The following is a 71,505-nucleotide window of genomic DNA, read 5'->3' on the forward strand; positions in this document are numbered from 1 at the left end:
TATCAACAGACTCAACAGTTGTAGCCTCCGGAAGGTAAGGGATATGAACAGGAGGAGACTGTCCATACACTACCTCATAGGGAGTGGTTTTAGCAGAAGAATGATAGTTAGTATTATACCAAAATTCTGCTAAGGGTAGCCACAAACTCCAGTCTTTGGGATGGTCACTAGTCATGCACCTGAGGTAGTTTTCCAAGCACCTATTAACCACTTCTGTTTGACCATCACTCTGAGGATGGTAAGCAGTCGACATGTTCAGCTGGACATGTTGTAGTTTAAAAAGCTCCTGCCAAAACGAACTCAAGAATGTAGGATCTCTATCACTCACAATGGTCTGGGGTAAGCCGTGCAACCTATAAATATGATCCATGAACAGTTGAGCTATAGAGATAGCTGTGTAGGGGTGAGATACAGCGATGAAGTGAGCATACTTGCTGAGCCTATCTACCACAACTAAAATCACCTTCTTGCCATGTGATACAGGCAATCCTTCGATAAAATCCATGGAGATGTCAGTCCAAATTTTGTAAGGTACAGGTAACGGTTGTAGCAGCCCCGGATAAGCTGCATTATCTGCTTTATGCCTCTGGCAAACGTCACAGGCTGCTATGAAGTGAGCTACATCTTTGAACATAGACTTCCAGTACAAAACCTGTTTAAGCTTCCTGTAGGTTACCTCTACTCCAGAGTGTCCCCCTTGAGAACCAGAATGCCATAAAGCAATCAATTTATCCTTCAAGGCTGCATCATCAGCAACCACTAACTTGCCCTTCCTTCTTAGCATTCCCTGCTGCCATGAGTAGTTTGTGTACTGCTGATCATTAGTGTTAATCTTCTGAATCAGTTCCTGGACATGTGCATCTTGCTGCCAGCCTTGTTGTATGTCCCGAATTAATGAGGTAGTTATGGTAACCATAGTAGCTACCACACTGCCCTCCTGAGGCCTCCTGGACAGAGCATCCGCAACCACATTGTCCCTTCCCTTCTTATACTGAATTTCATAATCAAAGCCCATTAGTTTTGCTATCCACTTCTGCTGCAAAGGAGTGTGTACCCGCTGCTCTATCAAGTATTTCAGACTTTGGTGATCTGTTTTAATAGTGAAGTGCCTCCCTACTAAGTAGGCTCTCCATTTCAGTACTGCCGTTACTATAGCCAACATTTCTCTTTCATACACAGACAAAGCTAAGTGCCTGGAACCCAATGACTTGCTGAAAAAAGCAAAGGGTCTCCTTCCTTGCATCAGTACCGCTCCAATCCCACTCCCAGATGCATCAGTTTCCACAATAAATCCCTGAGTAAAATCTGGTAAGGCCAAAATAGGAGGATTACTCATAGCCCCCTGTAACTCCTTGAAAGCTCTAGTAGCACCATCATGCCACTGGAACTGATTCTTTTTGAGCAAGTCTGTTAATGGCCTCGCAATTTTTCCATAATCTTGTATAAATCTCCTGTAGTACCCTGTGATCCCCAAAAATCCCCGGAGCTCCTTAACAGTTTGAGGCATGGGCCAAGTCATGATGGCTGAGATTTTTTTCGGGTCTGCCTGAACTCCTTCCGCATTAATAACATGCCCCAAGTAATCGACTTGTTGTTGAGCAAATGTGCATTTACTCCTTTTAACCTTCAGAGAGTTACTTCTCAGCAACTTAAACACAGTTCCAAGATGCTGCAGATGCTCCTTCCACTTACAACTGTATATCAGGATGTCATCAAAAAAAACCAAAATGAACTTCCTCAAAAATGGTCGAAAGATGTCATTCATGAGGTTTTGAAAGGTAGATGGAGCATTTGTCAGCCCAAAGGGCATAACCAAGAACTCATAATGTCCATCATGAGTTCTGAAAGCTGTTTTTTCAACATCCTCAGCCTTCATCCTGATCTGGTGATAACCGGATCGCAAATCCAATTTAGTAAAGAACTTAGCTCCAAATAACTCATCCAGGAGTTCTTCTATTAAGGGAATAGGAAACTTGTTCTTTACGGTGGCACTGTTTAATTGTCTGTAGTCAACGCACATCCTCCACGATCCATCCTTTTTTTTACTAACACCACAGGAGAGGAAAAAGGACTTGAACTAGGTCTAATAATACCACAAGCTAACATTTCAGCTACTAGTTTTTCAATTTCTCCTTTCTGAAACGTAGGATACCTGTAAGGTCTCACATTGACAGGTTCCGTCCCATTTTTAAGAAGAATCTTGTGATCATGCAATCTTTCTGGAGGTAGTCCACTAGGTTCTTGAAATACGTCATCATAGTCATTCAATAGTTGTTCAAGTTCTACTGAACTACTAACCTGATCTCCACCGGGTTCAGCAGCTATAGCATACAGAGATGGAGGTTCTGAAGTGTTTGGCACCGCCTTAATTAGACAAAGTTGTGCTGTCACAATTTGTTCAGGTTTCTGAAGGATCTTTTGCATCTTCTTCCTTTTCACTAATTGCAGCCCTTGTTGTTTCATCCCTCTCAGAACCACCTTGTGCTCATGCCGTATAAACTCCATTCTGAGCTCCTGAAAATTCCACTTTACATCTCCAAGAGTCGTCAACCATTGCATACCGAGAACCAGCTCACATCCTCCCACAGGCAACACCAATAGATCTGCCTTGAATTCCTGCCCTTGCATCTTCCACGTGAATCCAGGACAGAGATCTTGGGTGGTTAATTTGTTCCCATCGGCTACTTCTACCACCAATGGTTCAACCTTCACGGTTTTGACCCCTAATTTCTGCACCACCCTAGGATGAATGAAATTGTGTGAACTGCCACAGTCTATAAAAATGTTCACATTTTGCTTTCCAACGTGTCCCGTGACCCTCATGGTTCTGAAGTTTGGTACCGACATGCTGGTCATAGCATTGAGAGATATGTGGGCTAGCTGACCTTCATCTAGTGTATCGTCCTCCTCAACTGACTCATGCCCTTCATCCTCCTCCAATTCATCCCATACTTCCAACCTGTGGAACTGCTTATTACCACACCTATGTCCCGCCACAGACCTGTCATCGCACCAGAAACAAAGTCCCCTTGCCCTTTTTTCGTCCATTTCTGCTCTACTGAGCCTCCTGAAGGGCCTTTTATGAACCACATCCTTCTGTCTTTCATTGCTGGGTAATGCAGGAAAAGTAGGTACCTGAGGCGATGGCAGCAAAGGCCTGGGATCTGCCTTCCATTTATTTCCAGGAATACTAGCATGACCTTGGGAAGTGCTAGCATGGTCTTGGTAACTCATTGAAAATCGGGGAGGCATCTTCCCCTTCTGCTGCGTCACCCCCTTAGCCTCTTCCATCCTGGCCAAAATCCTAGCATGGCATATATTTTTGGGCATAAACATTCTGACAGATAGCTGAATATCTGGCTTCAGTCCACTTATGAAACAGCTCGTAGCATAATCCTCAGGAAGGTCCACCCTGTTGAGAAGTTCCTCAAACAGGTCATGGTACTCTTGTACAGAACCTGTTTGTTTGAGGCTCTTGAGTTCTCCCATAGGATCGTCATACAACGAGTCCCCAAACCTTGAAGACAACTCCTTCACATACTCCTCCCATGACGGTGCTTCACGTGTCAACCTGGATTTCATGAAGATTTGATGCCATTGGAGAGCCTTGCCCTCTAGATTCATGGCAGCGATCTTGACCTTCACATAACTAGGAGTTTCATCTACCTCAAAAAATTGTTCACTCTTGTACAGCCAGCCTCTAAAATCTACTCCATTGAATCTAGGAAAATCTACCCGTGATAACCGCGATGGGATCTGGTAACCTCCTCCATTATTGAGGTGAGTGTCTGAAGTGTGAGTTGAATTATTTACTTCAGCCTGAGTCTTTTGTGTGTGTAGTTCTATCACCAAATTCCGTAGCGCAGCCATTTCCTTCTCAAATTGATCCTGCTGCTCCCGCAACATTGCTCGAACATGCTCTTCCATTTTCCTAACATCCTGAGACCTAGTGCCCTCCGCCATTGATGATATGAGCTAGCAAACCTTGCTCTGATACCACTGATGCGGAGGCCAGTGGAGATCCAGGTTCCTTGATCAAGGAATTACAAAGGTGGTGGAGAAATAATTCGTAGACCAAGGAATGTAAATCTGGTTTATTGAATTTAGGGACGAAGTAGACAAAATGATGAATAGCAGGTTTTACAGAATGAATGATCAGAGATAGCCTGCGTGAGTAGCTTCCTATTTATAGATTCACTGGGTCGGCTACCTCTAACTAACTGACTAGCCGATGACCCCAGCTGATATGAGCAAGAATCATGCCATCCAGCTGTCCCACTAATTTTATAGCTACGTACTAACTGCATGCTTACAACTGTTCACGTGAAAATAACAACCAAAACAAAATAACAACCAAAACAAATAAAGTCAGTGCAGAGATGAGAATAGATGAGAATTCTGGTGCATCATGATTCTAGTTCAATTCATTGACCAAACGAAGTAATATATACATATATGTGTGTGTAGATATAGATATATGTATTATATGTATACGTGTGTGTGTGTGTTGTGAATCTATTTTGCAATTTGGGAATTCATTTTTGTTAACTGTTTTTTTTTTATGGTAACATTTTTCTTCTTCGTAAATAGTTTTTGGTGATAGTAGATAGATTACGACAAAATAGAAATGCAATGGTTCACTACATCCTCAAAGGCAAGCCATTGGGATTCTAATGGGCTCATCTCTTTGTAAAATGTTCAGTTGGGCCATTCAGAAAAAGTAATCCAGCACATGGGCTGAGCAAACAGTTTTAAAATTAGCGCTTAGCCAAAATTCTCAGCCATTGTGTAGCTTTTCTTCATAAGCCAATTGCAAATTTCTCTCCTTTTTTTTTCCCCTTTTTGAGCAGCCAACTGTTAATTTCTTTCACGTCTAATTTCAGAATTTGAAGCTTGAGTCCAGACCTTGTAATTTATTCCTTTGAGGCTCCAGCACAATCTATCAGTTCCGAACTAGAACCCAACTGAGTCCCCTTTTTTTTCCCTTCAAGTTCAAAGGGATGCTCAAACCTTACACAAGAGAAGAGGAGAGTGGAAAAAAAAAAAGAATGTTTGAAAGTCGAACCAAGAACCTCACAATTATCAAAATAATATTCCTACCAGTTAAATTTGGTCACAAGGACAACTTTGCTGAGGCCCTTCTTGTTATTCCACTTTCATGACAAAGTTGAGGAAGTCCAATAGTCACAACCAATGGAGCGGTATGGTGCTATAGAAGTGGCTCTAACTCTGTTCGACGTAATATTTGTTTGCCCACGCAAATTTGGATTGTTATTTTTTTCAAAAAAAAAAATTATATTTTTCAGTTATTTTTTCACCTCACATGCATTAAATCGTTACGGTATATTTTTTTTTAATAAAAACTTTAGAAAATAGCTATGCAAAGGGGCCATAGTTTCTACGCCTTCAGCTGATAATCACTCAGATAGGGATGGTCCATGCCAGATGTAAGGAAAAAAAATTGGTACATGCACTAGCCTAACCACTCCTGAACTAAAATGCATGCTTAGATGTAAAGTGTAGTCGAAGTGGAATTACATTCCGTATTTATCACTGTTATTAACAATATATTACTATCAGTATTCAGTCAAAAAACTTTCTCAGCAAGCGAAGAACCTCCAATGTAATTGGAGATCCAGGACCATTCAATCATCTAGTAGGGAATTAGCTCCAAGAAGTAGTTGGGGTAATTGAAATATATATATATATATAGCCTAAGTATATGCTTAACAGGATAGATTCAACATAATTGTACTGATTTTCATGCTTGTGAATCCAATAGCTTTGCTGACTTATCAACATATTCTTTCTAGTCAAAGATCCTTGTCTCCAACTTCAAAAAGCAGCCTTGCCATTTGCACGAGAGATACAAAGGGCACCAGCTAAAAGCTTCTAGCGATGCATGAAAAATGGGGGTGGACACTTTTCAAAGCGTGATCAAACTTGGTAATTTTTACTAATGGATGATGGAACCATAAGACCCATATACCCAATCGACTCTTCTTGGTTTTAATGTTAGTAAAATAAATGTTGGGCCTGTACTCGGTTGCTCCCTTGTTTGGAAAGCCGTTTTTCACCAAAAAAACAAGTTTTATGTTTTTCGTAAACACGTTATTCAATCACCTTCTTACCTTACATATATCAAAAATCACATTTTCTATAAAAACTCTAGAAAATTGCAACCGAAATAGGTTTTTTCGGTTATGTCAAATTGACCATCAAGAAATCTGATGAAAAACAAGATCCGGAGAATACATCAGATTAATTTTTTGAAGAGCAAGGGGTTGCTGACCTTGTAATCATTTATTTCTTCCTCTGTTGTTCTTTTAGTACGGTTCTGTTTGGATTAACTGTTTTTGGAGTGTTTTGAAATATTTTATTGTAGTAATGTAGATTGAAAACTTTTACTGTAGATGAGATTGTTTTTGATATTTTTGAGGTTGTTTTTTCTATTTTGAGGTGTTTTTGACGTTGTTTTTGGTGTTTCTTAAATTGTTTTTATTTGTGTATTATTGTAGCATTATATATAAAAATTTTGTTCTTAAAAAAATGACTAATCCAAACGGAGCCGTAGATGAAACAAGCTTAAATTGAAGCACAAGTCGCAAGCAAACAAGAATATTTCAAAATAGTGTTTCACTTTAAAAAAAAGCTATAATTATATTAGGATGATAAATAATTGGGAAAGAAAAAAGGTCGTCCAACGTCTATAAAAGTAAAGTATCAATTACCTTTCTCTAGAAATTTACTCCAATAGTTTTTGGACAAATATTTAATTTCATGATCTTTGGAGAGTTAAACATCTGAATATTGTGAGGTGGGTGCTCAAGAGTGAGAAAGGATTTGTCTATTCAATAGGTGCTTTTCTCAGGTGGCTCACTGGACTCAAAAAAAGAACCAGACAATCAATTTATACACTATTGTAAAGAATATTTAACTTTCCTCCAAAAAGCAAATAGAGACAAGTATTTCAAAAGGGTGGATTACAAATAAAGTAAAGTATCCGAGTGAAAATGTGGCAAATACATTGTTTGGTTCGGAAAAGGATGTTTTCTGTCTTTAGCAAGTCAAGGCTATCTTAAGCCATCACAGAAAGTGATTACTATGTCCTCCTCACGTGGATAAATATACGACGTACGGAGTTGGGATTACGACACCGTTGTTTGGTTCAAAATGTATTTCGATTGGTCAGAATTTATTCTTCAGTCTTTAAGCATTACACGACCCGGAACAAAAGATCAAGAAAAAGACAACAACAGCAACAATTTTGCATAAACTAAAATATCAGAGCGACCCTCTTTTGTGGACTTTCTAAAAGTTCCAAGAAGAAAGCAACTGATAAATTGGATCTTGACTATTCGTTCAAATGAACAACAGTTTTGTTTTATTCCTTATATCTCTTGGTGCTATAACTTTTCTTTTTTTTCCCTTCACAAAAACAAAAAAAAAAACTTTTTATAAGTTGATGATTAATATACAATTATCTAGAAAAATGATGGATTGAATGATATGGAAGGAGAAAGTGTAACCGAGAAATCTTAAATTTAAAATCTCCTATATATATATATATATATATATATACATGTGTGTGCGCGCGTATATGTGTACTTAGTAGTTATCTGGCTCGATTGTTACTCTCAAGATGCCTCACAATTTGCCTTCAAATATATACAAAACTTATGTCATATAAATTGATTAATATACAGCTACCGAGAAAAAGATGAGTTGGACAGTACAGGAAAAAGGAGTGTAAATGAAAAGTTTTGGAGGTATTGGATTTAAGACCTCTTCCTTATCAAATATATATATATGTATATCATATGAGAAATTATGGTTATTAATAACAAGAGTACGGAAGCCGACAAGTGATTCAAACTCTTAACCTTTCCAAGTGTATTTCTTTGATTTTATTCTTTTTGAAGAAAAGAAAATTTGATCGCCATTGACTGTCTGTGAGAATACCATTGATTAAACAAGTGAAGAGAAGTGGTGCCCTTTCTTTGCCATATTTTATGCAGCTGTTACTTATCTTAGGTCTTTCTTTACCACAATAAACGTATTGAATACTTTCGATCGATTGGGGAACTTTCGTACACGAATCAAATTTTGCAATTGAATGGCCAGCATCGCATAAAATCGAACCTTTTTGTTGCATGGATTCTCACCCTCTAGATGGGCTGTTGATTGGTTTCCACTGAAAGTGGAATGATTTCCAACTTTATTGACTAGAAAATATTAACACCAGGAATCGAAGAACATTAAGGTTAGAATGTGGAAACCGAAAAGAAATCTGGTGGGAGGAACAGAAAAAAAAAAAAATCTAAACCAAAGAGAGCTAAACTTTGGGTGGAACCGTGCAAGCTCTTACGTTAATTTCATGGCTTAACATGCATGGTTAGGGCTGGACAAGATCAAGCAACAAAATCTAACCAACATTCAATGGATATATACCATATTGCCTTACCCTGGGGATTCCTCCCTAGTCCCTAGTCCCTACCACCAAAGAAGTTGCTAAAAAGTCATAACGTACGTATCTTATTAGAGAGGTCCGACTACTGGGATAATAGAGATTGAATGGTTTGAAAACCAAAACATCGTTTTCATTCTTTGGTATATATTTAACCTCCTTTTTTTTTTTTTTTTTGCCCTTTATGGGTGTTTTCAAAAGCTTACTGAATTTTCTGTGTGTCTTGCATCACAGTATTGAGGAGGTCTGGTCTGATAGTCGAAGTTACAATAGCATGCACATTAATATCTTGTAGCAACTTTATTTATCTCTCTTAACACACAAAGTCAAAACTAATACTACACCAGCTAATTAAAGCATCATTTAACATGTTTTTTAAACTCAATCATCAAATCCAAATTACAATTATTGAACTTAATAACTACTGAATCTAAATTAGAGAGCAATCCACAATTCACAATCGATAACCACTCTATTGGCATGTGGTTGGGCGGCGGCCTAATTTGCTGTAAACACATGGCTTAGCTATCATGCAGCCTTGTCAACCTTGTCTGGACGTACGCATCAAACATCTGGCGCATTATAATCCATTCACACAATTGGGAATTTTGGATATTAATAATCTTACCCTTCTCCATCCATGAAAATAGAAACTAATAATAATTAATAATTCCCTTTTGTCTCCTAATACGTTCAGTCCTCTATCCGATGCGCTCTTCCTCAGATATTTCTCATGGGCATGTGTCAATCTTTTTCAAAGACATTATTGACTCCTGCTTGGCATTGATTACCATCTTAGCTAGGCAGGAATCTAGCATAGTACGTGCTAGTAGATATCTCCCTTGGATCTTTTTCCTGCTCTACTTAAATTGGTGTCTCGTACCATTCAATTTTAAAATTAGTTTAGATTCAGGTTGTGTTTGAATTGCATTTTTACAAATTTTTTTGTACAAAAATTATTGTAATTATCTGATATATGTGAGATAAAAAGGTAATTAGGAAATGTGTTCACGAAAAACGTAGAAAAATTGCTGTCCAAACAAGGCCTGAGTCTTTACCTTGCCTCGCCAAACTAAAATACTTCTTGTTCTTTGAGCAATATATATGTTTTCCGTTTGGTTCTACTAGCTAAAGATTATAGTTAAAAAACAGAAGGGAGAATTAGACAAATCATGCAATGCATTAATTCCTGGCTTACACATTAAAGGGGTTGAATGTTAAAAATTGGTCGGTAATAGGTCAATTTCTGAATAATTGATCTACTGCTACTTAATTGTCATGAACTCAATAAAGGAAATGTGAAAACAGAGAGAATCGTGAAATGACAATGTCGTGGCTAATCACCAATGAGGCAGTTTGGGCCAAGCAATAATGAAATTAAGACCGTGTGCATGGGAAATGACAAACAGAAAGCTTACATAGGAGTCAATTACTATCAACCCAATCTATTGGCCGGCAATTTGAGGTAAAATCTCATGTCACTTCTGTTTATGGAGGTTTTCCATCCCCAATAATTTATGGAGGTTCGGACCTTCACTTTCTTTACTTTTACTTGGCTCCCTTTTTCTTTCTTTTTTTTTTTAAATGGTTATATTATTCTTGACTAGAAAACGATTTAACGTGTGTAGCTCCCTTCGAAAGTGTTTTGTTTGGTTCAAAGAAGGCTCCCAAGCTTATAGGAATAAGCAGAAAGAGGAAGATTTGAGAATTGAACTAGATCTTTCGGATCACTTATTAGATAATGCACTGTGACTAAGTTAGGTGAGTTGGGTCTTGGGGACGAAAGCTCTCACGAGTAACCATTAGAAGAGAAAAAACCTTCGTTACAAATCTTTAGGAGAGACTTAAATAAAAAATAGAGGTTTGAATTCAAGACTTATAATTATAGATGCCGTGTTTTTTTGACTCAGATAATATAATACATTGTATGGTTTGACGTAAATCACCTGAAGGTGAAAATAAGTATAAACTTTGGGAATATCAAATTGAGTGTGATTTACATTTGTCAAACTCGAACTTGAGTGAGAAGTTAATTAAACTTTTAATGTAAAACTCAACCTCAACTCCAACTGAAGTTGAGCCAAACTAAGTTGAAATTACAACAAAGTAATAATTATGATATTTTTAAATGGGATAGGAGAGTCATTTTATTCTAATAAATAATCAAACTATGACGATATACATGTAATTTCACTGCTAATAGAATAGCCATTCAAAATATATAGCATCGAGCCAGCTCCACGTGTCAACAAGCCTAGTATCGTGATGCATAGGTTCAACTCAACATTCTCGGCAATTTAATTTTAACTTTGATGGAGTCGGCTTGATTCGTTTGCAGTACTAAAATAACCTAGATTTATATGAACAAATGAGAAATAATTGTGAAGTTTAATTAGATCAATCCACATTAAACACAACTCAATAATTTAAGCAGCAAATCATTGAGCATACAGTTGGGAGATGTAATTGCACACAATCTCATCCCAGTCATGTTCCACGGTCAATGACTCAATATATTGTTCATGCAACCGACCCTACTAAAACTCCACTTAGCGGGTGATACAAACAAAAGAACTGAGAAAAAGCGGATTTCTTTCACGTTCAGCCTCATAAAAAAAAAAAAACAAAAAAAGAAAGAAAGAAAGACAGGTCTTTATTTATTTTAGAAGTAGCTGTCAAGTACGTCGGCGATTATACACCGGACTCAAATCGGAAAATGACAATCGGCCTTTCCAACTCGTAACAAAGTCCCAAGAAATAAAAGAAGGCGTCAATTTTTGTCATCATAATAAGAAGACTTTTCAAGCCGCTTTTGTTTGTAAATCTTTCTTTTACCCAACAAGAAATCTTCGGATTTGCTTGTTTGTTCCTACTTTTTTCGTTCATATTGTAGCGTAATTATTATGACCCCTCTAATTCTATCCATTCAAACAGTTGTCTGTTTTTCTACTTATGTATCCTTGCTTTGCTTTTTCAAAAAATGCTGGCCAGACAAAATTAAAAGCCTTCGGTTTTTCTGTGGTTGGTTCCCTTTTGGCTTGCATTCAAATTGTGGTGGTAGTACATTTTCCTTTGCATCTATATTGGCTCCCTTTTTGGAATTTTTGGCTGTACAACGTCTTTTTTTTTTTTTTTTTTTTTTTTTTTCCCATTTGCCACATATTTAATCACGAATTGATGCAATTGATAAAATCCTTAAATGGGAGGGGAGGGGTGGATACAAATTAGTCAGAGATGAGATCAAATTAAGTTTTTTTTTTTTTTAAAAAAAAAAAAAAAAACAGGCAGTCGGTGCTTGGTGTTTTAAAAGTAAAATTAGCTACAGGAGTTGAGTTCAAAATTTGTGTGTTAAAAACAAGATTAGGGCATGCCAACTTAGAAAAAGTCTAGTTGAAAAGGCAACAAGTCGTTAATTAGGTTCTCAAGAAATACGACCAATGAAACATTCATTGCGTAAAAATATATTATTATTATTATACTATTCCTAATGCTAATCTACTTTGTACTGCATTTTCAAGATATGCATCCAACTATCCTGAAAACGAAATGAAATGAAGTGGGCAAGTAGTTAAAGTAGCTACATCATCAATCTCCCCCAAAGCCCCACAACCCACAAGCCACCACCCAAGGGGTATTCACCGGATATTAGGGTTCATGATTGATTGTCCAAAGAAGTTTTGATCCTAGTTGATTTTGAACAGGAAACACGAAAAAAAAATAATAATAATAAACACAGGATAGCAATTGGAATGGATTGTTGGCTTCATTTATTTACCGACCTATTATAAATGCCATGCCATCCAACCCACAGCAGTGAGCAGACCAGTAGTGTCATTTACTGATGATCAGGCTTGAAAACATACCGCACGTTTGGAATAGAAAGAATAAAGCCGAAAGAATGAATGTCCAAATAAATATTAATGGCTCTTCTCTTCTCTTCTTTGGATACATCAAAAAACCCCCATGTGCCGGCAGGTGTACTCTGCATCACATCCAGCTAACATTGGTGCAAGTACACAAAAAGTAAACACAGGAGGATCTCTGATTTAGTGGGTATCTTGTACTCCTCCTCCTGTGAACCCCGCACACACACACACACACACACACAAGGGTGTGTGTATACATTGCTAGTTAATAGTAGTATTACATTGTAACATACATACATTGGTCATTGGCCGGCCAGCTGCTCTATTATGTATGGCGCATGATATGATGATCGTTCGGTTGGATGCTATCAATGGTGGTGGGAACCAGAATGGGATGACAGAAACCAAGCCAATATAGCCAAACACTGCACATGCACATTTGTGCACGCATGAAACATACAGTATTCAGAGGTTCTTCATTATTTGCGCTAAGCAACAAAGATGGACAAAAAAAATAAATACTAGTATGAGCTTTCTTTGCCGCATTACCAATTTTCCCAAGTCCCCCCCCCCCCCCCCCCGAATTTTTGACTCATTCATATGCAATTTCAAGATAATCTTTGTCCATTTCCTAAAATAATCCCTCGTGAGTCAAGAGAATGTCCCCCCAAAAAACATAAACAAAAGAAAAAAAAATGCATCAATTGTGTGATACTACTACTTTAATTGTTCTTCTGATCATCATTATTCTGATCACATTTGTTACAACTTTCTTGCAATTCACCATCATCATCTTCTTCTTCTTCCTCTTGTTCTTTTGGACTATCCAAAGCCCTTTTCTCCTGCTCCTCATCTTCCACCACTGTACCATTCAACCCCCTTGATTTCTTCTCTGCCCTCAGCTTCAAAGCCTCCAAAAGCTCCCAAACAGCTCTTTCCTTGTCACGCCTGTTCTTAATCAACACCTCACTTATATCTGCCGGTGTCATTTCAGCCTTATCCATCACTTGTTTGAACTCTTCCTCCAAATCCCTCTCCAAATCGCCATCATTGTACCCCAAATAATTCTTCAAGAGAATCTTCAATGCCGGAAAAGAACAGTAACTCATGAAGACATGCATGTCCATCCTCCCACTCCTCAGCAAGGCAGGATCAAGCTTCTCGATATGATTGGTAGTGAAAACAAATATCCTCTCGCTCCCACAACAAGACCACAATCCATCTGTAAAATTCAACAACCCTGAAAGAGTAATCGAATTCCCACCCTCCTCCCCACCATTACTAGTCCCCGGGGGCGAAACGTCAAAATTGTTACTCCTAGCACCACCAGAATTAGCAGCGCCTCCGCTCTTCTTCCTGTTAGTCAAATTAATTGAACAATCAATATCTTCAATCACAATAATGGATTTTGAACTGGTTTTCATCAACAATTTCCTCAGCTCCGAATTGGTATGCACCTCAGTCAACTCCAGATCGTAAATGTCATACCCCAAGAAATTTGCCATTGCAGCAATCATGCTAGACTTCCCCGTCCCAGGTGGTCCGTACAACAAATATCCCCTCTTCCAAGCCCGGCCAGTCCTCTGATAAAATGCTTCCCCATTAGCAAAATCTTTAAGATCAGCCATGATTTCGGCCTTTTTGATCGGATCCATAGCTAGCGTGTCAAAAGTGCTAGGATGCTTAAAGGGTACGGACTCCCAAGGATGGCCTCGGGAGTCAAGTGACCCTCCACGTGAATTGGTGTAAAGCAACCGATCTTGATTATTCCTACGTATTTCGCTAGCTTTTTCCATGACAAAATCTAGGTAAGATCCCAGAATAACCGACTTATCCTTCTTCTTCACGCGCAAAGTGAAGCCCCGCTTTTCTTCGGGCAACGGCCGCCAAGAAAATGTCTGGGCTTGTCTCTGCGTGACTATGTGTTCCCACAGAACCGTCACGCCCTCGTAGTTGTCCATGAGGCGGTCGTTGTTGGACAGCCCGAAGGTGATGGCGCTGGAGTTGAGCCCGCGAGTGAGGCTCAGGCGGTTGCCGGTGATGGAAGCGGAGCTGCTGAGGTACAGCTGGACGGCGTTGTAGAGTTCGTTGGTGTTGACGCCGTCGATTTCTGTGATGTCATAGTAGCAGTAGGCTGAGAACCAATTGGAGAAGCGGTGGAAGAGTTTGAGGGATGCAAAACGAAGCTCCGGTGGGAAAACTGTGTGGAGAATGCTTTGGAAAAATGCCCATACCCCCATTACTGATGCTAGAGTTGTCCAAAATTCCTTCATTTTTCTTTCCTTTTTGGGCTCTCTTTTTATCAATGCGAACGAGGAAGATGGAGAGTGGGTTTGTATGGATTTTGATAGAAGGGTTTTGCAAGATTTATAGGGAGGAGAAATGGGATGGGGTATTTTTTATTTTATTTTTTACTTTTTTTTTTTTTGGGTTTTGGGTGGGGGAATTGGTTGGTTGGGGGATTCTCGAAGCTGTGGCTGAGACTTGAGAGGGGTCGACGGGAGGGGATGCGGGTGCGGGGGAATAAAGTAGAAAAGGGTGTAAAACGGTGAAGAGAGCTTTTAAGAAATTAATGAGTGAGATGAAGGAAATTAATGGAAATGAAGGGGTTTGAGCTCGAGGAGTTTAGAGTTGGAGGAGTTTTTAAAGAGTATTGAGTGAGTGGGCTGGCGATTGAGTGAAAATTTTAAGTAGTACAAGAAAGACAGCAGTGAGAGAGAGAGAGAGAGAGAGGACTAAAAAACAAAAATGATTTTTGATGGTTGATTTGGAGAAGATATCGGAGAAGCACAGAGATGGGGTCTAGGTTAGGGTCGTAGCCCTCTAGGGTTGGAATTTAGCGATGTACAAATTCCAATGGGATTTTTTTTTTTTGGGAAATAATTGTTTGGGTTGAATGAATCCTTTGCTATTAAGTTTTCTTGCACCCTATAATGGAAAACTTGAACCGGCTTCTGCCAGATTGTGAAAGGAGAGGGATGTTATATCAAGGTCTTTTGGAAAGGGACAATGGAGAGGGGAAGAGGCCATCAGACCACACGTATTTCACTCTGAATTGCCGACTTGTGAATAGTTTCCCTCCCGGACAGTAGTACGTTGCAGTAGTAACTCAAATTTGATTACTAGTTTTTTCCAACCAAACGGGCTTTGGTCCAATGGATCCGGAATTCAAATCCCAACTTAGTAGTAGCATATTACAAGTGCATATTTGCCTGTCTGATTTAGAGATTCACCTCCGGTTGAATCAGCTCGAGTTGGACGCCCTCTCCCTTATATTTATAAGTGAAGTGTAGTTTTTGTCGCTGGCCATTTGGCCCAGTGATCATCACCTTAATGGTGATGTTGGAGGTTTTGCCACAATATGCGGCTGATTTTAGTTGCCCATTTCCCTTATCCCTTCCCTTAGATTAGGTTATAATAGGTTATAGGACATCTATTGTTGCGAAAAAAAGAGAAGAAGTGTAGTTTGTTGTCGACTTTTCCTTTGGTGTTTTTAAATTTTACTAATAAATTTTTCTACTCATTGAAAAGAAAAATTGAACAAGTTTGCATCATTTACTACGTCATAGTGAGAAAAAGATAATCAGACTTACGGACGGGCAATGAAAAAATTTACAGGGAAAAAAAGGGACAAGAAAGTCAGCATGATCGTACACAATTGGAACAACACGCACGCATGAAAATGAAGTAGGTTCATTGGATTTTAAATTAATTGCTTGAGTTTTTAGGATTTACCACATTCGCCCTCGGGGTATGTAATGTGATTCAATCCCTATCACAAATTGTATTCTGTTGAGATGCATTATGAACATTGAAGAGGAATGTTACTTGGGGAAAACATATGACAATCATTAATTACATTTTCTCATCACCATTTTATTTTTTTCAATTTTCTTATTATTTCATATATATATATATCATATTATAATTACAAATACTGTGTTTGATTTATACATTATTTACACAGATTAACTTGCTTGTATCATTAACACATTTTTCAATTACTTTTTTATTTCACGTATATTACAATAAAAAAAAAACGCTACAATATTTTTTTAAAAAATTATACTACCCATTAATCTCCTGTCCAAACACAATTGTTACTGACTCATCGAGTCTTTGAAATCACTTACTTCCTCTTTGGTCTTCCCTCCACTCCAGCCGCCCAAAAAGAGAAAAGACAATCAATCATGTAACACATTTATTAAATGCAGAAGAGAACTGAAAGTGGGCATTGGAAGCAGATTTCTAGTCCATCTTGCCATTAGTCAGATTGCATGAATGAATGAATCAACAAAAACATTATATATATATAAAGTGTGTTTGGATTGTAAGTTATTTGAAATATTTTTTCTGTAGCACTTTTTGTGATGTGATGTATGTGAGATAAAAAAGTAATTGGGAAGATAAAAAGGTGTATTAAAAATTGTAATGGTGATGTCAGCAAATATATTTGGCCAAATAATTGGCTATCCAAACACAATTAATAATGCTACATTCATCAAAAGTGCCAACTTTGATAATTTCTCGCCTACCAAAGTTGGTTGCTAACTCGATAACCCCTCCTACTGTTGCTTGGCGCAGTAAGTATAAAATCCTAAAGCAGATTGAACTGAAAATGGGCGGGGTTCAAGAAAGAAAGAAATACCCTTGTATCATACTCATATCATCCATCCCCAAGAAGAAGATTTGGTGATGATTCTATTTTGGTCTTTTCTTGATATTTGCCGCTGCCTCTGGCTTGTGGGGTTCTTTTCTATTTTGGATCTATGTTTAACCAGGTGTATTATGTGGGTATATACTCTAAATCCTGAAAATAGGCATTAGATAGACCCCATCTGCAGCACAGTTTTGCCTTACTATGATGATGGTTGATGAGCTCCGTGCAGATGCATCTGAATTCTGACCTGTCTGAAACGTCTCAGACAAACGCCTGCTAGGGACCTTGGTTTTAGAAGCTAAGTACTACAACTGGATATTAATTTTAATTAGGGGGAGGTAGGTAGGTAGTTAGTATTTGTGATCATTAGTTTATCTGTTACTAGTAAGTTGTATTTCTTCAAGAGCTTAATACTACTCCTATACTATAAAGAAAGATTAGAGCAGGTATTTATTGTACATAATCAAGTTGTCCTAATTCACGTGCCACATTTTCAAGTGAAAAATGTGGAAAAGAAAATGATACACTTGGATTTGCCAGCCCAATAGGGTTCGTCCCCGGAGTATTATTGGCAAAAATTTAGGCATCAAGCTATTGTGTAGTAATTACTTGGCACATCATGGATTTGAGCACAATTTGTACTACTGTCATTTCTCCACCAATTCTGATGTTGGTACAAGCTTTTCCAAGTTTTCTTTGTTCTTTTCGTTCTTTATAGAAGATTGCTTTTTCAAAAGCGTGGACTAGTATGAAATTAATACTAGTTGAGTATTTGGTTCATGTGGGCTTAAAAGCATAGATTTGACCCCGATTCGGTTCACTCCACATCTAAAAACAGCGAGTACATAAAAATAAAGCCAGATTAGACAGTTTCTTAAGCGGAGCAGAGCAGGTTCAAGACCTTCTCTGCTTACGAAAAAAGAAGAAGGAAACCAAAAAACACAGCTTGAATTTTAACTTAAACTCATCGATTGTCTAATGCCTAAACATGTTTGAAAGCACGCTTTCTACCTTTTTTGTCGATGGCTTTGGGACAAAATGGATGTGGGTCAACAATACCCCTCCACTGCATTCTTGATTATTTAGTGTCTACAAAATATCTTAACAACAATAATTTTGATTGGTTAGATTCCATAGAAGAAAAATTACTTTAGTACTTAGCAGAAATCTATTGCTGAAATAAGTCCAAAGTCATCTGTCATTATCTCTTTGGATCACTGTACTTTTTTGGTGGATCCCTCAACTCTTGCTCTGTCTTATTAATTTAATAACGACACAACAACACTAGTCCAGTTTCGTAATACAAAAACTAAATAATGCTATAACTAACTCTGAGATCGTATCAATCTTTGGAACCAACATTTGTTTTTTTTCTACTTGGATACAAAAGTACACGTAGAATTAGAAGGTTTACTACATCTTCTGTGACTGGTATCCGCTGAAATATTTGCAATTCCAAACACTGCAATGGCTTACAATAATGCATCTTTTTTTTTGTGAACAAAATTTGAGATCACATCCTGATCCTCCTAGTGTTATTAATTGCAATTAATTTGTCGAGTAGTAGTGCTAATTCGACACACACAGCTTGACTGAATCACTTAAAAAAAAAACAAGCAACTGATCCCAAAATCCTCTAGTTTTATTGGACAATTGCCTGCGCAATTATGAACCATTTCTGGTCTATATCACAATTCAAAACATGGGATATTTTACCTTTACCCGTTTTAATGAAAAGGATGCATCAATGTATCTAAAAGAAGAGATATAAGGAGAATGGAAATGTCATTGCATGTATTGAAGTTCGTCATGTAACATAAGAGTTGTGAATTTGCGCCTATGTAATTAATTTTTTTTAATTGAATTAAGTTTTAAAATATGAAATTAATTATTTTGGTGCGATCATAAAATTTCTTGTATAGTTTTATTCGTTACTTAGTGATCTAATATTTGTGAACAAGTACACCTTTGGTCACCTTTTTGCATTGTTCTACTTAGTCACACAACTAATAGTTATCTTTTCAAATTACTCTATGATGAGATATCTTGATTGTCCTACAAGGCAAATTTTCTAGCAAAGTCGATCCAAACATTCAAGAATGCATATGAGCAAAGTCGAAGAACATAAAGGATTCATGTGATTAGCGCCTCATTTATCAAGCCCACATTCGAATCATCAGAGACCTTACGATCACCTGACTAGCATCCTCACCAATTAAGTTGAAATTTGGAGGCAAGCAAAAAGTCTTAATTATTCTAACGCTGCTGTCGCCCAAGCACCAAATTCGACCGGTGGAAAACCTTGGCTATTCCGGAGAATATCAGGCCTGCGGAAAACACCTATAGGCTGCAATTATCACTTCAAATTTGCTTAATTGGTAATTGCTCTTTGATCATTCAATCTAATGATGCTTAAGGATAATTTTCGTATCATATTGTCAAAAATGTCAACACACTAACTGTAATAGCCGGATTCAACCAAAATAAATAACTGATTAAAGGACTATCATGGCCACTTCTTTATCCACTGCACAAATAAATGGTAGCACCCAAAAAGGATAGGGAAAAAAAAAATGGACTAGTTACTAACAACTATTTAATTGGCCCACCACACAATCCCATGCACAGTAGTAGTAGTAGTAGTAGCAGATAAGAACCAACGCCATCCAATATCTGGACAATGATCTAATATGTGGCAGACTGGCGGTAATACACAAACACTGTATTGTATTCGTTTTTTGTTTGGTATGGCTGCGACTAATGCGAAGTGACTTGAATGAAGACAAGTCACTTTTGCAATTGCCTTTGGTTTTATCCAAAGAGAAATGAATCATCAATCCTCTTGTGGAGTTTGTTCCTCTCTCTCCCTATTCCCTAATAAGTCTGTCTGAATTCTCTGACCGCAGGCAATAATTTGTTTCTTCTTTCTTTTTGGGTGATTATTTCTTCTTCCTCTGCATCCAATTTCCCAACAAAACCAAACAAGAATAGGGCCACGCCAGCAAGTAAAGCTCTCTGAAGAAGCAACCCCGCCCCATCCCCCCGGCAGCAGTATCATCATCATTTTTACCAGCTCATGCAGACTAAGTTACAGCCCTGTTTTTCCAGCCTACTCTAGCTAAGCCCAGATGCAGACATTTTGCTGTGCCGATGACATTTTTGTGTACGCTGCTACAAGAAACTTCTTAAGAGGATTTTCAAGAACGCATTAAGAATCAAGTTTTGAAGCTTGAATTTGCCGAAAATCTCATCGCAAGACTGTTTTAGCAAAAAAAAAGAAAAAAAAATGCACAACATGGAGACAAGAATTGTAGTGCAATTATAATAGGCTCACAATTAAATACTCCAATTCTCAGTAATGCACTATTGTTTCTGCGTAAAACACGGCCTTTACTAGTGAGAGAGCAGGGCCATAGATTCCCTCACCATTTTCACGTGAGCAAGTTTCTAGTGGTTTAATTGCATCATTGAACTTAACCATCTCCTTTTTCCCTTTTCCACAAACATATATAACCTCTCTGGCCGGACTCAGAAAGGTGTAAAGTGATAAAGAAAGTCGCCCAGAAATGAAGAAAGGAAAAGCTTTGTAGAAAAAGCTCATAGTAGTGAAAATAATCTAAGCTTTATCACGCGTACATTTTTAGGATGACTGCATGCTGATTCACCTCCATTGTTTCTTATGCTTTAGAGGCAATAATGGACATTCAAGTGCTGACTGTTGAGCATCAATTTGCTGCCACCACTCAACTGTACCAAACAAGGAAAGATTAGAAGATAATCAATAATAGTTAATACAGATCCCATCTTGGACTCGCCATCATCACTGGTTGGTTTCCTCGGAAGCTCCCCGTCGACTCACATTCACATAACATAATAGTTATTAAGATTAATAAAGAAATATCCTTTTCATTGGTGGTTGTGGCGGCATACTCATAAGGCACTTGTGGGCTCTTCCAACCCGCAATGTGTTTTTGTTTTTACTTTATATTGCGTGAATCTTAGCCAGGCTGAAAAGATATACTACAGGTGAAAGGCAATTTAAAAAAAGCTTGTTCCAATGTGCTGGGATGATGGCTTTGAGCCTGGAAGTCAAATTTCAACTTGGGTTTTGGTCATCGATTACTATTTAAGTTTTTAGGTCAAGGTGTGTGTCTCTTTCAAGTCACAGACATCAGTCTTTAGGTTGTTCTTCATAATTTAAAAAAGAAATCCTGTAGTTTTGTTAATTAAAAATAGACCCAACTCACCTCAATTCTCAGTTTCTCACTGGCATCCTCGCCAGTGCATGTGTCATTCTCCCTCTTCCTCATCCAAATCACCTTTTCTCCTTCCCACTTTTTCAACCTCTCCCAAGTCACAAACCCCACATCTGATCTTTATTCATCAATCTGCAACCCCTAAGATGTTCATCTTCTAAACATTACTCCCGTCTTCTCCTCCCCTTTAAATTTTAATACCTTCCATTTGTCCATTCTGATCTTGACGTTAACTGTTTGATCCATGATCAACAGGCTATACGTACTTAGAATTTTGAAAAAGAGAAGTACGTGATTCTGGGATGAAAGTATTGGCCTAATTGAAGAATACAGTAATTTATTTGCTGCTACTCAACATGAATTCTGATAACATACATCGCCTCTTGCGGAAGTTCCTGTACGTGATATATAGCTAACAAGCCGCAGATGGTGCAGTTAACCAACAAAACCAGGTTATCTGCTATAGCAATAACTGTGGTAGACGAGCAATGCTGAAGATTCAACTCTTTCCATGCAGGAGAGATGACTCCTATATTCATATACAGGAAAAGATGTACCGCATTTTCTCTGTTAAAAATTCGGCCATGTATACCGTCAAACATCAGTGATACACGGATCCTAGCCTAGGTTTTCACGAGCATGTTCAAATCAAAGTAGTCAATTGCTATGATTATCTTTTCTTTTTCCTTCTGAAGCCAAATGAAAGAGAGTTGTTGAATAGTTGAAACCAAGTTCAACGATTCTCTTCAAGAGATAAAATGACTTGCAATAGCTACTACAATTCGTGCAAAGAAACTTGCATTAGCGAGTGGTTTACAAAAACAAAAAGGAAGGCGTGTAAAGGAATTACATACAACTAGTACAAGCGATATTTTCAGAAAACCTGGGGATCCAGTCAAAAATAGTGTCAGAAGATCCAAGAAAATTTTCGTACGAGACACCAAGTCCCTACAATGCCATCTAAGAGTCATCCGCTTTGTATAAATTGCTATGATTGGCACCCACCAAAAGTAGTGCATTAATCGATTGCAATGATCAGAAAACCGACAGATACATACATGAGGAACACAGGGTAGAGTGCTAGAGCTTTCCTCCTAGGATTAACTGCTGTGCTCATGAATGGATAAGCAGCCCATGAACTCCAAGCTAAAGTAACACACACCACAACCACCTTCAAAATCACATTGTCCTTCAACATGCAGATTAAGGCACCAACATCCAGAGGGAATAGACAATAACCCAGAAGGCTCAGGCTCTGGAAGAAGATTATGTGACCGCCCTAAAATATGAACATGAAAAGTTACAGCTATTTGAACTAAACACTTCAGAATTTCTCAGTTCAATAAACACAATTCCTATTTCTGAAAGTGTTAAAACAGTTGAGCTACTAATTCCTAAAGAAAAAAACATGAAAGGACAAAAGCATAAACTACAATGACGCAGGTGCTTGCATTTATTTGTAAAAGTCAGCAAGGCAAGGATGCATACCAGCAGCAATACATTCAATGTCAAAATCACAGCTCCTGCAGCAAGTAGTGCAAATGCAACAGCGAAAACCTCAGACTGCAAAAAGGTCAAAAGCACACGAAATCAGAACATTAGATTGTGATAAAGTAAGATGAAGAAAACATCAATTTTTAGTGCCATTCAAACCATTCTGAATGTGCACCCAAGCAAAGGAGTAAAAAATAAGTAGTAGAACTGTAAAGATAAAATTAACGAGCATACAAAAGCAACAGAACTGAAGAAACAATTATCGAATTGTTCATGCAAAACCAAGAGCAACATGTCTGAAGGGGATCTCAAATTATGCAAACTAAGCTCAGAACTTCATAGAGATGCATTAATCCATCATTTCATCAAAATAAGGACCTGAAGCATTCTCAATGTTGACTATTGGAAAATTACTTGCACAGGTGACACAAGTCCTTCACAGTACAGACCCAAATAGTAGCAAGATAAATTGCATATCAATACCTTTATGCATATTTATATATATATATATATATATATAAAACTTTTCTTTCATTTGATTCAAGAAAAAGTTACAGCATTATCTCAATTTATTAGCACCATGACCTCTAGCTTCAAGACTTCTCAGTTTTAGTATAAGCCAGTAATTGTTACATGGCAACTACACTAACTTAATTCTTAGTAACTCTTTTTGGCTGGCAACATTGCTCAAATTGTTAATATAACTTTTGTTAGAATATTGGATCTCTCTCTCTCTCTCTATCTCAAAATCAAACTAAAGAGTATATGATTTCACTAGATGCAAGGGATAAGGCCAACATGATCCCGAAAGGACAAGAGTGCTGCACCAGGCACATGTATAATTATTCCTCCTCACAAACGTAAGTCAAACTAAAAAGTAAATCCGGTTAATAAATGCAAATAATAACGCCAAAGTGATGCTGGAAAAACGACAATTGCCAATACACCGTGCGCATGTACAAATTTTCCCTTCAATATGGTATTACCTTTTGTCACCAACATATTCCTAAAGCACAAATGACCAATGTAAACTATGGACATATTTGTAATCTTCAGGGATGTTTTTTAAGAAGAAAACAACAATCCTTAAACAAGAGTAAATTTAGCTCTAACAGTATAAAACTGTTAAGTACTATGCCAATGAAGGCAGAACTAATGCAATGCCATAAGAAGAAGTTCCAAGTAAAATTATGCAGAACACATGCAAAACATATGCATTACCAAAAGGCGTAGTTATAGGTCAAGCTTGTAGGGTCCATGCTAATCTTTTCAGTATCATTCCAATATTATCAGACGTCCTTAAAGAGACAACTCCAATTCAAATTTCAATCAATCAATTAATTTTTTCTCTTAATATCAAGAAGTATCCATCATTAGTTTATCCCTTATTTTGTGATAAAAAAGTTATCAATAGCAAACTTGATCCAAATGATGATGATACTCAAAAGAAACATATGAACCAATCTAGAACGTGGTAATTAAAAGCAGACTATACAGATTGGAAAAGGTAAACCAATATTCCATGGAAAAAAGTATGATTAGGCCACAAGCATTTTTCAGCATTTATAAAACATCTTTCATAAAAATGTTTTCTTAATGCAAATTTGGTAATGACCCTTTTCTTAAAACTGAGTCCACACCTACCGGTCGTTTTCCTATCGAAGATAAACATACCGAATCTATAGATATAGTCAGTAACAACTATTACTGCCATATCAGCAAAAAAGAAACTCGAACCGTAAGACAACATTCTTTCTAATGGACAACTTACACTATCAAGAAATCAATAATGAGGAAGCAAAAAGAAAGACGCCAAATGAAGCCATCAATTTCCATCAGTTTGCCACTTTAAATTTCCTAGATAAACTAAATTCAAAACATGAATCATGGTTTTGTAGCTTTCACTTCTACTTGGTTACACCCAGCAAAGCGGTCTCATTAAATCTGACACAAACCTTTCTTGCACATACACACGTCTGAACAGAGTCCCATCCCAAAACTTGGAGATTAGATCATTGTTGGACAAATATCTATCTACTAATACACTCTCTTCTCTATCAATTCATTCTCCATTTCCTTAAACCCTCAAAACATTCTTTAAACTCATGCATTATCAAGAAGTCATATTCTGCATGCCTAGAGATTTACATGACTATCTCATATGTCTGCATCAACCAAGGTCCAAATGCAAGTTGCACCAAAGCGCATAGTCAAATTATGGGAAGCAAAAAAAAAAAAAAAAAAAATCCCAAGTATTATTTCCTTATATAGCCTATAAATTACCCAACCACAAAATCCAACAAATAACAAGAAGCGAATCGCATTCCAACAAGAACATAAAAATAGCATAAAAATGCTAAGAAACAGATCAAGGGATTACTAACTAAAAAACAAAATGAGAGTAGCCCAATTGCAGCTAGAGCAAGATAAACATAAACATAGATAGGCAGACAAAAAAGATCAAATGGGCGGCGACCTAATTGCAATCTATAGCAAGAAAGTCAGAAAAATAAAAATCACACAAAAATGGAGAATAACAGATCAAATGGAAGCTAAAATTACCTTCTTAACGGATGCAGACCAAGACAGGGTAAGCCCCAAGAAGACAATGAAGAAAAAAGGCCCCCACAGATCCCAATCCCTCAAGGCCTTGCCCGGATCCTCCCTATAGGGGTTAGGAAAAACCACCAATTTCAAATTACTAACGATTCTGGACAGATCCCTTTTCACGGTGTCCCAAACGGGCTCGGTTAGAGTATTGGGAGCGGGACCAAACCCGGCAGCCGCAATACTGGACGAGCCACCAACATTACTGGTCCCATTAGAGCGGGTGTTGGCAGACGGGGGCAATGGAGGTAATTTGGCGGCAGCGGGAGGGACGGGGATGGGCTTAGTGGAATTGGAGGAAGAGGAGAGAGGTGGGGCCGGGGGAGGCAGAGGGGAAGAGGAGATAGGGATGGAAGCGCGTGGAGGAGAAGGGGGCCGAGCCGGGAGGACGGAAGAAGGGTAAGGCTGAGAATTGATGAGGTTTTCGATCTCGTCGATGTCGGATTGAGAAGTTGAGTGAAGAGGAATGGTGTCGCTGTCGGGATTGCGGGACATTTTTTGTCGTTTTTTTTTTTAGCTTATTTGTGCAGAAATTTGCTGATTTTGAGCTGGGAATTCAGTGATATGATTAGAGAGCTTTTGGCTGGGAGAATTAAAGATCAGGCGAAGGACTTGGGAGAGGTGGGCCGGGTGGTCAGTCGGTGAAGAGGGGTGGCGATGATGGTGCTATCTGTTCTGTTGATTGTTCCCGGGGAAGAAATATTTTGGGTTTTTGTTTCTTCTAAAGCTTACCCTTTCTTCTTCCTTCTTCCCCCCCTATTTTTTTTACCTTAGATGAGAAGTAAAATTGGTCTGGCGTGGAGTGTGCTTATTTGATGTACCTGGGCCAACAACAATAGCAATATTTGGGGTGCATTTGTGTAATTTGCTGCTGCTTATCATTACCGCTAAGGATTTACTATTCAGTAGAAAAAGAAATATTTATTTCATTTTTGCTGTAATTGAAGGATTACTGAAATTCAACCATTTGTGACCTGTGGACTTTTCTCTTCCTACTAATATACTCATCTTCATGGAAGGACGATAGCCCGTTTGCCAAATGAGTTTTTTTAGTATTTATTTAAAATTTTATAAATTTTATCTTCATGGAAGAACTATGGCCCGTCTACTCTAACTTACTGCAGAAATTGTATAAAAAAATTTTGATGTGTATCATTTAAAAATTTTGAAGAATTTTTTGAAGTTACTGGATAAAGTTGTTAAAAAATTTATAGAAGACAAACTTGGTTAAAAACACTCATAGTTTTTTTTTTTTTTCTTTTGAAAGATGGAAGAACTATAGTTGAATGCAATCACAAACTCGAATTTCTTATGTAGGTTTTGTCTGCACGTCATGGAGGTTTTGTAATAAAGATATCACTTTCACCTTCGTGCTCAAAAAAGGGAAAAAGAAGTCCGAAAGATTTTCAGTTCGACGAAAACTGTTGCAGTGTACTTTGATAAGCATCTCACAAGCACTCTAAAAGCCCTGAGACCATGGCTAATTTGGTCACCAAAATATTTCTCATACGTTGTTGATATTTTCTGCATCAAGATCTGTATGTCTTCTGCTTCCTAGATCATATACAGCTGCAAATTCAGACCCAGGTCAAAAAGGAGAATGAGAATATGAACTTGAAGAGTTTCCTGCTTTAACATCCTGCTAAATGGAAATATATATATTTCCTGGACAGAGGCATCTCCATCTTATTAAACCAGAAGTAAAGACGACAACAAATTAAGAAGCTTCCGAATCTGTCTGAAATGCTTATTGTCAACAATGAAAATTCGAGCTCAGAATGGATCACTTCCAGTTCCAATACCCCACAATTTCGGCCATTCCAGGCAATTAACTACGATACAATCAACTATGCTGCTCATTTTGGTAACAAAGTTCTTCAAAATTATCAGCATAATTGTGTGGATGTATCAAAATTGGGTCCATTTCCCACAGAGGACGCTAGCAAATGCATCAAAAGGCTAAATTCTTAGACCCGCATATGATTGAAACAAACTGTAGACCACCACATGGTTCGAATAGTTAAGATCAAGGTGCCAGACAAAATAATCTCAACCAGAGAAGCATCAAAATTTGCTCAAGGCTTAAGAGCTACGGCAAGACCCAACTTGGGCGTTGAATTAATGGACTTTGAGTCATACTCGGCTGATACAGTAACAAGGGATTTGGGCCTCCATTCCCGTTGGCACAGCATCGAAATCTTACCATTATCAAAGAATCTTGTTTTTACTGTGGTGAGAGGATCAAATTTGTGAACGCTTCCAATGCTAAAACTGTTCTCATATGTAGAAAATCTGTGAATCATTTCAGCAGCAACTTCATTCCCGCTCAAAGGATTTATGGTGTGAACATATGATGCCTTTAGGGTTTCTCCCTTGTCCGTCCTGTGTGGAAAAGAATACAACGTTAGAGGGATGATCAAAACGAGCTTACTTCTCCTCTGAACTACTATGAGGGTAATAATCACATGCATAATCTTTAATCTTTATCCAATATAGCAATGAACTCAAAAGGATACTAGAAATCAGATGTCAGTGTATATAAGTAGATTGAGGGGCCCAGCACAGTAACATAGTCCAAATTAGATTTTAGGCAAGTGCGGTGATAAGAGGCAGTCAGCTTTCTGCCAACATCAAACTTAGAACATAAAGAAGGTACACACTAGAAGTTCTATATTAGCACCCAGCCATAAATATATCAATAGGTTCATGCACCTATCATTACTTAGTGTTGCTCCAGCCGCGGATAACTGAATCCCAACACAAAATTCATCCTCTTAGGTGCCTATCAATCTCCAGCATAAAGCACCAATTGTATCACAAATGGATCACAAAGAATAGGAAACAACCATGGCCAGATTTCAGGATTCAGAAGTTATGCATACAGACATTTATAATGCCCCTCTCATTTGAACAGCTCCAACAAGAAAGGAGGCAACTACTATAGAAATGGGTCCCCGGTCAATTCATCTCTAGCATGAAATCTATATAAATAATGCCACAACTGTAATATGAGGCATGTAACCAAAACAGTAATGAAAAATGCCAAACAGAAGAACCATTTGGCCAGGCAATCTACCAGGTAAAAGATATTCAGATCCAGATTGTGAAGAAAAAAGAAGTTTAGTGCTAAGATGCTATCAAGCTGGATAATACACAACCTTTATGAAATAAATTTGTTAAAGTTGCAAAATCTTGCATTTTAAGCTCCAAAATGACGGGAAGAACCCACAGCATGAATTGCCAAATGTCACAATTAAATTTGCATCATCCTGCCTTTCACCACTACAACTGAACATAAATTCCTTAGATCATAATAACGTTTCCATCACATTCTGTTGCAAACAAAAATCAGCATGAAGACATACTAATTCTCAGATTGGAGTTCCAGAATGGAACAGTCTAGTCATCAATGCTCCTTGCACGATTCGCTCATCATAAACAACTTTTGAATGCTAAAAAGTTCTGGAAGAGTTTGTTCACATTTTTCACAAGTTCTCTAGTTCATGAAGTTTCTCTTCCTAAGGTTATCCTTTTCCCCACAAAGAAGACTGAGAAGAACATTAACTATTTCTTAAGTTTAACAACCCATTTATTCTAGCCAAATGCCAACTACTCATCTCATGTCTTCCAGCTGCCTAGGAAGATTTTCTTTTGTGCATTAAGCCCAAAATATCTTTTTCTATCTGAAACTTTCAAATCAACTAATTCCCAACTGCTTTCTATTTCTAAATTCATCACTTTTGCTTATCCCATGTTCAGCTCCATTTGATGGTGGATTCTGCACCTAATGAATGGAGAAAGTTACATAGAGAATCAAGTATAATTTACTTTGATCGTGGATTCTCTCAAAAGTGTTTATGGAATACCTCAAGTGGCTATGAATTCTCAAAATAGACAGGAATGCAATGAGTTAGAACAATCTACAAGACTTAAAACTAAGGATTTTTGCTGGCAAATTTTCCCATAGCACATCAAATCAAGCATACCACAAAGCCTCTGCTACGTACAGTAAAACCAAAAAGAATTCTGCACAAAACAGCCATAAAAGAAATATAACAAGGCACCAAGATTATGCAGAAAACTTCAAATACATACAGTATGAGTGCTGCAGAAAAGTCGGGCTTGTTGAAACTTATTCCGGCATTGTACTTGGTAAAAGAAGAAGAAGCAGTATCAAATCCAATTTCACCCCCAACAGCTAATTCCTTTAGACCAATTGCACCAGAAATCTCCAAAAGAGGGGAAGGATTCAAGCCAATACTGGAATTAATGGCTGCATGAGGATGAAGGTAATGTATTTCAAGCTGAAAAATAGGCCAGATCAAGAAACTTGTATCAGCACGAGTAGGGGCAGGTAACAAGGAACATAATATTTACAAGGTGTGCCTAAGTTACGACTAGGAGAATTCATGTCTTCAACTGAAATCTGATGTGCAATGCAATGGTTTCAGAATATTGTGGTAAAACAAATAGCTATACTGGTCCTAGTGATAGTCCATTTTGGAGAACCAAATTGCAACTTTTTGAGATATGCCACTTTTACTGTGTCCATCAGTAGATTTGGGTAGATTTTGTTAGCTCAAGAATAAGTCAACTAGTTAGAACAACCAGGAGTAGATTTAGATTTTCACATTTTACTAGTTCAAATTTCCTTTGAATTCTTGTTGATTTCATTGAGATTCTTGAGGCAAAAACAGTGTTTTTTTTTTTGGTTAATTTACTCCTATACATTGATGATCCATCAATGAAGAAAGTAAACTGTTCTAGTCTCCTCAAATGCATGTCTCATTTTTAGAGTTTTTCCTTGGCTAAAATCCAACACAACTCTATTAAGGTCAACATGTGTCAGAACTGTAGTTTCCTTTCATCACACCAGATGACATCAATTCGGATATGCCAACTCAGAATCTTATCAAGGAAACAAGAATGTCTAACAATAAAACCAGATTGTGATACTTTATTGCACCATTTACTTTTAAGTATAGCAATTTATCATAATTAATTGTATCTTGAAACTAATAAACATAGATGCAAAGATTTTAAAAGATGACTGCATTGGATGAGTGAATGGTTTTCACCCTGTATTTAACAAGACTAACCTTGCCAGACTTGTGATCTGGTATGTTGAAACTAAATGCTGCTTTTGTAGATGAAAGGACTTCATTCAAGGTTACCTTTGTTGATACCTGCAAAGACAAATACCAATGAATGCCTATTCTATGGCAGAATATAATACAAGGGAATCATTTACAAGGGACAAAATAGTAAGCTGAAGATATAGCAAGGAATACTATATGTCCTAGTCATTAATCTGCTGAAAGGTAGGAATCATATCATACATTTGAATACGTATCAACTTTCACATCAACAGTAGTCCTTCCAGTCTTGTATTGTGTACTAATGTCACCGACGAAAATTTGATCCCTCTTTACACCAGTTGCTGTAAGACCCTGGAAAAAAACTCAACTCTGTTATAGAGCCTTGGCAAAATACGAAATGATTGATTGTCAATTTTAACACCTTAATAAAAGGAGAAAGAAATTTAAAAAAATAATAATTTGAAGTGCATGCTGAAGGAAATTCACTAATTCATGGTCTCAATGAGGAAATGGAAAGTAATAGTTACGGCTTGTTTTAATTAGTAAAGTAGAACCCATATGAAAACCATGATTAGTTTGCCTAAATCATGCTTACTGTAAAAATTAAGTGCATATATTATTATTCAACATTCTCTGTCACATAATTTTAGTTATTTTTCAGACAAGATATTTTCTCAAAATTACATAATAGCTGTAAGTAATAGCTGCTAAAGGCTTGAAAAATCATTTATAAGCATCTAGAATGACGAGAAAAGCTTAGAAGGTATAGTACCATTCCAGTGGCGCTTGGAATGGAAATAGTGATCTTCTGGTCATAGTTGTAATCTTTAGCCAAAACATCTGAAAAAACGCATTAAAGATCTTAGCCAGAGAGCAGACAATTTTAGCAGAAGCAAAGAAATCCATTCGTGTCTTTATATGAGAATATACAGAAGGAAAGGATTGCCAGAAGCTGGCTTCTATAGATGCAATACTTTCTATGTCTTGTCAACATTGTCAATGTAGCTACAGCTCAAAAAGATATCCAGAGCTTATCTTCAAAAACATTTGCAGTTAGTCAAAAGGCAATTTTCAGAGAAGTTTGGGACACATAGATGAGGCTCAATGAATTTCCTTAAGAAGTGACACAACACACACTTCCCGGGATTAACAGCATAAAGAAAAATAGCGAACGAGCAAAGGATCAATTCCATCTGTAAGACACTGCACATAAACACAAAAATCATATTCAGTTCAAGGTATTTAGAAGAACAGATATAGTAAACACATCTTTTTTTCTCCTTTGTATTTCAGAAGTATATTCCTAGCTTCTCCCTACATGGTAAGAACCAAACGTGCCACTCCAAAATCATTTACTTACCTTTTCTCACCATTAAACCCCATTAGGCAAAGTCTTTACTTTCACATTTTCAATTCAAATAATGCCCATTATAACAACGCGTTTATTAAATCTATAACGATGGAAACTTGAACCAGAAACATTCTTATAAACCCGCTATACCAGATAGCTAGACACATTATCATTGGCACGATGATACAATTATCCTGCATTAAATTTAATCCATTGATTACTTTCACTACTAATACCTCTAGCCCGTCGTCCAATCTCTGAAAATGGGGCCGGACCGCTGCTCATCTCTTCAAATCGCAAAGGTTCAAACAAAAGCTGATGGGACAACAACAGAATTATCAATTAGACAAATACTACCTTCCACATTACGCGCCCAAATCAAATTTAAACACACTAAAACAAAACAAAAATAGTTCTCGAATCCCAAATGACCCAATTCGACAAGTTAATCTCAGCTGGCCAAGGAATGGAGGAGTTAAATTAGGGCTGCGGGAAAAGGTGGGCACAACCTTTAAAAAAAAAAAAAAAAGAACACAAAAAGAATATATTGCGCTTCGTATACATATATGCATCAATAAAGAGAGCTTACGAAGGAAAAAGAGCTGAAGGAGAGCAGGACGATCACCGTATAAGCGACGACCTGAGCAAACAACGGCGTTTGAGGTTAATGGGGAAGGTTTAACGGCGTGGTATACAGGGAAAGCAGAGGTCAGCGGCTCAGCTGAATTACGCCTAGGTTACAGTGATGGGTAATTATTAAAGGCGTTACTAGTTACTTTTACGCCTTTACGGCGTTTACGCTATTGTGTCACAGGCCTGTCGTTGAACCAAAATTTGGCATGCAATACGATGCAAATTCATACATGCATACATGGCTTTTCTTTATTTGCTCACATGAAGGCACACTGTAAGACTATTTTTTTTTTTTTTAAAAAAAAAAAGGATTCACTATTAATGGTTTAAACTTTAAAAGTTATCATTTATTCCTTAAATTGCAACACTTTTACCAAAAATAAACAAATAAATTAAAAGAACCTTTTTTTAAAGAAAAAATAACATCTTACGAAGGTCATTTGTACTTCCTAACTTGTATCCAAATTTCATTTTACGCCTTTAATTTTAATTTTAGACACATTGCACCCAAAACTCTCTAATCCATCTCATTTGAGTTCCTTTTGTTAATAGCATTGATGGAATTAATAAGCGTGCACACAATGTGCAAGTATATAATTGCACATCTTTAAAAGAATTGATTTATTTCACTTAATTTGAACTTGCTTATTTATAAGAAAGTCGATTGCCGAACAAAATAAATAGAGTTTACCAAAAATAAAAATAAAAAATCTAGGGTTTTAACTAGAACCTTTCGATCGTGAACTAATCCAAGCGTAGCCTTTGAACAATATGATAATGAGGTATCAAACACCAAGTTAGCGAAATGAATTAATATATCCTTTTTATTTGGAGGATTAGCATCACCAATTCCTCTAGAACAAATGCTTATTAATGGAAAACATTTTTGATTTTTTTAATATAATAGCTAAATCGCAGTTGAAGGACAATTATGACTTTTAAGAAATTGAAATGTTGGAAATAGAATACACTTCCAAGTATCAAATTATAGAGCAATGATTCGGGGACTAATTAAGTAAAAAAATTAGGAGAGCAAGTCTAAACGAATGAAGAATAATAAAAACACATGGATAACCTAACCGTTAGTATAAGAAATAAAAAGCGCATTCATTGTTTTGAAGAAAAACAAATTCATATAGGAAAAGGGAAAAAGAAACCAATTGAGCTTCCGAATCAACATTGGAAAAAGAAAAAACCAAATAACCAGTTGGAAGTCCAGAACGGCTAGAACTCTGGCTTTTGGCATATATATATATATATATATATATATATACTAGTTTATTTGTGCCTCATGCGATGCATGAGGGTGTCCAGTTTTTTGTAAAGTTGTTAGTTGTGTGTGTGGAGTTAAGAGTGGGTGTGTGCGAATTTGATGATGAAAGAGTGGTAGTTCAGGATAAGTGGGTACACTATTTTGTAGCAGTCTGTACATTACCAAAAATTGGTCATTATAGGATAGAAAGCTCATACAAAGAGCTGTAGACAAAAGCACTATTTACATTAAAAAAAATAGGTGGTTGCATGGTAGAAAACTAATGTCAACAGCTATTGCAAAACTATAGATGACAAACAAATCTATTTAACTAAATTTACCCATACTCGACTATGAATAGATGGATATGGGTATCTTAAATTTTTGCATATGAGTATAAAATGAGTTACCCAATAATACCCATTTAATTTTATTGGATAACTCATCAAATCCAATTAAATCATTTAGAATTGTCTTCTCCCAAACCTCCTCTCTTTCTCCACCCATTTTTTTTTTCAGATTCTTCATTTTGTCAGGATGTTAACTACTTTTGTTTCATTATTATTATTATTATTTGTTGATTTTATTTTATCATTTTATTTTCTCTTAGTTTGTTAACTTGCTCATTTTTTAGCATTACTAATTTATGACAAGTTTTAGCCTATTTTCCTACCTTTCCAAAATGAAAATTTAAATTTACACATGAAAAAAATGCTAGGGGTTCAAAATTTTTGGATTAAATTTTTATGTTAACTTTTATAGTACTTAGTTCAAATTTTTATATTCTTATTGTTCAATTATTAAATAGTATGTAATTTTGCGACATAGAGTACGGATGAAAATAAAATTGATAATCAGGCTTATTGAACATTATAAGTAAATATTTAAAACTAATAATGAGTATAAAAGGTGGTATAAATTGATAACTTAGTTTACAAAAATGAATTTAAATGAGATTACAAAAAAATCAAAATAAATGGGTAAGCCTCCAATTGCTTCCACGTAATAAGGCAACAAAAGTAATGTAAACTCAATCTATACAATACTAACATGTTAAGGTGAAATTTCAAATTGAGCCACCTGTCTAAAGCACATTTGCACCGTTTTTAACAGAGACATGCAAGACATGTAACTTCAGAAGCTCCCAATTGCTTCCACGTAAGCTAACACCACCACCGTATATGTTAAGCAAGTCAATCTGTCCAACACCAAAACATAAAAGTGAAATTCCATAATTAACCACCTACTGATGGTGCCCATACGGGACCATCACTATTGCACTCATATCAGCCAACTCCCCTTTTTATACTTCTTATGATATAGACACGCACACACAAACACACCGATCGATCGATATAGAACCTCAAACAGATCTCTTATTTTGACGTGCGGAATAATGGCTATGATTGAAAAGTACGAAGCAGACATCCGCGTTTTCAAGTGGAACAAAAGTTACCCATGTCTTCCCTCGGCGGGTTGTTTCTTATCCATTTGAAAACATATTTACCAGAAAACAATCATCCGGGAAGGTGCTGCTATTTGCACTCGGAGGCAAAAGTTGCACTATTTTCCAAATCCCAAGCGGGGAAATTGACTTCGTTTATGACGACGCTAAGTTTAATACATGTTGCACTTGAACAAATTGGTTTTCTTGGTGCATGCAGTGATCTCGACCAACTTGTCCTACAAACAACAGTACACCTGCGTTGCAAATTTCTTTTCAGTCGTGAAGTCTTGTACGGGCAGCGTCCCAAACCCGTTATCTTTATCGACCTTGAAGTCACAATGGGAGGTGAAGCATGCCAATCTATATCTCTTAGGAATACTGCTGTCCCTTATGGTTTTGATGATCAGGAGAAGTGGATTCATGAGGTTGATTTAAATAGTGAGCAGATCGAAGGTGTCCTGAAGCACCGGCTGCTACACAAGTATGCTGAAGAATCAAAGGGTGCCTTGGATGAAGTTAGGGCAGGTTTAGTGATCAAACTTCCTCTTGATCGGCATCATGGTAATGGCACTACTGCTAATTCAGAAGTGAGAGAGTGTTCAATTTATTGGGATAGGCTCCTTCCGTCTAAAGACAGGATTGTTGAATCTCCTTGCTCCCATACCTTCCACAGGGTATGCATGCTTAATTGGCTGCTTAGAAGTAACTCCTGTCCCATATGTAGATCATCTTGTGCAATTTTAATTTAAGTTGAGTTGGTACTCCTCCATCACAACGACACATTGTTTTGGGGGTCAGAAACCATGTTTGTCTGTGGAAACGTTCAACAATATATTGGTTGTTTTCTTAGATATCAATTAATTTACCATATGAACCAACCAAACACGGTTGAGATGGCCACGAGAGAGGGACCATTAATTTTCTAAAATTATGCACTTATCTAGTCCGAAGGCGGTTCAATCTCATGCCGGTCCCTTAACGACGCTCTGAGTCCACTCCTTCTTGGATCCCTCCCTTTAGTATAGGATAGGAGTAGGAGTAGATGTATAATCGTGTATATATAAAAAAAATAAAAATTATCATACGTATTTAAATATACGTGTTAAAAGTTTCGTAGTCTCCATCATCTATCTTATAATAAAAGAATACACGAAGGAATGACAACTAAAAAGATCAAACCACTATATTTCTTTTCATTCTAATTGAATGTCATTCTAACTATTTTTTTTTCCTTGTCTTCTTTACAGGTTCTTCCACCCTTTAGCCCTAATTTTCGCGAAATTTAATTAAAGTGATAAGAAATGTTGTGGTCTGATCCTTCTAGTCCCCTTACTTTTTATGAAGTGATGGATATCGAATAAAATTCCTACTTCAAAAATATAATTTTAAGTGCAGTAGTGAATAGAATCATCTCCACAAGTACTGGGTGATTTATTTTTTTTTGTGAAAATTATAAATGAAAAAAGGGGTTTTCAAGGAATTAAACTAAAACAATTTAATAAAAAAACAGCAAGGCAAAATTAAATAAAATAAATCAATGAGAGATTACTTATATTTAAAAGAATAATTTTGACTTTAGTTTATTCAATTGATTATCGATACCAAGATAAATTCATACATTCATGAATAAATTGGTTTTGGATATCGATAAACTCTAACAACCTACCTTTCTTTTTTTTCCCTTTTTTTTTGATAATCAAGCTACGACCATTACTTCTCTAACTAAAAGACAACTCTATATATGATTAGCATTTAATTTATTAACCGCATTAGGAATTAGAAAAGCTACTAATTTAACCAACAAACATGTTACGAGAGTTTTTATAACTTAGATTACATATTCATTTGAAAGTTTCTTATATAGTCAAATTACGTCCCTTGGCACAAACACCAAAACAATCAAACAATCACGAATTTGAAAGAATTACAAATCTAACATTTTAGATGGCGATAGATTATTTCAAAACTTAAATAGTGATCAGTTAATTAATCATGCAAAATAATCATTTCGAGAAAGTGTAGGAAATATATAAATACTCATAAATAAATGAAACCATTAATCTTTGAGGCCCAATGGGTTAATCTTAATTTAATTAACTTATAATTTGGTCGGGTGGATGTGCTATCTAAACCATGACTTTTGGATTAGGTTTAATGGACTAATAATAGATTTTAATCCTAAGATAGATTTCAATTAAACTCTAATTACAGTTTCGTTATTATTACCTACAATAATATTTCTTGCATATTGTTATTCTTGCCATTGCAGTTTTTTCCCCTTTTGCCTTTTATTCATGCCAAATCAAACAAGTATGGCCTTTATGTTTATAGGTGTTCATTGGTCAATAATCAGGAATTCAATAAAAAAAATTTGGTAATTTGGAAATTAATTTTTTAAGACCAATATCCGATTACCGTCTAAACCTTAGATAAATTAGATCAAAGAATTGTAATTCGGTAATATCCAAAATCCAAAATATCAATAGTGAGTTAAAATATTTTAATTTTCTTTAAAAATTATTGTAACAAAATAATATCTTATACATTTTTCCAATAAAATTCAATCAAGCAATCAAACAAACATGATATGCAAAAAAAAGGTTCATAATCCTAAGTTCTAACTCATAATCTCAATTCTTAAACAACATTGAAATAAATAAGAACTTAAATTTAATTGTTAAGCTAAACTCCAATGTATCAGCTTCCATTAAAATTTTACTTCCAAGTATAGTTATAATTAAGTTAACTAATTGGTAATTACTAACTAGTATTTAGTGATAGGATTAAGATTTTCTCTTTTATTTAGTAATATACATAAGTGGGCATATATTCTACTTTGGCTCCTATTGATTTTATGAGAAAGAATGGTTTCACTTAATTATTCTTGAAATTTTAAGTGGACACAGCCTGAACCTGAAGTCCACTAGTATGTGTGTGTGTATATATATATATATATATTGCTCGGATAAGTTTGCTGAGACATGACTCATTGCCAATTTGCAAATGAATTACGCTGACTCCAGTGCAAACATAATTTTCTTCACTTCACCATTCCACTAACAGAGCGTAAACATCGACCTCCGCATCCATCTTTATTTCAATTCTTCCCTGCTTCTTCCTTTGTGCACCACTCCATCATCATCTTTCTTTAATTTTCTGTAGATACTATCCATACTTTCATCGATTCCAACATCTCAATTTAGCATCTCTCCTGCATAAGCTTTTACTCCATAATTACTCTTTCGCGATCTTCACAGATTCAGTCAATCAAATCTTGAAATTTTTTCATCAAGAATCAACCCTTCATGAAGAAACAACTATCATACATCAAGAAACTCTAGAAAAAAGAGAGTTTCTCTCAATCGACACCAAATGAAAAGCAGCTTGTGTTGCATGCAAGTTGTTACGTAAAAAATGTGAATCAAGTTGTATTTTCGCACCATTCTTCCCTCTGACATGGATTGCACTCAGCCCGCGTGCCCGCGTGTGACCGTGCCTAGCCGGCCAATTCCGCAACACTGTACATAGTAGTCTTGATAGAAAAGTTATGACAGTTAATAGACCCACACCTCATTCCCCTAACTAAGTGTCAAGACTTGTGGGCTTGGCGAAGGCAAGGAGATTATACCACAAGTTGCTAGAATTGTGTAGCATATGCTAGAAGCTTGTGGAACATTCTAAACTATTCAAGAGCCTTATGGAATGATCTAGAATCTTGTAGGTAAGATGAGACTTATGTAGATGTTTTTAGGGTCAAAATGTACATACACTTTGTGTAGAGATTTTTAGAGAACATGCGTAGGTGTACACTTTGTAACATTCTCTAGAGATGCGTAGCGTTCTTAACTTGCCTATAAATAGACCAAACCCTTTCCATTTATAGCAACCTTAGTATAAGAAATTTGAATGTACTATTAGTTTTTGTTTGCCACACATACTTTCTATCTTGCTTGTTACTTTTACACTTCTGCATAACTTCCGCACACTTTGTGTTTAGGCTAAACTAGCCAACCATTTATAACTTAAGTCTTGAGAATTTGTTAGTACCGTACGGTGTGTTGGTTTATAGGAAAACAAATAATTCGTGATAGCTCCAGGTCAAGAAGCAAATTTTCAAAATGTTCATAATGTCTTTGGGGCAAATAAGATCGCACAAACCTTGCAAAGAGTTGAAGTTGGAGATAGGCATAATGCTATGCAATCGATGATATATGAAGCTTATTTGAGGATACAAGATCGATCCTGTCAGAGATTGCCTTAGAATTATCAGACAATTGGAAGAACGAGATGATCAAAGTGCGTGTGATCAGTTGAATATCGTTTTGGAGCAATTGGCTCAAGCCAAGCAAGGTCATAATTTTGATTTTGCCAACTTGATTAAGGAGGATGGGAATGATTGGGCTAATAGAAAAGAGTGCCGGGACTTTGAAGATATTTTGTGTTCTATTGATGATCATGGAAAACTGCTGATTGATGGACAAGAGTCCAAAAATTGACAGGTGCCGAACCTGTACAATAATAAATACCTACTCGAGAAAAATACAGATTTTGTATATAGTGGTGAGTAGGGTCGAATCCACAGGGACTGGGGATAATTTGTTTCTTCTAGAGTCCAAAGTATGGGGGGTTTTGGATTAAATGCTAACTAAATAAATTAACTGCAGAAAATAATTAATTAAAAGAAATGATTGGGGAAACTCTAGCCAAGGGTACACATCAGAAATGGTTCATGCACTGATCATTGATGCAGAAATAATTCCAACATTTAGCAATAGATTAGTTATAGTTGTCATGCACGCGATAAACAACCAACCCTTCCTTAATTTCTCGATAGCTAAGGTACGACCGTTAGCTATTTCTCTAACCCAAAAATAACCCTAGGTACGACCGTAGGATTTAATTTCTAGATTGCATTAATAATTAGAAAGGCCCAATCCTAACCAACAAACACGCTACGAGGGTTTGTTTAAATTAGATCATATGCTCCCCTGACATAAACCCAATTACGCCAGTTGCTACTGAGGTAGAGATAACGAACAATTACGGATTCAATTACCCCTATTTAGCAAAAATAGCCGATATGAATAATTAATTATTGCGCACTAATCAATCATACACAAGGCCATAGCAATTAAAATCAAGGAACATATAAATACCAATAAATGAAGAAAAATAATTAAAACAGATTCGATCTCACAGTAATTGTCGAACCAAATCGTCAGTTGTCCCCTTGACTAGAAAAGCTTAACCACGCCTCATGAGAAAATCTCCCCGTTGGGGAATATTGTCGAATACCTGGCGTGTGTCAGAGGCCAGTCTAAGGAAAGAAAGAAAAGAAACTAAAACTAAACTAAGACTAGAGATGTCTTTTGCTTCTGTACGTTGTCCCCTTTTAAAGAGCCAAAAGAAAGATAACTAAAAGCTATCTAGGTGGTCCCCACACATGTGGACAAAGCCTCCAAAATACTTCTTGTTCCAAGTCTCTTTACGTAGTTTTCTTTGAAGAGCCCAAATGACTTATAGCTTTGTGGTCCCCACCAATCCAAGGGCCCAAGGATTGAAGCCCTTAGAAGTCTCCATATTCTCCATAAAATCCCTCCTTTTTGGTAGTTTTCTGCTTCATTCCTGAAATTAAGTCATGGTACCAAATATAAGTAGATATCAGCAATTAACACAATATTTGTCAGGGATAGAAGGGGAAATCAATAATAAAATTACTAACAAATTATACCCTATCAACAAGAGTCCAAGAAATATCATAAACAAAATGTCATGCTCTCAAATGACGAAAATGGCAGTGTGTATACTTATGGTAAATAGTCCAAAACTTCTAATCATAATTTTGATTCTGCCGCAAGTAAAAGTGCAATGCATAAAGATGCTTTAATCTTGATTAATGAGGATGAGCACGAATGGACTAATGCAAAAGAGTGTCAGAAATTTGCACATGAAGATATTTTGATTTCTATTGATGATTATGGAGATGTGCCGAATGATGGACAAGAATCCAAGAAATTTGATAGTCAAAATCTCATGATTTCAAATAAAGAAAATGACAATGTGTGTACTAATGGTAAAGAGTCCAAAACCTCTGATAGCTGAAGTAAATGTCAAAAAATTCATAAAGACAAGAGTGATTGAAATATCTTGAAAAAACAATTTATTTTTTCATGAACCAAAAGATGTATCATGTATGTTTAGGTCTGCTATTTCAGGATTCTGAAGTTGATTGTGTATTTTGAGGTGGTATTTGCTTTTGAATACACTTGGATCCATTAGAATATGGTATTTGTATTTCGAGGTGGCATTTGCTTTTGGCATACACTTGGATTCGTTGGAAGATGGTATAAGGTGCTAGTGTAGTCTTTTAAATTCTTACAGTGGTTAATGATTAATTTTGTTTAGTAATTGTTTTCAATTTAGGGCCCTGGATATAGTGGGGATGACAAAAGTTCTTTTCATATTTAGTTCCCTACTTTCTTGAATTGAATTTACCATTTTTCCTTATTCCAATGAAAATAAAATGCTTACCCACAGAAACAAGCTTGGATTAATGCAACACCAAGTTGTTGGTGCTTTTCTTGTAGTGATGTGTATAATTTCGTAAGATAGAATAGTTTTACGCATCTTATAACCTGGTGTTTACTATCGTATTTTGAGGTAATTATACGTCCCACCTTTAGACTATTTTCATTGCATTTTTTGGTGATCCCTCAACAATACATTGTTACAAATAGGTCTCTCAACAAAAAAAAAAAAGCAATGTTTAAGGATTTCTGTCAAATTTAACCATTAACGTTGACGGAACGTGGGATAAAATTGACCGAACACTAAATATAGAACATGTTTTAAATATAACTTAAGAAGTATAATATACGACAAGTATAATACATGTTTTATAAGTTTATGTGAAAAGTACAAGGGAAAATCATCCAAAACGTCCATCACATTTTGTAAAATGACTTTTTTCGTCCCTCACTTTTAAAAGTATAATTTTATGTCCCTTACATATTCATATCGGTCAAATTTAATCCCTAACTAGGTTTTCGATCATTTTTTGGCCGGAATCCATCACGTGCAAGGCACGTGATCATTTTTGTAGGGTAAATTTGTCAAATTATATTTTACATAATCTGATCTATAGTCCTCCACATTTTATAAAATAAATTTTTTCGTCCCTCAAATTTTATAAAATGATTTTTTTCATCCCTCACATTTCACAAAATGAATTTCTCCATCCCTCACATTTCAAAAAATGAATTTTTCATTTCTCACTAATTATGTGTGTGAATACATTTTTTTTAAATACATGTATATGTCTATTTGATTTTGTTTAATAATAATAGCATAAAGACATGTATGTAATTGGGCCCAACTTGTGAGATATCTTTTCTTTTTGTATGATTATGACTAATATTTACCAATAGAACCCTAATTTGCATATTTTTATTGTATTTTGACCGAAAATAGCTTTATTGGCCAACTTGACAATGAATGCAAGATTTTTTACTAGCTAATACCAGATGAAATCAAATGATCACGTATAATATATGGTATTCATATTGTTAAGTGAAATCAAATAGACACATACATGTGTTTATGCTATTCGTATTATTAAGCAAAATCAAATAGACATATACATATGTTTAAAAAAAATGTATTCACACACATAATTAGTGAGAAATGAAAAATTCATTTTTTGAAATGTGAAGGAGGGAGAAATTCATTTGAGGGATGGAGAAATTCATTTTGTGAAATGTGAGGGATGAAAAAATCATTTTATAAAATGTGAGGGACGAAAAAATTTGTTTTATAAAATGTGGGAGACTATAGATCAGATTATGCAAAATATAATTTGACAAATTTACCCCTAAAAAATGATCACGTGCCTTGCATGTGATAGATTCCTACCAAAAATGAACAGAAATCTAGTTAGGGATTAAATTTGACCGATATGAATATGTAAGGGACATAAAATTATACTTTTAAAAGTGAGCGACGAAAAAAGTCATTTTGTAAAATGTGAGGGACGTTTTAAACGATTTTCCCAAAGTACAACTATATTTTAGAGTATTTTTAAAATGAACGAAACAAAGAAATTCGTTTGAACTGCTTTTTTTGGTGTATTATATGAATACAATACGAGTACTTAACCTGTGTTTCATCCTTATGGCAACTAAGTAAACAAAAGGGTTAATTCCACTTTGTCCCCCCAAACTTTGGACGATCATCCACTTCATTCCCTAAACTTCAAAATGGGACACTTAAGTCCCTAAACTTATAAATACCTCCCACTTAAGTTCCTAAACTTATAAAATGGGACACTTAAATCCCTAAACTCTTATAAAATGGGACACTTTGACCACCAACGGCATTCAGAATTTGTTAACAATTTTCCTTAAGTGGGAGGTATTTATAAGTTTAGGGGCTTAAGTGTCCCATTTTGAAGTTTAGGGACTGAAGTGGGTAATCGTCCAAAGTTTGGGGGGACAAAGTGGTATTAACCCTAAACAAAATGCAAGATGCAATTTAGCCAATGCAATTCATACATAGATTCATCACAAGAAAATTTTAGCAGGCTCCGTTTAGGCTCCACTTTGAAGTAAGCCCACCCACTAGATACAAGCAGCCCACAACTTCCAGTGAGCCCCTCTAATTAGTTGCGTGCCCTAATTGCAACCCTATAAAATAAACTTGCCCTCTTCCAAATCAATGGAAAACCGCAGGGCGGCCGCAGCATCGGAGGATATCCACACAAAACCCTAAATTTCCGTCGGCTTCAAGTGGTCAGAGAAAAAAGAATATCTTCTATTTGTGTTTTCTGTTTCATTAATTCTTGATTTTTTATTCTTCTGATTTCTTCTCGTCAATTTGATCATCAGAAAAAGATGTCGGTCTCAGAACTCGCCTGCACCTACGCTTGTCTGGCCCTCCACGACGATGGCATCCCTGTCACTGTAACCTTTTTTGCTTTTGTTCATTCGCCATTTTTTTGGTTTGTTTTCGGAATTATTATTCTTTTTTGCTTTATATTCATTCCTAGTCCAATTTTTACAGGCAGAGAAGATTGCTACATTGGTGAAGGCTGCTAATGTGACCGTGGAATCCTACTGGCCTAGCCTCTTTGCCAAGCTCTGCGAGAAGAGGAACATCGAAGATCTTATCGTCAACGTTGGCTGTGGCGGTGGCGCTGCCGTTGCTGTTGCTGCTCCTGGTGCCGGCGCTGGTTCAGCTCCGGCCGCTGCTGCTGCCCCTGCCGCTGAGGAGAAGAAGGTACTTTTATTATACCTTTGTCTATTCCTTTTTTGTATTGTTAGTTGCCTATGAATATTTAAATTTACCAAATATGTTTACAGTATTACTTCATTTGGATAGCAAAATTTTGCGATACTAAATGGGATGATTGCTTCTTTTTTTTTCAGGAGGAGCCCAAGGAGGAGAGTGATGAAGATATGGGATTCAGCTTGTTTGATTAGGCGTTTGTCAATCTTATTCTCTTATAAATGTACTAGGAAGGTCTTTCAGTTCGTTGAAATTTTTGGGTATAGCATTATGTTACTAGAAGGCGTTATGATTTTCTTTTACAATGTAGTTTACTGAATGGATAACTATGATGCAAACGTGTTCTAGATTTTTATCCATTAAGCAGTTTTGTTGCGTTTATATTTGGGGATGGTTTTCTTTGTTAAACTCGTGGTTTTAGGCAGTGAAGCATGTTTGTTGCTAATTGCTTAGAGTCTTATTATGCATAAAATTCAACTTATTTCCTCCCACCAGCATGTCCTTAAAAAACTGATGCTTCTTCTTAACTTTTTATGTTATTGAGATACACTATCAAATTATGCATAATGTTGTCTTCTTTTGCTTAGACAAGTCTACCAGGTGATTCTGTCGGTTTGGTTGATTTTTAATTGTTCAGCAAACATACTAAGTTGATGCGACCACCTGACTTTTGATCTTTACAACTTTAATTTCAGTTTTGTATACTTCCCAATATCCCCTGGTTGTTGGAAACATTAGTGATTGATGGTGGTTTGGCTTGAGCTTTTAAGGGATGGGGTTTCTTGAGGATGCAGTTTGGTTTCTTTTTTTTTTTATAATATAACTAGGGTGATTTTTCCAGCTACGTGGAAGTTCTTGGGTGGCAACCATTGTTTAGTCAAGATCTTTTTCTTGATAAGATGCCTTCACTTACCTAATTAAATGATTTGACTGCTGCAAACCTAAGCAACAAGGCATCATCAAGGTCTTGTGGCCCTTGAAACTTCCCTGAGTTAAATGAGATGATTAGTAGATATGTTTTTCATTAAGAAACAATGAGATGATCTCCAGTTCGCCACCTGTGAATGTGGCATTTATATGCAAATCCTGGGTCGTGTGATGATTGTGATGGATTCTCTTGAACGTTTTGTGTCATGATCCATACTTGTATCAAGGTTTTTGGATCATTATTTGTGTTGTATCTCGGAAGGAAATCTGGCATGAGGTTGCAGGGTACTGCCAGATAATGTTGGCCTCTTCATGCATAGGGCCATTACTTCTTGATGGGCGATTTCTGCTGAGCATGGTGTAGGACTGCTTTATTCATTAAAAACCCTCAAGTGCTGGCTTAAGGTTTTGCTGTAGCACAGGCAAACTGTGGTTTGTTTGGAAAATTTCTTGTTCTACAGTCGTACGAGACTTTGAAGTTGCCAAACAGGACAATAGTTGTAGTAGCTTCCGAGTTGGAAGCATCCTGTTTGGATTGTAAATTATTTGAGATATTTTTACTGTAGCACTTTTTGTGATGTGATGTATATGAGATAAAAATGTAATTTGAAAGATAAAAAGGTGTGTTGGAAATTGTAATGATGATGTAAACAAATAAATTTTGGCAAATAATGATCAATCCAAACAAACCCAATTGTATCCTCCGATCCTCGGGTTTTAGGGTTTTGGGTAATGTTACGACGTAAGTGTTCTTTACTTGTTAGCAACTAGATTGGAACGTGATTTAGATGTCCATTTGGAGCAAGTGTTCTTTACTTGTTAGCAACTAGACTGAAACGTGATTTCGATGTCCATATCGTTTGGAGAAATGGAAAGTTCGCACGGATCTTCTTATCTCTATAGGCCTGCCTTGGGCGAGGGGGGAACAAAATCTCAAGTGCAGAATCCTCAAATTTGGATATATGGGGAGTCTTCTTGTTGAGAGAGACAATTTCAGAATCCAATTTTAAACAAGTTTACTTGTTGGGATTATCCATGGCAGCCTTCTTCTTGTGGATCAGTGGACAAGTGCTGAATCATATGTACCTCAAGCTACTGCCAATTTGTAGGAAAATGCAAAAATAAATCAATGTAAACGGATATATTTAACCCATCGTTCCTTGTGTATTTCGGCCGAGGAGGCCTAATCTGTCTTAAAGTCACTTCCATCCTTTCTAATGGTCCTTCACTAGAATACTGCACTAAGTAATTCAACACTTAGAGTGAATAACCACCGGGACTTGTTCTCCCATGGGAGGGGAGGGTTCAATTCAACCCATGGGACTTCTCCACTTGGGTAATGTGGATACCTGCATGTGTATATATATCCCCTTCACTGCAATGTTCTGTTTGTTTTTCAACCTATAAAATTATGATAATCATCTACGAGTAAATCGGTAGGATCTAGCTGACAGTCATACCATCTCGAGATAGTTTTTGATTATTTTAAAAAGGATAATACTAAAGGAAATAGTGCACTTTTCGTGTTTAATATTAGAAAAGACGATTAAAAAAAAGTTAAAAAGAGGAAAGTCAAGTAAATCTTAGTACTTATTATAGGATGGATTTACGTTGACTAGAGAAGGATTAAGATGTATCTATTTTGTTATCAATCAAGGTAAACTTGTTCATGTTATTTCCACAAGAGAAATTCTAATGTCACTATAATATTTGACAATGTCAAGACTCTGCCTAATCTATATGTCAAGGCTTGAGGTTACCCTGTCCTTTTTGAAGGATAAGCAGCCACCATAAGTTTTTAGATCTCCATAAGCTTTCCCTCTAGATTATCAAAGCAAATATGTCCACATTATTGAACAAAAGACCAACTGACAGAGAGTGACTCCCCTAGGCTGATGGAATGACAAATAAACACATTATTGACTCTAAGATAAGAGTAGTAATTTCCTTAGTTCCAGAGAATAACCAATAGTTGTTTTTGACTTCCTGAATTCAAATACATGAAAATTATTTTCCAAGAAACGACAATAATCAAAATTAGTCTGTGGATATGGATATAATCCATATGAATTCTCCACCGGAAAGAATAAACAAAAAATTGTCATAATTCATATCGACTAAGGTATATGGTACAATTTAGATGGTTTCAGGTTCTTTGTAACATTGAAATAATTCAATGTCCGAATCCACTTCTCTTGAGTCTTCAAAAGGTGAACTGCAATAGTGTCCGGCCATAGCTCGTGAGTGCACCTTGTGGGAGGCTCGGGAAAGTTGTACATAGACCATTTAGCATTGTACCTATTTTTAGCGCGATGACCATCTCTAAGCCACTCTCCAAAAACCTTATCTTCCGGCCCTTCAAGATGCTTCAATGGAATATCAGACTCCTTAATCCACTCTACAATATCCCAAGAAACTAAATACCCCATTCCAGACATGTAATGGACAAAAGGGTCCATACTTGGGCATGGAATAACATAACCATAGTACAGGTCTTCCCTAGGCAATGGCCTCAAAGACTCAACCAAATTTTCTAACCTAAAATACGAATCATCATCTGCTTTCATCACATAATGGTATGGTGGAAATGGTCCATCTGTATTGTTCAGCATCTCTGGTAAGCTTGAAAAATAGGTATAGGTCTTACCCTGGTTCATATTCTCCCTGCAGTTGAGGATGATTATATCGTTGTAACGCATAATTTCTAGTGCCACGAGAACCTTTTGATCTTCCTTTGTGAGGTTGCAGAATACAAATTTCACGTCAACTTTTGCATTCTGAGGTGATTGTATGCCGTAGACTAGCCGTAGGAAGTGTCTTTTGTGGTAGTGATCAGGAAGTGTTGGGATTCCTATCAGTATTCTAACGTCATCGGTGGATGATGAATTGGAGGTGGAGGATGAATTAGCTGCAAGAAAATTTTCTTCGGATGAATAATGGGGTGCGCGTGAAAATGCACATCTACCAAATCTTAAAAAACTATCGAATCTAACTTCGTTTATTGATGCTAGAATACAAAGAAAAACTATGAAGAAGAAGGAAGTTACGATGAAACGCTGGCCATTTGATGATCTGCTTGGCTTCATCGTATCGGCATGAATGGTGGACATAGAAAGGAGATGGTGGAGAGCTGAGGATGCAGAAATGGGCATTGGAAAATGGCTTTGAAGACAGTGATTTGCGAGAGGTTTCGTCAATGTAAAGCTTTGGGTTGGCAATGTCGTGCATTTCAGTTCACAATTTAGACTTTCCATCCTTGAAGGAAGGAAGGTGTATTAAAAAGAGAATTAAGAGAGTAAAAATACCATTTTGCCCAAACCATGAACACCTAACTAATTAATTGATGGCGGGCTTTGTGATTTTAAACGTCAGATGGCCTGAAGAAACTGACCTTTTTAACTCTTGAAATTAAGTATGACGGTGGCTTCGCAACATAATGGTAAAGGACACAGTACTTTTAACTAGATGAAGATCCATAAACTCCCACAAGAGCAATTAGTTGGATTGATGGATTCTTATTACATTCATCTCGAATTACATTATTGATTCTTCTGCCCTTTTATGTTTTAATAGTTCACATTATGCGACTTTTTTTTTTTTTTAATGCAATTGATATACGTAATAGTGAAACACCGACTACTCAAAATCTGGAACGGATAACGATTTTGATACATCATTTATGCATGGCTTCACAGAATTACTCAAAATCTTTAACATGACCGACATCTCGCTTATTCTTTGACAAAGCATGCTTTCTTGCTTTGAGGGCTTTATGGTCTTTTCGAGAACAACGTACAGCCTTCCTTCCTATATATGAAATGAAACATGGAGCTGGTCAATTAGAATGGTTATTCAATTCTATTCTATGCAGAAAGGCAGAAAAAGGGAGAGTGGAATTGAGCCTAACGTCAACTCCACTCTATCCCGTGATGATTTGGTCAACAATTTATGATTAGGTATTTTAGCATGAACCCAATAGAGGAACCTTGAACATGGCATACTTAGGGTTACGTCAATTTCTGCACGCTTAGTGTTAAAGCCATTGACTTGACAAAAAAACACTCACTACTTTTCTTCCGATTGATCCAAGATGTATGGTGTACTAATACACATCGGTGTTCACAATTCGAGTATTAATACTTCGGAAGGCATGCATTTTAAAACCAGGCATATATGTATTAAGCTACCATGCGCGCATCTTTGTTTTGCTTTTAATGACAACTAGACTTGATTATGAACCCAATTTTTTCTTCTTTTTCTTTTTGATTGATACTAGAGGTGTCAAAATTGGTGACTTGGGCGGGTTTGGGTTGGGTAAAATGGGTAATGGGTATAAGTGAGTCAACTCATTTATACCCATTTAATTAGATGAGTGTATAAATGGATAAGTCAAAAAATGAATTGGGTAATCCAATTACCCATTTATTTTAATTTTTTGTAAACTCATTTAAATTCATTTTTGCAAACTAAGTTATCAATTTATACCACTCTTTGTACCCATTATTAGTTTTAAATATTTACTTATAATGTTCAATAAACTTAATTCTCCAATTTTTCTTCATTTATACTCTGTCACAAAATTACTTATTATTTAATAATTGAATAATAAGAATATAAAAATTTGAACTAAGTACTATAAAAATTAATATAAAAACTTAATCCAAAAATTTTGAACCCCTAACATTTTTTTCATATATAAATATAAATTTTCATTTTATAAAGATAAGAAAATAGGCTAAAATTTATTATAAATTGGTAATGCTAAAAAATGAGCAAGTTAACAAACTAAGAGAAAATAAAATAATAAGATAAAACCAACAAATAATAATAATAATAATGAAACAAAAGTGGTTAACATCATGACAAAATGAAAAATTTTGAAAAAAAAAGGTGGGGGAAAAGAAGAGACTTGGGGGGAAGAGAATTCTAAATGGGTTTAATGGGTTACCCAATAATACCCATTTATTAAATGAGTATTATTGGGTAACCCATTTATACCTATATACAAAAATTTAAGATACCCATACCCATCTATTCATGGGCGGGTATGGGTAAATTTAGTTAAGTGGGTTGATTTGCCACCTCTAATTGATACATATGTTGCTGATTGGCAGTTGCGATTTAAAAATTCAAAACCGGATATAGAGAAGCACGGAACGAGTTTCTATTGCTAATTGAGTATCGAAAATTGATAGGGACTTTGACGAAGACGCGAGACGCCGGTGCCTAAACTGGATGAACAAGGCAACCTAAAGTATTTTGACTGAAAAGATTTAGGAGGAGGCCTTTGAAGCAGAAGAACTCTAATTCTTGGAGTTTTAAGTATAAAAAACCAAATTTATATATAAGAAAACTACTGGAAACTAAACCGAACGAAACTCCTCCAATTGGTTTCATGCAAATTTCTAGGTTTGGTTTGGTTCATTCTTATCAACAAAAACTTTTTCTGAAATTGGAGCGTTAAATGGACGCTCTCTAATGGGCCCAAAAATACCAGCTTTGAACTTTCTTCTATAGAGCACAACGCCGCCATGGCTGTTGTTTTCGGATTTTTAGTAAATTTTCTTTTGTCTGCTAAAAACCCACAATCCTACTGAACTTCGGGTGCTCATGTCAATTTCATATCCTCCAGTTGACTTCAAAAATTAATTTTCGATTCAGGGAACGTACTTGGCAATCAAACCAAAACATTATTGGTAATTTAATCGAGATCTTAAGTAATTAATTATGCGGTTTACATCCTATAAACAGATATCCAGTATGACATTAATAATCTATTCGATTATTTTAGCACTTTGATCATCAACTATTCGATTTGCATGCAAAAGCCTTTTGCTTGTACTTGCGTACAATGTACAAGCTATAGAAATGGAGTAGTACGTACTAATATATTAGCACTTCCAAGTTCCAAATTCCTTCTCGGATAATGGGATTGATAAACCAAATAATATGAAGTAGAAATAATACATTAATATGTCTAACACATTTTAGAGCCCAAGTAACTATCTCAATACATTTGAGTTCAGTGATATCATAAACCACGTGACCAATCCCTAAACATCATAAGTGGGATAGGGAGAACCGACCCATTCAATTGATCTCCAGTACTTGTAAGGTTTTATGAGGATTTATAAGGTTAAACATACCAAGGTATATAAGTCGGACCATCCAAGAATTTAGTTACGTCCATAGTTAATAAGCCGTACAAGTTTTTATGCAATTTCTTTTCGAGTACGAGGACCCGTTTGGAAGATAAGTTTTTTGGATGTTTGTCTAAAACTTTACTGTACCTTACTGTAGAAATTTTTTAAAAAATTTTTGAAGTGCGTGTTTTTTTTTTTTTTTGAATATTTTGAAATGTATAGTCAAAAGACTTTTGTGTTTGGATTGCATTTTCCGTGATTTTTCATGGAAAAATTACTGTAGTGATTTGATGTATGTGAGGGAAAAAGGTAATAGGAAAATGTGATCACGGAAAACGACGTAATTTTTTGACGGAAACCGGCAATCCAAACAAGGCCTTTGGCTTCCAAGTTTTTATGCAATTTCTTTTCGAGTACTCATCCATGAGTTTGTCTTCTCAAATCTGAAACAGTAGCGTAATTCGTAGCTTTCATCGTCAGCCCCGAATTCCATAGCGCAAAAGCTAAAACTTGGAAGCCAAGTCTTTTGACTTGTTGTAATAGCAAATCGCTGCGATTAAGTAACTGGATTCAAGCACGTAGCCCGCCGTCTATTTTTGCTAATCTTGACGGGTTCTCTTCTGTGGATGGGATTTGGGGGTTTGATCAACACAAAATGCTTTTCATGACCCCAGAAACTAGTCCTAATAAACACTCTAATGAGTGCGTATTTAGTTCTGTTTTAATTTTAAGCTGGTTGTGCTAGATTAAGTTGATGATAATAATAATATATGTTCCAATGAGAATATATATATATATATATATATCTATACTTTTGTGTATACTGTTGCTTTAGCAAATCACAAGAAAGGTTCTTTTTTCTTCCTTTTGATCCAATGGAAAAGTAAACCCAGATGGTCCCTTCCCTAGACAGAATCTTTTCTTTTTTGACCGAGGCAAGAGACACTAGTACTTTTACCGACAAATTAAGGTTGTGTTTGGATTGCATTTTTCATGAAAAAATTACTGTAGCGATTTGATGTATGTGAGGGAAAAAGGTAATAGGGAAATGTGATCACGGAAAACGACGTAATTTTTTTACGGAAAACAGCAATCCAAGCAAGGCCTAAGGAAGTGGAGAAGAATTAAATTCTATGCAAATTATTTATGGATGTGGGATGTTTTGCTCCCCCCCTGGGATCACCAGAGTCACTAACATAAAATTTTTCTAAGAAAAAGAAGAAAAGAGTAATAAGAAATACAAATTGGCAGATGTGGAAATTATTAAGTTATAGAAATATAATTAATTCGTGCATGTCAAGCTTCCCCCAGTTAGCGTGTGATGACGAATTGATTTTCAGCCATAACTGCTGGAACTGTGGAATTAATACCGAAATAATAATAATATTTAAGGACAGATCATCTAATTGTTAAAACCGGCTTCCTACCAGGTTCATGCCTTCTAAACATTTTTACACTTTTAGAGAACAAAATCAATGAAAATTCTGAAAATTTGACTTGACTAAGCCCTATACAACTCATCATTTCTTTTAATGTATATGTATATATATATTTTTTTTTTTCATCTCCCTTTACAACTCATCTCACATTATTATATTTCGAAGAAACTACCAAAATTAATTAAAAAAAAATGCAGCCAATAATAACAACGCCTATGTTCAACATGTGATGATTACCAATCCTAAACTACAAGAAGTAAAATTGTTCACTTCAATAGATTCCATGAATTTGAAGGAATGGATAAAAATTATCTCAATATAATGTCACGCAGACAATTTTTACTACAGCAACACTAAGCCATGAATTTTGATCAAGTAGTAATAAAGAATTGATCAACCTATGACCAGAGCCGTTATTCTCACTCGCCAATAGACACAATAGTTGTCATGGAGCTAACGCGGTATTCCTTTTCCCCACGCTTCTTCATGTCAGCCTACCCAGCAATTTCTTGTCTTCCTTCGTACTACAATTCACTCTCACAAATTGCTTCCCTCTTCTCTATGTATGTATATATATATATAGACATGCTTGGTACTTCAATCTAAGACCCCACTCATTCTACAAATATCAGCCGGCACAACAAGTTGAAGAACTTCATCAAGCTTCAAGACCCCACTAGCTGGATAGTTTAATCTTCTATTATATCTATCTGCTTCAATAGTTGCATCACATCCATTTTTATTCTTTCAATTATTAAGCATGAGCAAAGAAAAGTGGTCCCTGTTAGGCCGCCTAAGGGGGGCAGTGAAGAAGATCAGATTCTTGTTGAATTTCAATGTTAACAGATGGAAACTTGCTTCAATCATCGGTGCTTCACCGGTCAAAAGGCGGTTGAGCTTCAATGATCGGCCTGGCTTGAGGGCATGTATTGATCATGATTCAGATTCTATTGATTCAGGCTCGGCTAGAGAAAGATCCCTTCAGAGAACTATAAGCTGTCCATCTGATGAAGACGATATTGACAAGAGAGCTGAGATGTTTATTGCCAACTTTTACCGGCAGCTTAAGATAGAAAGACAGATTTCCCTGGAGCTACGTTATGCTAGGGCTGACGGCTTTGATTCAGCATCTCCATGATAAGGAGGTTTAAGGGTTTGATTCTTTTGCTGCTGAATGTATAGAAGAAAGATTCTTGTTTATATGCCCTTCAATTTGATGAAAAAGGGGTATGGAATTTTGATTGATCTTCATTCTTCAGTGCAGACTGCAGAGCAGTATTCTGTAATGGAGGATAATGTACAAAGTTTTGGCTGCTTAAATTGATCTTGGTTGATCAAAGTTAAGTTCTTTTTTAATGGAGTCTTGAGTTTTAGGGAAGGATCTCCATTGCAAGTCAAGCAATTCATGGAAGTCATATGAAGAACACCATCTTGGTATCTTATGGTTTTCTGGCACTATATTTTTGGTTTAATTTTTTTCCGTGTGGATATTTTGTACATTTGATGTAAGTTTTGATTCCTTCTTTTATTTTTTGAATAATTGTTCCCTATCATTGCATAAGAAGGCAAAAAAAAATTGGGTTTGTAATACACTACCATTAGTTATATAGACAATATGGCTTGTTGTGAGTATTAATTTTTTTGGGTGATTGAATGTACGACTGTTGAGGCCTCCAAAACGTTAATTTTCCATTTTTCTTTTGGGGGGGGGTTGCTAATAAAGAAGCTACACGGACATCTCTAGCTGCAAGAGTCCAGTTTGAAAGAGTTGCCATATGCTGAATATGTTGATTTAAGCTTTTATCAAAATTGCCTTGCAAAATTGTCCTGTCACTTGTTGTGTAAGACATTAATAGCAAAAACCTGATGGAGGATGGTCCTGAAATCTGCCTCACAAAAGAAAAAAGAAAAGAAAATAAACGGTGGGGGCTGAGTTAAAAGCTACACCTAGCAACAAGAATAAAAAAAAAATACTCTGTCTACTGCAAATAAGGATGATCTTAAATTTTGGCTGTAATTTTCAAGGACCGATTGAGCTTGTCCAAGCCCTTATTTTCCGCCGTTTAAATGATTCGAAACAGAAAAATCTCCTTTAGATTTATCTTTAATCTACATTTTCACACTAAGGAATATCTTGAGTTGATGAAGGTCACAAATATGACCTAATTGTAGGCTCTTTGTAAGTTCAATCCGTAAAGTATTACTGTAACAAACATACGGTAATTTCAAAATGTTGAACATAATCACAAAAACAGAATCGTTGTAATTCTAGTGCAAGAACTTGAAGCAGAAATACAAAGAGTGCATGGACTATTCACACTACTCCAATGGGCATCATTAAATCTGGAAAAGCATTTCTTCGGTGTTAATAAGGTCCAGATATTTGTCGAGTCATTCGTTCAAACTTTGTGGACAAATTATAGCAATGGTTTGTGGGGAAAGCGTCACAACTTTCAGCTGACAAACATCCTCATAAGATGGGCCAACTTCAGATCTGTCAGTATCCGTCCTCGCCTCGCCCATTCTCTCTACCCATCCTCCACTAATGGATCTTCTCTAATGGATCTTCCAATGACAATCTAAGCCGGAAAGCCTTTCAAATGTATTTCCGAGGCCGATAGACGCAATTAACCCAGCCACTAATGGGCCAAGCCCTTCACCAAACTGGTGAAGCGGGGCCTATGATCCAACACTTAATATAAAATTATTTCTTATATTTATTTGATTTTAATAAGGCTAGAACTTGAACTCCACTAGACTTGAGTTTTAAAATTTGATCTTGAGTTGACTTTAATGCTAGGTGTTAGATCGAATTCGAATCTAGTAATATTGAGCCAAACTCGATTAGATTACTCCCAAACTCGATTTGACTCGCCTTGTTTGTACCCTAAATATAGACATAGGTGTAAGCTTCTAATCTAGTTTACTACTCTCTATTTAACTTGTATTAAAAAAAAAAAAAGGAAAAAGAAGAACACACCTCAAAGTCAGTTGAAGCCATCTAGGTAAATCCTAATTCACTTGTGTAAAGAGTTAAGAACTGACATTGGCTTTTCAGTATCTTTGAACAAGTTAACAAATCATTTTAATGTTTTGCTCGTTGTAAGTTATAGCCTTGTTTGGCAAGTATAGCCTTGTTTGCACAAGCTTGTTTATTACAAGTTTTTTAACAACTTTAATTATAGTAACTTCAAAAAATTTTTCAAAGTTTTAAAATTATACATTTCAAAATATCCAAAAATTTACATGCGCGCTTCAAAAAAATTTTCTACAACTTCTACAGTAAGTTACAGTAAAATTTTAAACAAACACTTAAAAAACTCACTTGCCAAATGGAATGTTCAAATTTGATACTCAATATTTTTTTTTGTTCCTTGTATTGGTTTCCTTCTGTCCTATCTGCAAGGTGAAATTGCCACGCAGAGGCCTAAGCATCGAGTAAGCTTATGAAATCTGGCATGAGGTATAAATTTAAATACGTCCTTTTTTATTGATTGTATTCTGATACATACAAGCTGATTTCTTTTTCTTTTTTATAGGTAAAAAATGATGCATTAAAACCTCTCACTCAAACTCTTTAGTAAACAAATATAACAAAAGTAACCAACAACGTTAGGTACTGGCAGCGCAGTGGGTGGCCTGCCCAAGCTACTTAAAAAGAAAAAATGGACTTTGGGGGCTGGGGCGGCTATCAAAAATAGTTCATCCAGGGTGACAAATTAAGTGGTTACAATTTTAAGATCCTGAGTCCAATCCGGCTGCATGAGCACTAAATGAAAGCAAAAAAATGTCTGCAATGTTTAATGCCTTTTTTCACATGATTAATTTCGCACAAATGAATCAAAAGCACCCAAGTTCTGGTCGTTCCTTTTGTCTGTAAAGAACCAAACGCCTGGCCATATTATGCTAATATGTCCAAAGTGATTGTATCTTGGTCTCCACAATTTTCCCCAAATGTACTGATTCCATTGCTTCTTACCCTTTCGTTTTCAAATGTAGTATTGGAAGAGGAAAACTAATGCAATAAACGAGAGTCGCATGTTAAAAGAAAAGGGTTGTCTCTGAGTGATCTAGCTAGTTCTCATTGGCCCGAAGAAGTTAAAAATTGATACCCAAAAAAAAAAAGAAAAAAAATCGTCTAGATTAGTAACAAAATTGGAAAACGTACGATGCATAATTGACAACAAATTATTTTTGACGCCTTGAAGCGTATACGTTTCTTTTTCGTGTCGAGTAAATAGCCTAGGCAGGCATTGTAAAGTGTTACGTGCCTGCGTCTGGGGTATCTTGATTCTTGATGAAGAAAGCTCCTCAAAACAAGTGCAAAATTCTTAACACTTCCGGGAAAGAGAGAAATTTCTAGCTGGGGTTGGTGAGACTGCGGCGACTTTGGACTCGGCTTCTTAATTTTCTTGGGCCATCCCATTTTCTTATAGGAGTAGACTTGGGTTTATCAAACAGACATTTTCACTTGCTTCTGATAATGTCCAGTTGATGTTTACGTCAGAATTAAAATGGAAATAAAAAACTGTATTGTCCATGTAATCGAACAGTTTTAACATTTTATTTTTTTTTATTTTAAAGAGGACATGTAACAGAATATTTACTTGACCAAGACTATGTCCATACCTTGGGTTGTAATTGTGTCAATTACACAAGGTAGTTGGATATTCCTCGTCACGATTCTGATTTGTATGTGTGTTAGGTGAGAATTCAACAGTCAACGCGTTCTCATTTTATTTCTCTATGTATTGAGTTTCTCTCTTCACGTGCAATAGTAAAAATAGTTACTTAATGGAAATTTGTTAATACATTTAAATCACGTCCAACGTATTATATGAATGTATATATTAATAATTATTATCTTTTTTTTTTTTACATTTATACATTTTTTAAATTTATTTTACTTTTTTAGTAACATCCGAGTGTCCACTCGTTAGACAAACTCAAAGTAAAACAATATACACTATTCATGATTACACATTTTTGTTTAAAAAGGGAAAGGAAAATCTTTCTGGAGGCTTTTCTTTTTTGTGTGTTTTTATTGGAACTTTGGTAGCTCCTAAAATGAACCCCTAACGCATAATGTTTGGCTAGTATCGTTGACATGTAGTCAACTCTGTTTGAATTGTTATTTTTAGAAGTTTTTGTAAAAAAAAAAATAAAAAATTATTATAGCGATTCAATGTATGTGAAATAAAATGATAATCGAGAAATTTATTCATAAAAAACGTAAAAATTTTTGGGTAGAAAATTGCAATCCAAACAAGGCAGAAGGAGCGTACTTAGCACTTAGTCAGAATTAAAGGTGTCTAGGTGACACTTTTTGATACCTCAAGGGGTATGACTGATTTAGCTGAGTTATAGGTTTCTGCGTAATTAACTATTTGCATATCGTAGAAACGCTAATGAGTAAGGACAGTTTAACGACTAATTATCAAGCTTGCCTAATCACATTCACGGGTTCTATTTCTTTTCGTTATCGGGCTGGTTTGCTGAATACGCTGACGTTGCAATTAAGTTGTTGAACTAATCCAACAAAATAGCCTCTAATACTTGCCACCAAGCCACCAACTCTAGCATGGAGGTGGTTGTCTGGAACGATTCACTCCCTTTGTTTTTCTCTTCTGGATGAAGTTTTTTTCAACATTCATTTAACATGTTTTCGACGTTTTTTAATAATCACCGTATACTCATTTCAAAGAAAATACCACAGCAATACTTTTTGAAAAATAATATCAACAAATGAAATCCAAATTGAATAGAACGGTCGGAAATTAAGCGGAATCAAACATTTTTTTGTTAATATAAGCAAGTAGGGAGGACAGCACGCGAAGCCGCTCTTGTGCACTAACCATACTAAACAATGAGTCATTCCAATTACATATGATTATGATGAATGATTACTATTCACCTTTTTAAGTTGTGATTGATCACTGATTGGGTGTAAGACAACAAATTTTAGCATTTGTGGTCCTTTTTGTTGCCTGTTATATGCGGAGTGCACATTCAACCCTCCCTCGTCTCTTCCATGAGAGGAATGTACAATGTTAGAACTCTTTGGATTGCTATTTTTAGGAATTTTTATATAAAAAAAAATATACTGTAGTAATTTGATGTGTGACGGATCTTCTGTCCCACTCCATATGTTAGTTTTTGTCTCACTTTTTATTATATTGTTATTTCTTTTTCATAAACATTATATTTTAGTTTTTTTTTGTTTGCTTAAAATCTAATAACTATTAGTAACTGAGTAATACACAAAATTTAACAAATTCAAAAAATCAAAATGCATAAGAGATTTTTCATGAATTTTCTGTTGTATTTTTTAAATTTTATATTATATATTATTTTTTTTGAGACTATTGTATTTATGTTTTACTCAATTAATAGTTATTGAATCTTAAGAAAATAAAAAAGAACTAAAATATGATATTTATGAAGGAGCAATAGCAATATAACAAAAAGTGGGACAAAAAGTGGCATAGAGAGTGAGACAAAAGATCCGTTGCGGATTTGATGCATGTGAAGTAAAAACGTGATTGAGAAATGTGTTCACAGAAAACGTAAATTTTTTTTTGTAAAAAATCACAATCGAAACAAAGCCAATTGAGGTGTTAAGTTCACGAGTACAAGACATATGTCCACACTTATTTGGGAAAAAAAAGAAATAATATTTAATTTATAGATAAGAGATGGAAACTTACTATCATAAAATTTTGGATTAAAGTCAAATATCTATTTCGTATATTAGGCCTTTTGTGATGTACCCTTTCCAACAGCGTGTTAGCTTATAAGCTCTAAAAGGGTAATGCTCTTATTTGGGATCCCGAAAGAGAAGTACCACCTTATATATAGAAGTTGACCTTGACAAAAAAAAAAAAAAAAAAGAGAGAGAGAAGTACTACCTACTACCTACTCATGATTTGCTACACATTACACGTACATCAAAACGCATATACCCTTTCCTTGAGCTTATTAGAACAGCAGGTTGCGAGTCCCCTTATCACAACATGGTTTGGCAGATCAGAAATTATGGCAACAGGGTCCTTGCAAATGTCATCATCAGCATGCATGGAGAGAGGCCAATAGAGGAGATAGATGTGCAGATTGGCTTCCAAAATGGAGCATTAATCAGGTGTCAGGATTGCTGCTCATCATAGACCCACCTGCAGGGCTTAGGATGTTGCTAGAAATGGATATTATTAGGGCTGCGACCACACGTCTAGCAGCTGTTTAAGAGGCTCAGCCTCTCCCCTCGTATGCCAAAAAAAAAAAAAAAACCCATATACCCTTGAAATTGTAATGCATGCCCACTAATTCAAGCAAGAATCTCCATACAGAAAAGCGATTTGCCAATTGCCAAATGATCAAGTCAAATTCACTTAGAAATTAGAATTGGGGAGTGATCGCGTATGTCTTATGTCAACAAGACGTCAATCTCCACAACACCCAAAAAAAAAAAAAGTGGATCCTAATTGGATGGATGAGATTGCAGTAGTAGGTAAAGATGGTAAAGTGGGCCATTAGAGCGGGTCTTCTTTAGTTTACTTCACCGTTAGAATCTTTAGGTCTCCGTCCGCTTTGGCCGGACCCCTGGCTCCAGCCTCCGAGGGTTCTTGGGTATTTCGGGTACCAACTTATTGTTCATATTATTAGTAAAGAAAAGAATGAGCTTTCATTGACTCAGCAAGTGCTAATAATAGTCATTAATTATTTTCTAAGGCAATTCTTTTTTTTTTTTAATTATTTTTGTGTTTTACTTCGTTGCATAACTAGAATTTAAGACACACGTTTTAGTTTCTAATGTGGCAAATCCGTTGCCTAAGTTGTCAATTTTTTCCCCAAATCAAAGACTAATGCATAGACAATTTGTCACTTGGATTTTTAGATTGCATCATTCAACCAATTTGTTGCCTAAATATTGGGAATAAAACAAGTTTTTTAGTGCACCTGGATGTTTTAAGTTGAATACGGCAAACTTATATAACAGCATGAAATTAATTTCCTTTTAAAATATTCAAAAATTTAGGTAAGATTGTGAAAGTTCAAAGTTGAGCAATATTCCAATTGATCGGGGGGAGAAAGAACACACCACACCATACAACAACAAAATCCCATATATTAAAGCGCATTTGGAAGGAAAAAGAAGTGATGTGTTTGATTCCGCCACCTACTACATTTACATGGCCTGTTCAAGGCGTGACAGGTGCATTATACTTTTCAAGTTTTGGCCTCAAGCAAATAATTTCTTGTCGATATGGAGAATAGGCGCCGTTTCACCAACCACTGGCTTTGTCAATACAGCAGTTAATAGTAAGACATTATTGTACTTCGTACACACCCGCGGTGGATGTTTATCTGATTTCCGCAACGTACAAAATAGCAAGGCTAGGCTCGTACTTAGTGGAGTGCCTCTCTGGTTTTATTTCAGGCTTTGAAATTAAGTCGAAGATTCACAACATTTATGACTTCTAATGAGGGAGTAAAATTTGCTTAAATTAGTTTAATGTTACTTCACTAACATCGCAGGTTGCAAATCCCTTTATTAGAAGACTAATTTTAACACAGTGAGATGATTTAACTTGCCAGAAGTGGTGCAAACTGAATTTATTTCCCTAAATGCATTCTTTTAACTTTTCTAGGTTGAACAATTAAGTCCATCTAGAGGGACATACTTTTCAAATTTGTGGTTTCCTACTCTGCAGGTGCAACTTAAAACATATTTTAACTTAATCCAAATCAAATTAAATTTTGGCAGCTTTCCCCTACCATCACCTACTCCACCTTGTGGGTATATTATTCCCATCCACAACCCCCAAACCAACCAGGAAAGGCTCTCAAACAACTACCAAGAACCAAAAGTTCACCTTTCCTTGGTCATTAATTTCCTCTTGCCACCTTTCCTTGAGTCATTTTTCTTGCCCTGCTCCATCAAAAATCAAAATGGAGACTAAGCAAGATCAACAAGAACTTGTTTTCCGATCAAAACTTCCTGATATATACATCCCTAATCACCTCCCACTGCATTCATATTGCTTTGAAAACATACCCCAATTCTGCAAGCGTCCTTGCCTGATCAATGGCACCACAGGGGACACCTACACCTATGCTGATGTTGAACTCATTGCACGTAAAGTTGCTGCCGGCCTCGACAAAATTGGCATCCAACAAGGTGAAGTTATCATGCTCTTGCTCCAAAATTCACCTGAATTTGCATTTGCACTTCTCGGAGCATCCTACCGGGGGGCCATGAGTACAACTGCCAATCCATTTTACAAGCCGGCTGAAATCGAAAAGCAAGCAAAAGCATCCAAAGCCAAGCTGATCATCACACAATCCTGTTATGTTGAGAAAGTGATGGACTTTGCTAAAGAAAATAATGTCAAAATCATGTGCACTGATGCCCCTCCGGAGGGTTGTTTGCATTTTTCGGAGCTGTCGTCGGCTGACGAAAAAGACATTCCAGCCGTGAAAATCAGTCCAAACGATGCCGTTGCACTGCCTTATTCATCAGGCACCACTGGTCTACCAAAAGGGGTCATGCTGACGCATAAAGGGTTGGTCACAAGTGTTGCTCAGCAGGTTGATGGAGAAAATCCCAATCTTTATTTTCACAAGGAAGATGTGATATTGTGCGTTTTGCCTTTGTTCCACATATATTCACTCAATTCTGTGTTGCTTTGTGGGCTAAGAGTTGGTGCGGCAATTTTGATCATGCAAAAGTTTGAGATTAATGCACTAATGGAGCTTGTGCAAAAATATAAGGTGACAATTGCTCCATTTGTGCCACCAATTGTTTTGGAAATTGCCAAAAGTCCTGTGGTGGATAAGTATGATCTTTCATCCATAAGAATGGTGATGTCCGGCGCGGCACCCATGGGGAAGGAGCTCGAGGACACCGTTCGAGCTAAGCTCCCAAAGGCAGTGCTTGGACAGGTAAAAATATTCTTGAGCAATTTTGTCCCATATTTATTTACTACTACTAGTCAAAAAGAATTAATTATGTAGGAGCAAGTTCATCAGTACTTGAATTCATATCAATCAAGAAAAGAAAAAGACAGGAAAAAGATTGGTAGATATGGAGTAAAATAGATTATGGGAAGGCGGAAGAGGTAGCAACATTAAGTAAATTAGAATATGGGAAGGCAGAAAAAGTATCCTGGAAAGATGAAACAATTATAAAACAGAACATGCCTGGCTTTCTTTACAGTGGTACCGATATATTAAGGTAAATTTAGGGTCCTTTTGGAAGTTGCGATGCATTTGAAAAAAGAAAAAAAAAATGTTTTTAAGCACTAAAAGTACTATTAAATGTTTGATAATTAATTTTTTGTAATTTAAGAAATTCAATATTTGATAATTTAAAAGAACTTTTATCAAAAGTACTTCTTTATAAATTAACGCAATTCCAGATGGAGCCTCAGTGTAGGACTTGTATCCACTAAGCCTTCTCTTGGATTCTTAGGCTAGAAAATCCTTGTCCGGTTGAATATTTAGTGGGGGGCCAATTTCAAGCGGATGTCATCCCCTTCCTGCCATTCTTGGCGTTACTAGATGCATATTGCCATTACTTCAGTGCGTGATTGCATTAAAGATTTGCCACCATCGCCGAATTTTTATTTTTTTTTTTGTCGACACATGGGTGTCCGAGTCGATCATCGCGTAACTTGCTAGTGGAGATTTTGCTTCTTTTTTTCTTTTTTTTTTCTCATTGGCCTCAAAGTTCTCACATAATTGAATTTATAGAGCAACCTTAAATGTTTGTCTTCCGAAATTACTGCTACAAGATGTCACGTGATCTGAAGTTGTTATGTTGCAATATATAGAGCTTGCAATTCCAAGGAGTTTCACATACTATACTAAATATATAAATAGTCGGCAGATCAGCAATAACAAGTTTTTATGGCAATCTATGACACGCTATTGATTGCAGTAAAGCATACTTTCAAGCTGGAAAATCTAACCAAATTACGCACTTTCCACTATTATTATTATTTTTTTCTGTTGGTCCCATCTATTTTTTGTCGTGTAAGCAAAAGCATTTCATCTTCCTTGATTCCACGGCAATCGGTTGTACGTATACCCGTTCCTTCTTTTAAGTTTTAACCCCATCCTCTTCGTGAAGGAACGTCGCCTTCTTCCCTTTGGTGCGGTCAGTGGCAAGTCACTTCTCGGGTTTATATTTCATGGTCCTTGTTAATCTTCACCTACCGCGTCTTTTTCTCAAGAACAAGAAAATTCATGATATTGACTTTTATCTCTGCTTGTCCCCATGTTTGATTTTTTTTCTTTCTTGTCCTTTCAATCCCAGTAAATGTTGTGGTGTACGAGAAATGAAAGTGACAAAAGATGACTGGTTTAACAAAATTATTGGACATGTAACACGTGTGTTTAATTGTTTCGAGTAGAAAGTCTTCATGCTCTTTTGAGTTCTTGAATTGTGATGGCAATATTATTGGGTCAGGGATACGGCATGACTGAGGCAGGACCTCTGCTGTCCATGTGCTTAGCGTTTGCGAAGGAGCCATTTGATGTCAAATCAGGTGCTTGCGGGACAGTTGTGAGAAATGCTGAAATGAAAATTGTAGATCCCGAAACTAATCTCTCTCTACCCCGCAATCAAGCTGGAGAAATTTGCATCAGAGGCGATCAGATCATGAAAGGTAGATGATGCCCAATACTAAATTCAGAAATCCAAAACCCACCGGAAAAAGAAAAAAAAGAAAAGAGAACAAAAAATGGACTGCAAAGACACAGAATATTTGATTGACTAAATAACTATGACGAGTAGAGTTACCAAAAAAGAAAAACAGAATATTTGGCTGACATCTGATGAGCACTGATTGGTAATCAGGTTACCTTAATGATCCGGAGGCAACTGAGAATACAATCGACAAAGAAGGATGGTTGCACACAGGAGATATAGGGTACATTGATGATGATGATGAAATTTTCATAGTGGACCGATTGAAGGAATTAATCAAGTATAAAGGGTTTCAAGTGGCACCTGCAAGAGCTGCGAAGCCTGCTCATTTTCCTCACCCTTATGTATTTCTTGCATGCAGTCTGTTGTCTCGTAAGTGTTACTCGGCACTTCTTCACCATCTAAGTAATCCGTATGTACATTTTTTTTTTTTGTTGAATTCAGTGCTAATTAATGTAACTGGCGCATGAAAGATGAGGCAGCTGGAGAAGTTCCTGTTGGCCTTTTGGGGTCAGAGCAAATGGTTCCAAAATTTCCGAGGATGAGATCAAACAATTTATTCTCAAACCAGGTAAAACCAAAAACAAAAAAAAAAAAAAAAAAAAAGGGAGGAACCTACCAACACAAAAAATGGACTTTATCTTTTTAAAACATGAGCTCACATTTAATGCTGTATAAGCTATTGCCAATTAAAAAATTCATAAAATGGGAAAACAATTCCGAAACACGCTACTTTGAAGTTCATTTTCATCAATGTTCGAACAGATCTTGATCTAGTGATTAAAAATTAAAACTCTTAATTGTAGAGGGTTTGAGTTCTAATCTCTCTATCTCGGAAAATCCTACTCTTCCCCTATTAGGAATTTTTTTTTTTTTTAAAAAAAAAAAGTCATTTTTTCACAACATATTTAGAATTAAGCTCGTCTGCAGATTAACTATGCGGTGGGTTCGGCGTTATTTTATGTTGTGCAGGTGCATTTTTTATTAAGCGAATCCATCGGTGTTTTTTCATGGATAAAATTCCTAAAGCTCCAATCTGCAAAAAATTGAGAAAGGCACCTAAGAGCGCTAAGGCCTTGGCAAAGCTGAAGCTTGCTTGCAATTAGGAGTGCTGATTATATATTTTTATATAACAGGTTCTCTAGCTACAACAACGCTGTTAATTTGTATGCGTTTTGGGAGAAAAGGAGAGAAAGTGTATACTTTTATATGTTTCTGGTGTATACTTTGGTTGTTGGTGTCAGATCTCCTCTCATCCTCAACTCAAGTTGATTTTGTTTCTCTTTTTCTCTTTCTTGGGTTATGTATATTATGATGATAGAACATGCTATTTTCCAAATGACTAAAGACTATTGGACAAGGTTTGAGCTAGATGATTATCGGATAGATGTCATTTTGTTTTTTCTTTATGTATATGTTATTCTGTTTCTCAATATCTATTGCCTTTTTTTTTTTTCCCTTTTAAATAGTACATGTATTTCACAATTGTAGTACACTAGACTAGAGTTGTAATACAAATTACAAATAAGATTAGATTGTGAGGCTGAAACTTTAACCACTAGACAATGGTGTAATTCAATAATTCAATTTACGACTTCAGGGTGGATTTTGGTTCCATTATTTTCTTTTTAGAGTAAGTTTTTTATACACTATTAGTGTATAATTTTTTTAAACTAATAAGTTTAGATTATATTATATAATATAAATTCAAAATTTCATATAATACAAATTCAAAATTGAAATTTGAATCATACACATGAGACAGACATCTATAATTATTCATATAAAAAAAATCATAACACCGTCGTCGTACGCTTAAAAAGTTATATATATATATATATATATATTAGCACCAACTCCCCAGATTGCAGTTATATCTCCAAGAGCTTGGGCTTCAATTCAACTTCCAAGTGGTCCATCATCTATGACACTGCCATAACGCTTACCCATTACAGCGAATTACTTTGGTGAGCCGATCATGCAACCTTGTACGACCCAGAGCGAAGCCTCATAAAATAAGAACCCCTAACGAGCCCATTAGTCTCATTAGGGAACAAGGACATGTGTTAGAAGGACCCAATATGCCGAATTTTGGATTTGTGGTTTATGCTGATTTTTTTTTTCTAGCACCCGTCTGAATTTTTTTTAAACAGAACTACTTAATATGACAATTGATAGGAGATAAGATTTGAACCCTTGACCTCCCACCCCACCAAATTTTAATGCTTTGGTGATTGGTTGGTTTATGCTGGTAAGAACGGGTGATTCTCAAGATGCAAAGGAAAGAATATTGGGTTAATTTTCTGGTATAGAAAAAATCATTTCTATTGCTGAATATCAGAATATGTACAGGTATTCACCACAAGAAAAAGTGTTTCTAAACCATTTACAGTGACAACATTTCAAAACCCCAATAAGTTTCCCAAAAAAAAAAAAAAATTAATTGGATATTGGTGGTTGAAGTAGTTGCCTGTGGTGGGCGGTGAGAAGGCAATGGTAGGCAGAAAAGGAAGAGAGCTTTTGAAAAGTACTTTTGGGATAAACAGTAAATTAGATAAAATATTAGACAAAAATCTAAAGAAACATACCATTCAAACGGACCCATATGTACATGTATAAGCGGACTAAAAGCCTCAGAGATCTTGCATAATCATTTTGGCATCGGAGAGATTAATTGCATGCGCAGCTCAAACAAAATTGGACCTGCACTTGAGAGTTTCTTGTGTACTTTCCATAAGAAATGCTATCGATATTTGCACTGCACCACCTATGTTATGTGTTTGTTGTCTAAACTTTAGGGCAAAAGCTAACACTTGAGAATAATGAAAAATGTAGTAGTGTATTCATGGTTGTTTTTTTGCTATTGGCGACACTTGTTTGTTAACTCTAGCCCTTTCTTCCCCTTTCCTTATCTTTTATTCGGGGTTCATTCCTTATCAAGTTGTACGTTTTCTCCACTGGCAATTGTGATCTCAAAGGCCATGAATTCAATCCCATATCAAAACACAAAAACTGATCCATTGGTACAGCAGCTCTTTTGAACGCAGGAGACAGAGAGATCATAAAAATCATAATATTCTCATGACCCCCACTCCAAGGACTGAAGTGGTGACACATCAGCCTCCAATAGCCGACGTGTCAATTTCTAGGGTCAACTTATGTTGCAATTCTGTCTGCCACCTATAATTCTCTACTCTCTCTGCACTGTGCTTTTGCTTTCCAAAGTATGCAAGAGAAAATGGAGGAGAAGAGAAGAGAGGAGAAGGGGGCTTAGAGTTTTAGTCGTATATATATCGTAATGTGATTTGTCCCATTCTACGCTATTTGTCCATATATTCTTCAGTTCAGACTTAGCAGAAGGTCCAGAACCGGGCGTGCCATTCCACCAATGAGGGTCCAGATTTCAACTTGTACGAAAACCAGAAGGCAACCCTCCAAATCTTTGTACGAAAACCAGAAGGCAACCCTCCAAATCTTTGGAAACATGAGAACCCTGTGTGCATCATGGCTCACGGATGCCTATCCAAAATTCAATTTGTTTCTGTCCGTTCTTTCTGTCCATGTGTTGTACCAGACGCAACAAAACAGGAGAACACAACAACAATTTTGGAGTAAATCAGATTTTATTAGGGTTGGAACGAATTAGAATTATTTACAGACTGAGTATAAGGTGTATATATATACAATCAAATAATCAAACGGACTAGACCCAAAAATAGGTCCAAAACCAAGACCCAACAGCTCAGCGACATCTCAACACCATGATATGATGACAATCAAACGAACAGCTTCTTTGGAAAAGTTGAATCCCCACGCATTTTTGTCTTTAAATTTGAACATGAAAATTGGTGAAAGATTTGGCCTATAGATCAATGTCAAAGAGGAAGGGAAATGCCATTAGCTGGCTGCTCTAATTTGGACGCTCCTCTTGAAAAGTGACTCAAACCATTATTTTATAGCTCTATGGGGGGATCTCGTGACAATTGTAGGTACGGTAAAATAATGTTGCTAATGTAACTAAGTTGTGATGGTCATCCGAATTTCATCTTCTCAAAAGAAGAAAAAGTAAAATAAGGTTAATCATTCATTAGTACTAGTAAAAAAGTGTTCAAGATTTCAATAATATCATCATTGGATATTCCTCTTCTTGTTAGTGAATGCTCAAAATGCAAAATTATCCAAAAAGAGACGAAAGTTTTACCTTTTCAAGTCAAATGATCAAGAAACTTCTTTGTAGAATACATATACTGACGATGCTCATGAACGCACTCAAACATGCACAAAGAAAAGAAAAGGAACAAAAAGGAAAGAAATAAATCCTGCGAAAGAAATAATGCTGAACAATGTGGTACTGCTACAAATTGTTGGTTTCCTGTACAGTCGTTACCATTACCTCGACACTATAGTTATGCATGCTTGAATAGGAAAATTTCCATCTGCTGTCCACCGCTTGAGACCTGTACCAAAATCACATTTTTATGTCCTCCACTCATAAAGGAATAAACCCAAAAAAAAAAAGGGAAAAAAGAATGCAAGCAAGGCCAAAATGGAAAATTTGAAAGATGGGGAGGACAAATATTCAGGAGACTGGTTCCTAAACAAAGTCTTCTTTTATGAACAATTTCATTATATAGTGCGTAGGAAACCAGTCTGATAAGCACAATTGTACACGTTTCCATCTAATATGTTCGGTTTTCTGAACATACATTTTTTGTTGGATAAACACTAAAAAGATCATTAATATATATCTCAAGCTACCACCACACTGGTTCCTTTTTCTTGTGGTGGTGTAACGCAGAGAAATCGTTAAGACAGGCAAAGCTACCACCCCACTGGTTTATCAATGTTCTTTTAATCACGATGCTTGTTTTTGTTCAACATTTTTTGTTCTCAAATCTAAATCATATAATCACTGGGGTACTTTTTCTGTGTTAGAAATTACTATTGTTCATTAAGAACCTTTACCACTCTAGCCAGAACTAGATATGCTGACATACTCCAGCATTTTATACTTGTGACTATATGTGGAGAGTCATTTCATGTGGCCTAGTTAGGTGCAATAGCGACTAAATTGATGTTGACAATAGTAGGAGTTTTGGATAGCAACTATGGAACTAGCGTGTCCATTGATGAAATATGACTATGCTACTTATCTTTTCTCCAATGCAACTTGTTTCTAGGAAGTCCTTATGCCCAGATGTAATTAATACTGCAGTTGAATTTTGGTTTTCTTGATGGCATGATCAAAGTTGGATTAATCCTACTGAAATCCACTCAAAGTTACGCTTACTTGAAAATCCATGTTTGTAAACTAAGGCACCATTGGGATGGAAGAGAAGGGAAGGAGAGAGCTTTAGTGGAAAAGAACAGAAAAGAAAGGAGAGTAGAGGAAAACTTGAGTTCATCCATCTTATTTGAGTTATGAAAGCAAAAGAAAGAAATCTATCACGCATTAATTATGTTTTTATCTATAATTTAAAAGTCTAATTTATAAACACATGATAAGGTTTTTACGAAAATTTAAAATTTTCATTGATTTTGGTATCTTTTTCCTCCATTTTCTGCCCACTTTTGAATGGAGAGTAGATTGACAAAGAGTAACAAAATCTTGTCCCTCCCTTTTCCTCCTAATCCTTTTCTTTTCCTCCTCAAAAATCAATCCAAACATCAAAAACCTTAATTACCCCTCTATTTCCTTTCTTTTCCTTTCCTCTCCCTCCCATTTCCTCAAAACAAACAAATAGTGCCTAAATTAACCAACTATTGATCTTTATTTGTGCTGTCATCTTATCAACCATCCGTGCATGAAAATTTATTAAGCAATCATGTTCACTCATGCAGGCAATGTCGTAATACTCATCCTACCCCATCAGAATTGGCCATCATTGATGGCACCAAATCTTGGATAAAAGCACGAGAGAATTGATTCTGATCTGTTTTATGACACACCCTTGTAGCCAAAATAAATACTATCAATGTAATGCATCCAAATTTCAAAAAGAAGAAAGTTGAACAATGCATAGAAGACCAAAAGTGTCCTGGTGGGGGTTGGGGGGCGGGGGGACCCTCCTTTTTTAAGTCATGGGATGGCAGCGAAGCAACACCACAAAAGCAACATGAAGAGATACTACAAAGTCGAGTTTCAACTTTCAACATCAGGAGCTGCACCAGCACACATATGCAATTTCAACAAAGAGTAAGAGATGAGCCTTTATCTTTTCACAATCTTATTCATCGTGTTTCAACCATTACAGTCTTACTTCGAAGTTTACAAACTCCAATACTCGAGAGAAGCAGGATGAATTGGGAGATGAACAGCGCATGTATATGACTTAAACACAGTAAGAGTCATTATCCACGTGTAGATAGAGAAGAGAAGAGAAGCGAAGGCAGTAGTCATGAGTCATCATGGGTCAGACCTTCTTCCATGATGACCCCATAAATCTTTAAAAATCCGACACAACACAAACATGTCCACCACACATCTCAGTTTTTAGTTCCTACATAGGAAATTCCATTTCTAGATGCAAAAACCACAGGCTCCCCACCGCATCATCACCGCTTCTGTCTAAATTTTGCCATTTCCTCGGTCTCCCCCTCTCTCAAGTCTCAACCCCAAGATAGAACCAGGGCCTTAAACGGTTGTCAGTCTCTACTGCAGCATGTTTGCTTTGGTTACATTAAAATATATATGCACATTTTCTTAAAATGAAGAGAAGGCAATTCCTAGCAATTTTACTTCATTTGATTATTTTTGAGCTTGCAAAATGGGGTGCGTCCATAACCATCGATCATGCCAGCAAAGAACAAGAAAAGGATTGTTTTGGTGTAAATTATTCGTAAAGATAAGGTCTGAGACATGTGCGGTGGGGATT

General features: G+C 36.2%; 7 protein-coding genes across 8 annotated transcripts; 3 read left to right on the plus strand and 4 right to left on the minus strand.

Moving 5' to 3' along the window:
• Positions 1-12,920: 12,920 nt before the first annotated feature.
• Positions 12,921-14,928, minus strand: LOC113775445 (AAA-ATPase At5g57480-like). Its single transcript, XM_027320328.1, has one exon. It carries the CDS (start codon positions 14,604-14,606, stop codon positions 13,056-13,058), a length of 1,551 nt encoding a protein of 516 aa, XP_027176129.1. The 5' UTR covers positions 14,607-14,928; the 3' UTR covers positions 12,921-13,055.
• Positions 14,929-21,969: 7,041 nt separating this feature from the next.
• LOC113773379 (protein YIPF6 homolog) lies at positions 21,970-26,108 on the minus strand. Its single transcript, XM_027318010.1, has 3 exons — positions 25,306-26,108; positions 22,738-22,812; positions 21,970-22,528 (listed from the first exon to the last, which is right to left on the minus strand). Exons 1-3 carry the CDS (start codon positions 25,843-25,845, stop codon positions 22,268-22,270), a joined length of 876 nt encoding a protein of 291 aa, XP_027173811.1. The 5' UTR covers positions 25,846-26,108; the 3' UTR covers positions 21,970-22,267.
• Positions 26,109-27,009: 901 nt separating this feature from the next.
• LOC113774668 (mitochondrial outer membrane protein porin 4) lies at positions 27,010-32,537 on the minus strand. Of its 2 annotated transcripts, none has more exons than XM_027319266.1 (7): positions 32,426-32,537; positions 32,037-32,115; positions 31,222-31,289; positions 30,690-30,800; positions 30,450-30,536; positions 29,446-29,654; positions 27,010-27,732 (listed from the first exon to the last, which is right to left on the minus strand). In XM_027319266.1, exons 2-7 carry the CDS (start codon positions 32,083-32,085, stop codon positions 27,426-27,428), a joined length of 831 nt encoding a protein of 276 aa, XP_027175067.1. In that variant the 5' UTR covers positions 32,086-32,115; positions 32,426-32,537; the 3' UTR covers positions 27,010-27,425. The 2 variants fall into 2 exon arrangements, with proteins under 2 accessions (XP_027175067.1, XP_027175066.1); XM_027319265.1 differs by having other exon boundaries at positions 32,390-32,537.
• An 11,274-nt stretch (positions 32,538-43,811) lies between these two features.
• Positions 43,812-44,859, plus strand: LOC113774618 (60S acidic ribosomal protein P1-like). Its single transcript, XM_027319188.1, has 4 exons — positions 43,812-43,918; positions 44,015-44,089; positions 44,190-44,405; positions 44,555-44,859. Exons 2-4 carry the CDS (start codon positions 44,021-44,023, stop codon positions 44,606-44,608), a joined length of 339 nt encoding a protein of 112 aa, XP_027174989.1. The 5' UTR covers positions 43,812-43,918; positions 44,015-44,020; the 3' UTR covers positions 44,609-44,859.
• A 2,599-nt stretch (positions 44,860-47,458) lies between these two features.
• On the minus strand, positions 47,459-48,427 carry LOC113773306 (hydroxyproline O-galactosyltransferase GALT3). The gene has a single exon (XM_027317918.1). The coding sequence runs from the start codon at positions 48,425-48,427 to the stop codon at positions 47,459-47,461; it is 969 nt and encodes a 322-aa protein (XP_027173719.1).
• A 5,114-nt stretch (positions 48,428-53,541) lies between these two features.
• On the plus strand, positions 53,542-54,517 carry LOC113776050. The gene has a single exon (XM_027321119.1). It carries the CDS (start codon positions 53,684-53,686, stop codon positions 54,059-54,061), a length of 378 nt encoding a protein of 125 aa, XP_027176920.1. The 5' UTR covers positions 53,542-53,683; the 3' UTR covers positions 54,062-54,517.
• Positions 54,518-61,731: 7,214 nt separating this feature from the next.
• LOC113773584 (4-coumarate--CoA ligase 2-like) lies at positions 61,732-65,775 on the plus strand. Its single transcript, XM_027318219.1, has 5 exons — positions 61,732-62,862; positions 64,391-64,589; positions 64,781-65,002; positions 65,104-65,201; positions 65,767-65,775. The coding sequence occupies exons 1-5, from the start codon at positions 61,870-61,872 to the stop codon at positions 65,773-65,775; spliced, it is 1,521 nt and encodes a 506-aa protein (XP_027174020.1). The 5' UTR covers positions 61,732-61,869.
• The last annotated feature ends 5,730 nt before the right edge of the window (positions 65,776-71,505 follow it).

The sequence above is a fragment of the Coffea eugenioides genome, chromosome 6, assembly GCF_003713205.1.
Source record: "Coffea eugenioides isolate CCC68of chromosome 6, Ceug_1.0, whole genome shotgun sequence".
In the NCBI taxonomy this organism is placed as follows: Eukaryota; Viridiplantae; Streptophyta; class Magnoliopsida; order Gentianales; family Rubiaceae; genus Coffea; species Coffea eugenioides.

Bases quoted from the DNA above. Each gene is read 5' to 3' on its own strand.
- LOC113773584 (XM_027318219.1), top strand. From the start codon at position 61,870: ATGGAGACTAAGCAAGATCAACAAGAACTTGTTTTCCGATCAAAACTT. The intron at 64,590-64,780 runs GTAGATGATGCC...ATTGGTAATCAG, and splicing joins AGGCGATCAGATCATGAAAG to GTTACCTTAATGATCCGGAG. The intron at 65,003-65,103 runs GTAAGTGTTACT...GGCGCATGAAAG, and splicing joins TGCATGCAGTCTGTTGTCTC to ATGAGGCAGCTGGAGAAGTT.
- LOC113774668 (XM_027319266.1), bottom strand. From the start codon at position 32,085: ATGAGCAGCGGTCCGGCCCCATTTTCAGAGATTGGACGACGGGCTAGA. The intron at 31,290-32,036 runs GTATTAGTAGTG...GCGTTTTTTCAG, and splicing joins GATTGGACGACGGGCTAGAG to ATGTTTTGGCTAAAGATTAC. The intron at 29,655-30,449 runs GTTAGTCTTGTT...CCTATTTTTCAG, and splicing joins CAGATCACAAGTCTGGCAAG to CTTGAAATACATTACCTTCA.
- LOC113773379 (XM_027318010.1), bottom strand. From the start codon at position 25,845: ATGTCCCGCAATCCCGACAGCGACACCATTCCTCTTCACTCAACTTCT. The intron at 22,813-25,305 runs GTAATTTTAGCT...ACCTTTTTGCAG, and splicing joins GGTCTGCATCCGTTAAGAAG to TCTGAGGTTTTCGCTGTTGC. The intron at 22,529-22,737 runs GTATGCATCCTT...TTCATATTTTAG, and splicing joins CATTGAATGTATTGCTGCTG to GGCGGTCACATAATCTTCTT.
- LOC113773306 (XM_027317918.1), bottom strand. From the start codon at position 48,427: ATGAAGCCAAGCAGATCATCAAATGGCCAGCGTTTCATCGTAACTTCC.
- LOC113776050 (XM_027321119.1), top strand. From the start codon at position 53,684: ATGAGCAAAGAAAAGTGGTCCCTGTTAGGCCGCCTAAGGGGGGCAGTG.
- LOC113775445 (XM_027320328.1), bottom strand. From the start codon at position 14,606: ATGAAGGAATTTTGGACAACTCTAGCATCAGTAATGGGGGTATGGGCA.
- LOC113774618 (XM_027319188.1), top strand. From the start codon at position 44,021: ATGTCGGTCTCAGAACTCGCCTGCACCTACGCTTGTCTGGCCCTCCAC. The intron at 44,090-44,189 runs GTAACCTTTTTT...CAATTTTTACAG, and splicing joins ACGATGGCATCCCTGTCACT to GCAGAGAAGATTGCTACATT. The intron at 44,406-44,554 runs GTACTTTTATTA...TTTTTTTTTCAG, and splicing joins CTGCCGCTGAGGAGAAGAAG to GAGGAGCCCAAGGAGGAGAG.